The sequence below is a fragment of the Diospyros lotus genome, chromosome 13, assembly GCF_014633365.1.
Source record: "Diospyros lotus cultivar Yz01 chromosome 13, ASM1463336v1, whole genome shotgun sequence".
Taxonomy (NCBI): domain Eukaryota; kingdom Viridiplantae; phylum Streptophyta; class Magnoliopsida; order Ericales; family Ebenaceae; genus Diospyros; species Diospyros lotus.
In genome coordinates, this window is record NC_068350.1 from 23,036,941 (window position 1) to 23,109,029 (window position 72,089).

Here is a 72,089-nt window from a genome sequence, read left to right on the forward strand (position 1 = left end):
TGGTACTATAGTACTAGAAATGAACATAGGACCAGTAACATCTCAAAATTTGTAGATAAATAATAATTATTAATATTAGTGTTGAGGTCATTATAGAATATTTGAGGATTTAAGAGAAAGTGTTTATTTATATTATTTTGAGGAAATAGGTAATTAATTATTAATTATCTTATTTTGAGATATTTATGGAATTATTAAATTGGGGTGTGATTGGAATTTTTAGAAGTTTTGAGGGGTAATAGTGTAATTAGTAAATGGGGTGTAAGAGCGAATTTCTAGAAGTTTTGGGGCATTTTTGTGATTTCAAGAAGTGGGCTGCGAACATGTTAAATGTATTTGGGTATATATATATATATATATATGTTAAAGGGAGTAGCTTGCGTGAGCGGTGCGCGTGCGTGTGTGCAAGGTGAGGTCGCGAGTTCGATCCCGCGGGCAGGCACGCGTGCTGGAGGAAAAATGCTAATTTTAATTAGCAAGGCCAGCCTGAAATGGCGTCATTTGGGGTTGGGGCGGTGGCAACCATGTGCGGCTGCGGTGGCGCCATGTGGTGGGCGCTAGGGGCTCCATCCGCCTTGCTCACCAAGCCTCCGTTTTGCTTCATATTTAAGGTCAATTCTGGCCATTTTGCTACCAAAACAGAGAGGAAAATAGGGGGAGGAAGGGGAGAAAAATTGGAGAAGAAGGGGCTCGGTAGTAGGGGTTGAAACAAGAGGAAAAATGGGAAGAATTGGAAGAAAAATGGAGAAATTCGGTATTAAAAATATATCTAGGTAAGTGACTATAAATATTATATGTTTAAGTTATAGAATTTATACGGTTAGATTATGTATTATATGCGGTTGGATTTAATTAACTTAAGCCACAATTTTATTAATTGTTAGAAAACGTTTTACTTCCCAGCGGGAGCGCAAAAAGGGCCAAAGTCAGTCAAATAAAGGCAAGCTCCTAACCCTTCCTTTATGTTCTTCATTTCCTGCGAGAGTCTCCGTTGTTTTTCATATTTTAATCCCTCATTCATCGTGAATTGGTTCCATGCATTAATAATGAAAATCCGCGTGGCAACCCTTCCATGATTTATATGTTATTAATGAGTTTATTGAGATGAAAATGGTCAAGTAAATGGTGGCTTAGTGTCCTCCATTTCGTTCGTCACAGAGCTTCGTATCGCTCCGCTTTCCTTGGGAATGATGCCGAACTCGATGGATTAGGTTCTTATAAGAGTTGATTAGGGTTTAATGGGGCTATGTTATGAGTTGTAATGAGAAAAGTGTAGTGATCGGTAAAATGTGTATTGAGACAGTTTTCTATGTTGGAAAAGAGGTGTGAATGAGAATGGTATCATGATGTCTATGTGGCAATGATCATGGGGAATTATGGAGTAAGGTTATGAAATGTTAAGTTTAGGAGGTATAAATGTGATGTTGTCTATGTGGGTCTAAGGGTATGGGGTACAAAGCCACTGACTGTCGATCGTGGGTCGTGGCAGCCAATGGTTGGATGTATGGGCACCAGTTATCAACTATTACGATAAGCGCTAAACAACCCAGACCGATTGGTACTACTAAATTCCTGCCTTGACTTGGTTAAGCATATCGTGATGTTGCATGGGCAAGTGTGGCCTGATGCTTGACTTATGGGGGCGGGGGGGGGGGGGGGGGGTCTTGTATCACGCCTATGTTATTACGCTCTTTCGTTTCTATGTGTATTGCATGGTTCTGTTGCGTGCAGTGGACGTGGTCCGCGGGGATATATCCTACCAAGCTTGAGTGGGCCAGGGGCCGAACTCGTGGTATATGTATTTCAAGCTCAAGTGGGCCAGGGCCCGGACTCGTGGTATATGTGTTTCAAGTTCGAGTGGGCTTTATGTCGGACTCATGGTATGTGTTTCAAGCTCGAGTGGGCTAGGGCCAGACTCGTGGTATATTTTCCAAGATTGAATGGGCTTCGTGCCAGGCTTGTGGTATGTCAGATGATGTATTATGTTATGTTGAATGCTAGGAAAAGTCGACCAAGGTCAGGAAAGGGCAGGTCATGTTATGATGATATGGTAGCTTATGTGGGGCTATAACAGGTTTGTATGTGGGACTTAGGCGCCAATGTGTGTCTTATGTGAGCTCAATGACCTTTTATGTGCGGTTTACTTTATGTACGTGCGATTAGATTTATGATATGTGTTGAGCATGACATGGTGTGTTGTTGTATTGGCTTGAATTGCAAGGGATATTGGGAAAGAGTTATGCCTTAGCCAACAGTCTTTCTTTTTAGAGCTTGTTGAATCTTGTGACTCACATTTGCTTTCCATCATTCTAGGTAAAAGGATAGCCTGAGTTGGCAGGTATGTTTCGCGGGTTGGGTTCAGATGTTGAGCCATGGTAGCAGGTGCAAAGCTCTCTCGAAACTAGATCCTGAGTGTTGTGTGGTTAATCAGAGTAATGCTTTCATGTTCATGAGTTAAGTGTATGTTATATAAGCCCAGGTGGGCTCCTACTGTGAATGGTTATGTAAGGATGATTATGAAATGTTATGAGATAAAAGAGTATGGTTCTATTAAAAGGTATGTGTATGAGTTTTAGTTGTGTTATTGTTTTATATCATTCAAGTAATGACCTTCTCACGAATCCTCTATGCTAGCAGGAGCTCCGAGAGGCGGGCCGTTACAGGACCAAGATGATGATATGAGATTTTTTATAACATAAACCAATTGACATGTAATGTTCAAATAATAATTTGATTGCATGCCTCTTGAGTCGTTGGGATCCCCCCAACCCTCCACAAAAAATTTTACAACGAAAAATAGGATTTCTAGCATCAATAGAGTTCCCGGGTATAATGGGTAATTAAACTGGTATGTTATATTTTTTTAATCTTTGAAGTAAACCCGGACCTTGTTTAATTAGTCATTCAAACCCGACGTGTGTAATTAAAATCGATGAGTTATATTTGTTTTTGATAACACCGTTGGTGTTCTTGAAAGACATTGATGATGTGCAATTGATAATTCTTGATGTTTTTTATTGTGTGCCTCTTGAGTTGTTGGGATCCCCTATCCCCCCTATAACGACCCGTTAGAGGGCCTAGTATTGATTTAGAATTTTTTTTATTTCACGAGGTATTTTAATTAAGAGAATTTGCCATTTAATTTTAATGTGGCAATTTAGAATATTTTTAGTTGAGAAAATATCTTTTAAATAGCATTAATTCTTTTTATTTATGAGAAATTAAATGCAAGGACTTGAGGGTCATTTAAGGATTTGATGTTAGTATTTAATTAGTAAATAGAATTATTGTGATTAAAGGATTGAAGAATCCATCCGTGAGACAATTGGGTTAGAAGACTCCTAGTTATAATAGGAGAATGAGTTATGGCGTTAGGGCTTCTTAGATCAGTGTATATATAGTTTCATAAGCCATATGTTCTTCACGCCACAAGAACAGAGAGTAGGAGCCAACAGTGGGCTCAAGTCTTTGCTTAGGAAGATTTTCGTTGCAATCGTTGATCCGATCAGAGTTAGCATAAGGCAAGTATCCTATCTGTAATTCCTTTCATTACAGATTCATAACAGTTTGTCCTCAGTTGATTCCAGTGTTCCATTGAGTTCTCAGATTTATATCAGTTGCAGTATATATATATGTATACGTAGAACAGTGAGTGCATGAGGAAGTTATGTGGGATTCTTTCTAGTGAATCTTTTAAATATGATCTTCAAATCATATTAGCAGTGATCTCAGAATACCAAGACTAATTGATTTGGGTTCCTAGTTTAATCAGATGGTATGTTCAAGAATATGTATATAGATTCATGCGATATATCCATGTCCAGTGGGATATGATAAGCCATGCACAATTCTTTTCATTGTTTTCTTTCATAAGCGGTTGATTTAATACATCTTGATATTATTTTATATCAATTGGGATTGTTCTCCCAAGATTTCTTTTTGTGGTGTAGTGATGCTAAGTTTTGATTCAAGATATGGTCTCTGTTATCGTAAGCTTTGTTTTGTATAAGTTTCCAGTCATTCGAATGAGCCTCTTTGTCATTTGAATGAGTTCAGTGGTATCCGAATGAGTTTTCAGTGCTATCGTAAGTTTTTCCCTTATAATGTATCAGTCATTCGAATGAGTCCCTTGTCATTCGAATGAGTCATGTGTTATCATATCATTCGTATGTGTTTTTGGTTTGTCATTCGAATGAGCTTCCTTGTCATTCGAATGAGTCCTTGAAGATGCAAGTAAGCTGTTGCTTTGTATAGTCTAGCATTCAAATGATCCATAAATTGATTCGAATAAAGTTACTGTTGCATTGGAATGAGTCGCTTTTTGCCAGTTCAAAAGTTGAAAATTTTCAAAATTCATTCGAATGAATTTGTGAGTCATTCGAATGAGTCCCTGATCAGATCCGAATATCCTTGTTATATATCATCTATCATTCGAATGAGCCTTCTGTCATTCGAATGAGTCTCTATCATTCGAATGAGTTTTCTGCCATTCGAATGAGCTTGCTGAAATACGTTTTTTTCATTCGAATGGGCTGCTTTTTCATTCAAATTGCTTCCTTTTTCTTCCTCAATCATCCAAATAGTATCAAATGGCATCCGAATGGCTTCCAATAAATTCTTGATTCAAGTCTTAAATTTAATATAAATATTCAATTATTCAAATATTGAGTTTTTATGCCAAGATATGATAAAATCCAATATGCCATGCCTATACTCAGAAATTTCAGAATATTTGAATCTCAATATAGTTGATAAAAATCATATACCATGTTTAGCAGTTAATCATGACATAATCAACATTATTTTGTGAGATTATGTGCATACATATTTGTATGAGCATTGAGCATGACTTTATGTGGAGCACTACATATCGTGTGCCAGCATTTATATGAGCATTGCATTATGCGCTCCAGGCGGCTTGTCCGCGGGGATCCCACTAGTATCAGTTCAATTATATTTCAGTTATGAGTTGCTCGCCTGATGTCGACCAGGGAGCTAGGGGCATATTGCCCAAAGTATGTGCTTACAGTTTTTATGTTTGCAGGACTCAGATCAGTCAGGTATGTGTTACAGTTATGTGGGCCTATGAGCCAAAGTTGCATACATGCATTTAGTTTACAACTTATGTGCATTACATCTTATAAATGCTATCCAGTGATTATTATATCTCTCAGTACAAGTTTAGTAAGTATTTTTATCAGTATCGATATTCTTCGATTCGGCTTCAGTTATTCTTTCCAGTTTATTACTTGCTGAGCTTTGTAGCTCACCTTGTACTTTTCACCATTCCAGGTCCTAGTGGGGGAGTACTAGATGTGGGGCCTAGCAGTAGTGTCCAGTAGTGTGTGTACGTGGAGCCGCTCAAGACCAAAGGTGTCTGGGAGTTGTTAGTTTATTAGTTAGTGCTTGATCAGTTTAGATTTATTTTATATTCCAGTTTAGGGATTTTCCCTTAGATGTAATTTATGGTTTTCAGTTATTGACTCAGAGTTTTATTTCAGTTGATTGAGATGTTCATTTTGGTATCAGATTTTAGTTTATCAGTCAGTTTATTTTATTATCTCCAGTAGCACCTCTTCTCGGGCAGTTCTAGGAGAGGGGGTGTTTCAGTATTGGTATCAGAGTAGGGTTTTGAGGAGTCTCTAGTACACACATAGGATGTTGGGTAGAGTTAGGACTTGTGTCCGTCAGTTAGATACGTTAGCCCAATTTACAGTATTCTAACCCTAAGTGGTGATGCAGAAAAATGAGTAATCAAAGAGGACGACCCCGTACTCGCAGCCAGGCTACTTCTACGCCAGGCGAGGTTCCAGTTCCCATACCAGGCTCACCAGGGGATTCTGGTAGTGACTTACGACAGGGTATGGCCGAGATGCGAGGCATGTTGGCAGGTTTGATGAGGGTAGTTGATACCCTAGTGATGAATCAGGTGAGGCAATCGCAAGTACACCAAGGAGCAGGAGGCAGTGGAGGCGAACTGCTAGTTGCCCCAACAACTCCAGTTGTAGCGGCAGACACTGGGAGTCAATTATTGAAGGACTTCATGGCGTTCTGACCACCAGCATTTCATGGGGGTACAGATGCAGCAACAACGGAGAATTGGATGCTATCAATAGAGAAGCATCTCCGATCTATTGGTTGTGCGGATGATCGACGAGTTCGACTTAGCACGTTCATGTTCAGAGGTGATGCCGAGAGATGGTGGGAGACTGCCCGCCAGAGGTTTGGTGATCGAGAGCCCACATGGGTTGAGTTTCAACAAGTGTTCAACGATGCTTATTGCCCAGCATGGGTCAAGGAGCAAAAAGTCTATGAGTTCGTTGAGTTGGTGCATGGTACTAAAACAGTGGCTCAGTATGAGGCAGAGTTTACAGCCTTGTCTCGATATGCTCTGGAGTTGGTGTCCAGTGCAACAAAGAAGGCAGCCAAATTCCAGAGAGGATTGCGTGCAGATATCCGACATGTGTTTGGAGGAGCTTTGAGCGTGGATTATGCCACAGTGGTCCAGCAAGCATATGCTATCGAGCGAGATCATAATGAATGGAGAGCAACACAAGCAGCCAAGAAGGGCACAGGTACATCTCAGGGTTTGTCCAATAATAATAAGAAGAGGAAGTGGATAGCCGGATAAGGAAATAAGGAAGAGAATAATCCACAGTGTGGTCAGTGCGGAAGGAAGCACGGAGGACCGTGCCTAGCTGGGAAGAACATTTGTTTCACGTGTGGACAAGAGGGGCATAGAAAGAAAGATTGCCCGAGGAATCAAGCAGCACTCCCCGCACCCGAGGTCACTTGTTTCAGGTGCGGACAAAAAGGACACACAGCCAACTGTTGTACTCAACTGCCCCAAAATAGAGGTCAGCAGGCTAATCAGAGGCCACCAGCAGTTAGAGGGCCAAGAGCGGCACCTGTACCAGCACTACCAGTAGCTCAGCATCCACTGCCCGCAGATAGATAGGTGCAGGGTAGAGTTTATGCCCTTACCACAGCTGAGGCAGAGTAGGACGACGAGACTATCCAAGGTATTCTATCCCTATATGGTCATGATGTGCGTGCATTATTTGATACTGGTTCTACACATTCTTTTATTGCACTGCGCACAATATGTTATGTTCCCCATTCCCGGATTTCTTTGCCGTACCACTTGATTGTGTCTACGCCGGGAGATAAGATTATGATAGCTAGAGAAATGTTTGAGAATTGTGAGATCGAGGTCCATGATAAGAAGCTATTGGGAGATTTGGTAATTCTCGATGTTAAGGATTTTGATTTGATCCTTGGCATGGATTGGCTATCACGACATTATGTAAGAGTCGATTGTCGGCGAAAGATTATTGATTTTGAACTACCTCAACAGCCGATTCTTATTTATAGAGGAGTCAAGCCTATGTCTACAATTCCTATGATCTCGGTGATGAAAGTTGAAAAGCTAATGCGTGATGGATGCGAGGCTTATCTAGCCTTTGTAACCACTGACGAAGGAAGCAAGAAGAATTTACCCGAGGTACCAGTAGTACGAGATTTTCAAGAAGTTTTCCCTGATGAGTTACCAGGATTACCTCCTCGGAGAGGGTCAGAGTTTACTATTGAGTTATTACCTGGTACACAGCCTATCTCTAAGGCTCCATATCGGATGGCACCTAATAAGCTAAAGGAGTTGAAGGCCTAATTAGAAGAATTAATAGAGAAGGGTTTTATCCGACCTAGTTCATCCCCGTGGGGTGCACCAATATTGTTCATGAGGAAGAAAGATGGATCTTTGAGATTATGTATTGACTATCGTCAATTGAACCAGGTGACAGTGAAGAATAAGTATCCCTTACCTCGAGTGGATGACTTGCTAGATCAATTGCGAGGAGCTAAGGTATTCTCGAAGATAGATTTGAGATCGGGATACCATCAGGTGCGAGTTAGAGATGATGATATTCAGAAGACTGCTTTCAGGACTCGCTATGGACACTACGAGTTTGTAGTGATGCCATTTGGGTTGACGAACGCCCCAGCTGTTTTCATGGATTTGATGAATCGAGTTCTACATGAGTACCTAGATCGATTCATTATTGTCTTCATCGACGATATCCTAGTCTACTCACCTACTGTGGAGGAGCATACAGAGCATCTTACTCTAACAGAGACTCAAAGAAGAGCAACCGTACGCCAAGTTCAGCAAGTGTGAGTTCTGGCTTACTCAGATTGGGTTTCCAGGCCATGTCGTTTATGGAGATGGTATTTCAGTGGATTCAGATAAGACTAAAGCAGTTGTGGATTGGCCGAGGCCAACGACTGTGACAGAGATACGTAGTTTTCTGGGTCTTGCAGACTATTATAGGCGATTCATTGAGGGGTTTGCTCGTTTATCTTCCCCTATGACTAAGCTAACAAGAAAAGGAGAAAAGTTTGAATGGAATGACGAGTGTGAACGTGCCTTCCAAGAACTAAAGATGAAGTTGACTACTGCACCAGTTTTAGCCATTCCAAGAAGTGGAGAGAAATACTCCATCTACAACGATGCATCCCATTCAGGTTTGGGTTACGTATTAATGCAAGAAGGACGAGTTAATGCTTATGCATCCAGACAATTGAAGAAACACGAAGTGAACTACCCTACTCATGATTTGGAGTTAGCAGCGGTAGTATTTGCATTGAAGATATGGCGACACTATTTATATGGTGAGAAAGTTGAAATTTATACAGATCATAAGAGCCTGTATTATCTTTTATCCCAGAAGAAATTGAACATGAGGCAGAGACGATGGGTCAAGTTATTTAAAGATTTCAACTGTAAGATTCTATACCGTCCAGGAAAGGCTAATGTAGTGGCCGATGCTTTGAGTCGGCGAGGAGCTTCTATGGCTACGATGATGGTTCAAGAATGGAGGTTATTAGAGCAGTTGAGTGTTTTATCTATTTCAATCCCAGAAGATAAACCAGTTGTGAGTTGTTCTTATATGAGAGTACAACCCGAGTTATTTGAATTGCTCAAGACACAGCAATCGAAAGATGTGAAGTTAGCACAAATTTTAGCAGATATCGAGAAATTTTCTCCTTTGGGATATACTCTACGGAGTGATGGTATACTTTTATTTCAGGGACGTATTTGTATACCCGATGGTGGAAATCTTAAGCAAGAGATTTTGAATGAAGCACACAAGAGTCGTTACACTATTCATCCAGGTGTTACGAAGATGTACCACGACCTTAAGCGACAGTATTGGTGGAGTGGTATGAAGAAAGATGTAGCCAGATATATTTCACAATGTTCAGTATGCCAACAAGTTAAAGCGAAACATCAGAAACCCGCAGGTTTATTACTTCCATTACCCATTCCAGAGTGGAAATGGGATAATATTGCTATGGATTTTGTGATGGGTTTACCCAGGACTACTAGAGGCTACGATGCTATATGGGTGATTGTTGATCGTTTAACTAAATCAGCCCATTTTCTTCCTATTAAGAGGACTTATCCATTAAATAGATTTGCCATAATTTACATTGAGGAGATCGTGAAGTTACACAGTGTCCCATCCAGCATTGTATCAGATTGAGATCCTCGTTTTACTTCTCATTTTTGGGGAGCTTTGCATGAGGCATTAGGATCTCAGTTGAAGTTCAGCACGGCATTTCATCCGCAGACAGATGGCCAGTCAGAGAGGATTATTAGGACTCTCGAGGACATGTTGAGAGCTTGCGTTCTAGATTTCCAAGGTAGTTGGGTTGAGCATCTACCTTTGGTGAAGTTTGCCTACAATAATAGTTTCCATTCAAGTATTGGAATGTCACCATATGAGGCTTTGTATGGGCGACCATGTCGATCGTCGATATGTTGGGAAGAGATTGGAGATAGGACTTTATTGGGTTCTAAAATTGTGGAACAGACGACATAAAAGATCCGAGTGATCAAAGCAAGAATGAAAACAGCACAAGACAGACAGAAGAGCTATGCAGACAAGCGACGGCGAGACCTCGAGTTTGAGGTAGGCGACCATGTTTGGTTGAGAGTCATGCCTATTAAAGGTGTGCGAAGATTTGACTCAGAATTTTATTTCAGTTGATTGAGATGTTCATTTTGATATTAGATTTCAGTTTATCAGTCAGTTTATTTTATTATCTCCAGTAGCACCTCTTCTCGGGCAGTTCTAAGAGAGGGGGTGTTACACCCCCCCTCCCCCGCGCCCAAAAAAAATAAAAATAAAAAATAGGATTATTCAGAACAATAGCGTACCCGAGTTTAATTGGCCAATTAAACCTAGGATAGGTAATTAAACCCAATGAATCTGATGATTTGAATTTTTGGGTAAGTTTTTCATATTAAATTTTACATTCAAACCTATATTAATTTTTGGGTATGTGGATGACCGAGTCAAAGAGAATCTAATGTCGAATTCTGTTGTGATATAAAAAAAGATATAAAAAGATAAATTTTATTTTTTCATAAAATTGTATGATTATACATTTCATACATATGTTGAATTGAATTAGGTTTTACATACATATTAGGTTTCATGATGCATATGTTGAGTCATGACACATTTAGGATGTTAAGAAGATTGAAATTTAAAAATTAAAAACAAAAACAACTTCATTATAAGTAATTGAAGTTAACAATTAGTATAACAATCATTAAATCATGATGTGTAAATTTATAAATTATTAAGTTTTATTTAATTTTAAATTTTATAAAACTAGTTTAATGATTAAATTATATTTTCAAAATAATTTTATTAAAACTTAATAATCACATGTAAAACATTGGAGTTAAATGAATTCATATAAATTACTTAAATGAATTCATATAAGTTATGGAGAGTCAAAATTTGACTACAAAGTTATATTTTGTAAGTTATGATTATACCAAATATAATCACAACTTACAAATTTTAATATAACATTCATCGAATAAACTATGTATTACTCAACTGATATATACAATTATTCGTGCATGTCTTTTTAATACTCGAGTCAAATATAATTTCACTCGAATAATATTTATTTTACAAGTACAGAAACTTGTCATTTTAATCTATTAAATGCTATATATATATAATTACTCAACTAATATAACATTTAATTGATTAACTATTTACTTATTCAAAAAATGTTATTCCATTATGTAAATGTTCAAAGTTGGTCGATCGTGATTTTTAGGCCCGCAATGAGAGAATATTGAGCCCAAATGCCAAGATGAGAAATGAAATAGAACAGATAATAAATCACACGTAGGGAAGTTTTTACGTGATTCGGCCAGAATGATGCCTTGTCCACGACTGTTCTCTGATTATTCTGGCAGAGTAACAATATATCATTATTATTGTTCATCCTCTTTCTACAATAGTTTTTGACCCTTATAGTATGGGGTGTTTACAATTTACATAAAATCCAAAAGTGGAAGGATGACATCATGGGGGATAATGCGTCCTTATTGTCTCCATAAAATCAAGAGTGAATTCCGCATTACTAGTGATCTGGTTTGCCTCAAATAAAGTAGGTGGGTCCCTTCCTCCAATTGTTCTGCGGTCTCTATGTTATGCCACCTAAATGGTTTGGCCAGCGAGCTAAAAGCATCGCTGGGGGCTTGCTTACTTCCGCAGCCTGAGCTCGAGTTTTGGCGATGTGCGACCTTACTCTGACGACCTCAGCCTTGGGCCTATTAGGCTTCGGGAGATCAGGTCAACCTGCTGGGTCGAGTCCAGCCCATAAAAAAGGTGGTCTAGAAAATACGCATAACATATTATATATTCGATTAATCTCTTAAATATTTAGGTCTTACTTGATTAAAATAAAAAATCAACTGAGCACAATACTTATTAGTTGTTACTCAATTAAACATTTTATTACTTGATTAAAACGATAATTGTTCTATTAAGCTCATACATTAGTTGATAAATTTCTATATTAGAACAAAAATTTTATATTATCAATACTTTTTATTAATGACATTATTATAATAATTTAAAATTTAATAATTTGAAGTTAAATAATATTTTTTACAAAATAATGAATGAAATCATGAACAAGCTATTCACAAGTTGCTCACGAACCAATACTCAAGCCTACTAGCGACCAACTTGAGAGCCTATGGTTGAGCCTACTTATGAGTCTTTAATCAAGTTTACTCGTAAAACTATAATCGATAAGAAATATTTGAAGTCTAAATGCATATCATAATTTAAGAAATAATTACAAAAATAACAATTCGATCATTGATAAAGTAAAATATAAATAAAAAGTTAAAATGTTGACAAATCTTAATAAAAAACAAATAAAAAGTTAAAATTTGTAGGTTATGATTGTATCAAGTTGTTCAATCTCTTATTATGATTCTTCATAATTTATATGAATTCATTTAAGTAAATATGAATTCATTTAACTCCAATGTTTTTGTCACGACTCGAATTCTAATAAGTCATGACTGGCACTAATCCCTAGGCCCAACGGCCCCTCCATGGATTAGTAAGCCTCTTTCTCTAGCTCAATATGCTAAAAGCACTAATACTACTGACAAAACATAGAAACATGGAGTAAAATACCATATCAACTATCCATAAAAATATTTCAAAGACTCATATACAACAACTGTACAAAAATATGAATATCCATCACACTACTGTCATAAATACATATACAATCCTATATCTTGGACCCTTGGCACAATTATGTGCCACAAAAATAAAAGACAAAAGATCAGACTCAACAGTACGTGTATGTCTCCACAGAGCATCCTATATCAAATCAGGAATCAAAAAGGGGTCTGACATCATACCAGAAGATTTGCTGGACTAATGCTCAAAAGAATGATCCCTTGAAAATGTTTCAATAAAAAGGGGTGAGTCTTGTGGACTCGCGAGTATAAGGTATGTCATGCCCACTAGGAGAGTATGCAATAAAAATTCTAGGATGAATATCATGGATACAATAAAATAATAATAATATGAACAACGAGAATATGTATCATACTTTTAAATAAATTGAGCTTCAAAGGGGAAAACATAGTGTAGGAGAAATAGGTGCCTAGAGACAACTCCCATAAGTTACTCACCTAACCACCTAAGTCTCCTATACTTTTTATATGCGATGCATGCATTGATTCTGAGGACACACTAGTAGAAACTGGCCTAACGCCTATACACCCATGCACACAAGTACATATAGTGGCACATACATCATCATCATGCTATAATACCATAATATCCCACGTGATAGCAGTGCTGAAACATACTATCCGCGTCTCTCATGGCCTTGGCATGCCAAGCCTCACATTACCATGATCTTTTTCTACTGTGAGTCACCAGGGAATCTACTAGATAGTCCTCTAATAATAATGCAAATGATACCCTACTTTATGCACAAGTCATAATCATTTATGGTTTCATGTGGTGCCTAAAATACACCATATCATTCAATATTGCACATTCTCAAGACAAGAAATCAGTTAGGGTATCTTTCTGTTTATATCTCTCCCAGTAGGATGAAAATATTTCATGCAATTTAGGAACAATTAAAAATGTTTTTCCATGATAAGCATAAAAATATTCATATACAAGTTATGCATGGAACAATATATATACGTGCATAAAATAATATAAACATAACATATCTTGTCTACTCGTCTGGGAAACGATGACTCAAGTCCGAGTCTAGGGAGAAGATCTAGCAAAATCCTGAGAATTCAAGCCTACAATAAATAGAATGTGGTGGTTACATTTGGGTAATAAAAGTAACGACGTAATAAAATTACCAAAAATCCTAACCATTGCCTAACACCCTAAATCGGTTATTTTATACCTTGGCCCGCACAATATTCGAATTTGGAGTCATGGAATTCATCGAGCTTAGCCATCGACTACGTCATCATGCCTTGCCTTGTATGCTACGCGTAAGTGTATAGTGGAATTACACGCCCACTTATAGGTTGCAATAAAATAATATATATATATTTATCCATATTCACCCATGAACTAGTTTTCTTTTAATATAGATAATATATTTTTATTTAAATTTCTCTTTTTTCAAAAATACATATATATTTATATTTATAACTCAATTGGGTAAAATTTTAAAAACTTAATAATTAATTAACTAATAATTTAATAAATGACTTAAAAGAAATAAATCACAATGTTCTAGCCTCAGAATAAAATGAATCCATCAAAAATCAAGATTCGAGATAAACCCACGTCATCATCATAGGCTAGCCTAGAACGCACTCGGGGTCAGTCTTGCTAGGCCTCGAGTCATCTAATAGGGATTCGTCCTTAGGATTCCGATCAATAAAATAACTCGCCAGTCACATCGCCAATTCCAAGAGACCTAAAGAGAACCCAAATTATACTGACATTGATATCCTGAGTAGGACTAACCAAACTAAGTCATCCTAGGTCTACGGACAAGCGACAAGAAGGGAGAACAAGCCGAGTGGGCCAGCCCAAGGGCTGCCACAACTGGGTCAAGCCATGCCCTACACATTGGGCCATCCTATAACCTAATTGGGCCCCGCCATCCTAGGCCAAAACCTAACCTGACTTGCCTAACCCCAAAAGCCCTCCTTTCCCTTTTCTTTATATTTTATTTTATTTAATTTAATTTAATTTAATTTTTTTTCTTTTTCCGTTCTTTTCTTCTTCCCGACATACTACCGTCACCGGGGATCGCCGCCGGCTGGCAAAATATGGCCGACCAGCATATTGATTCGAAGCCCTCACCATGAACATCAACATATCTCAAAATGAGAACCATCTAACGATTAGATTTTAATAGATCTAAGAATTAATTTTCGGCCAAAATAGGGACAAAATATGGCCATCGCTAATCGTCGGCCGCTGGCCATTTTTTCGACGATCGAAGGCTACCACAAGGTGCGCAGTACCTAGATGACCAACATACCAAAAATTAACAAAGATCGGATGGCTAGATTTTCATAGATCTAACTTTCGGCCAAAAAGAACAAAACCTACTGCCTACGCCCCCAGCCACTGTTGCCGATGATTTTCGGCAATCTAAGACCGGCCATCTGACACCCTCAAGCAATCCGACCCATATATCCCAAAACTAACAAAATCCAACGGTCGGATCTTTGTAGATCTGACCTTAAATAACTGGACAAAACCCACATCGTGCCTCAATACACACACACCCTCGAAATAGCAAGAAAAATCGTCAAGATTAAGCCAAAATGCTTACCTCTTTGTAGATCGGGGGCGCTTAAAAGGTAGAAATGAAGTCGGATTGAAGATTGGTTGGCTAGATAGCGAGGATCGCCCAAATTCGAGAGAGAAAATGCGAGAGAGAGAGAGAGAGATTTCTGGGGGGGGGGCTGCCCGCGCGCCTCCCCCTTTTCTTTTATATTTTCCTTTTTTATTTATTTATTATATATATATTTTTTATTTTATTATTTATTTTTTAGTTAAATTATTAATACTATCATTATTATTTATTATTATTATTATTATTATTATTATTATTATTATTTCTAGATCTTTATAGTTTTATATGTGATTATTAAGTTTTAATTAAATTATTTTAAAAATATAATTTAATCATTAAACTTAATAATTTATAAGGTTACCATCATGATTTAATCATTGTTATACCAATTGTTAACTTATAATAAAATATTTAATTACTTATAATCATTACGTTTTTATTAATTTTTAAACTTCAATCTTCTTAACATCCTAAATGTGTCATGACTCAACATATGCATCATGAAATCATGGTGATAAAACATTTTTAAATCATTAAATGTATAATCAACATATGTCTAAATATTTTTTCAATTTTATTAAAAAAATAAATATTTATACATATATTCTAATTATATAAATATAAAATATTTTTATATTGTTGTTGCCAAAATACAACAATCTATTTTTAATTGAGGAGAGACGCAAGAGTCTTGGGAGTCGTATCTTTGCTGATGAAAATCTGGACAAGCAATTGGATCTGATAAAGATCCAGATCTGATAGTCTGATAGGGCTGATGATCTGGTGGCCCAAAATGATCAGGTGACCCAAAATGATCAGGTGACCCAAAATAACTGAGTGGCCTATGACCGAGTGACCTAAGGGTGACGAGTGGCCTTGGTGACCGAGTGACCTGAGGGTGACGAGTGGCCCTGGTGACCGAGTGACCTGAGGGTGACGAGTGGCCTTGATGATCGAGTGACCTGGGGGTGACGAGTGGCCTTGACGACCGAGTGACCTGAGGGTGACGAGTGGCCCTGGTGACCAAGTGACCTGAGGGTGACGAGTGGCCTTGATCGAGTGACCTTGGTGACTGAGTGGCCTACAAAACGAGAGCACCGTTAGGACGCGGGTGGGGTCCCCGCGTAAACCCTCCGATGCTTAAGTCAGAATCTTGAGAGAAAATGAGAAAAGTATACTTCTATTACTCAAAATTGCGTACCTCGTGATGAAGGTGGGTTTCGTATTTATAGTGAAGGAGAGAGAGAGACATCGCGGTTTTCTCGACGAAAATCTCGTGGCCCATTACAGAAATATCGCAATGCTCATCGTTTGGCGTGAAGGGGGGGAATTCGGCTGGATCGGCTATCTTGAAGGGTCACTCGGTCATGCCGAGTGACCACAACTCAGTGAAGCCGAGTTCGGGGAGGGATCACTCGGTACGACCGAGTGACCCTCTCCACTCGGTTGGGCCGAGTGGTCGGGAAAACCACTCGGCAATCGAGTGGTCACGGCCACTCGGCCTAGCCGAGTAGTCTCAGCCACTCGGTTGTGCCGAGTGGTCTCAGCCACTCGGCCCAGCCGAGTGGTCTCATCCACTCGGTTGTGCCGAGTGGGCTCCCACCCGGCATGGCCGAGCGGGTCTTCCTTGGCCTTTGACTTTGATTTGTCTTCTATTGGGGCCCACATTCGATCACAGATCCATTTTGCCCTCCCTAGGTCATCTCTCACAAGGAGCCTCACCTTCTTCTACCAACAAGGAGAACCAATACAAATAACAGTTTGTTTAGGGGGGGTTGTTTTGACAGAAAATTAATTGGCAAAACAGAAAGATAAAGATGAATGAAAAATCAGTAAAAGATATGCAACCGGCTGTGTATTTGTCTCCTATGTGAAATCTTCCTCGTCCAATCTATATATCTTGGCTTGCTAGATGCTTTGATCTCCGGAAAACAAACTCAAAGCATCCCCAACAACCGTCCAAGGATTAGAATGATTGGAACAACAAAATGAATACAGAAATCTCTTGTAGACAAAATGCAACCATTCACTCTCTATTCAACCTATCCGGACCTATGCAAGAACAACCGTTCAAGCACATAATATTCATTTCCGAGATGTTATACCAACCGGCTATAACATTCTGTTCTCTTAAGCATTTAACAGAAAATGAAACCATGCAAATTCACACAAACCTGCCATGAACTCCATGCATTCACAAATCTGTTCAAACTAAACCAAATAGAAATGAATAAGAAACAAACAACAAACCAGATTCTTGTAGCTCATCCGGGACTCAAATTCCACATGGATTCAAGACACACAACCGGTTACAAATGCTCTAGCCTATCATTACAGCAAGGAAAACAAAATGGAACAAAAGATGTAGAAAACAGAAAAATGCTACAACAACAAAAACGGGTAGAATCCTCTCTATTTTCTCCTCCCTTTCTCTCTCATGATATTCTGGAAATTAATGCTAAGAGGCCTTAAATACATGGCTAAGAAAGGAAAGGCTAGGGAGACTAGGGTTGGGCCTAGCCCAACAGAAAACAAGTGAGCCCAAAACAGCACAATGAGTAGCCCAAGTCTGCTCCTTGAAAGTAGGCCCAAGCTCCTTGAAAGTAGGCCCAAGCTCCTTTAGTAGGCCCAAGCTCCTTTAGTTGAGCCACTTCTCTAGCCCATCCAATATTCCCTAAAGCCTGGATCCATAGAGTAGAGGTAAGATAGAAAATAGTGTAAGGATAATTTGAAGCATAATAAAATAGAAACAATGAAATATCAGCAAAAATACTTCAAATGGCCTAATAAGAATGAGGTGAAATGCCAAAATATGGTATAAATATGCATGCTATCAATTCCCCCATACTTAGGCTTTTGCGCTTTCTCGACTATGGATAAGGTTTCTTCAGCTCTTTTCCCTTTTGTGGACGACACATAGCAAGTTCGGGCTTTCTTTTAATCTCCTCGAACTTGTCCTACTCCGGCGGGTGTGGGGAATTTCATCAATAAATAGCACGAGGATACCACGGCCCTTAGATCATTGAGTAACGGGCGTCCCAAGATCATATTATATGCTGCCGAGGAGGTTTTAACCACCATGAAATTTGCTTGTTGAGTTACGAGTTGGGGGTCCTCACCTAATGTGATAGGCAGCTGAATTGACCCTGCAACTGGAACTGCTTCTCCAGTGAAGCTATATAGAGGTGAGGATACTTTCTTCATCCGGTCATGAGATAAATGCATTTGTTCAAAACAGTTCCAGTAGATCAGGTTGACAGAACTGCCACTATCTACCAGAATTCTACTGATGGGGTGCTTGGCTACGACTGCTGAAATGACCATGGGATCATCATGTGGGAGTATTACATCACCCCGATCGGTTGGGGCGAAAGTGATTGGCTCTTCATCATCTCTTACCTCCATTACTGAGTTAACTTGGTAGGCTTGACGGGCGTATGCTTTTCGGGAGGCTGATGTGTCCCCACCTAGGGGTTCCCCACCTGAAATAACGTGAATGGCCTGCTGAGTCGGTTCATTGTCTACATGAGTATCTTGTCGACGATCTCCTCTTCTCTCTTGTTGTCTCGGATTTGGTCTTTCATGCCCATCACGCCTATCTCCCCTTTGCTGGGGTTCCCTGTTTTCTTCTTCTTCGTGTCTCACATATCTTTGCAAGTGTCCCTCACGAATGAGCATCTCAATCTAATTCTTCAATTCTCTACAGTGGTCAGTGGAATGCCCTCTGGTTCGATGGTATCTGCAATACTCTCCCTGATTTTTTCCCATGGGGCGGTCAACTCTGTGGGGTAGTTTAAGAAGTCCTTATCCCTCTATTGCAGCTAATATAGTTGATCGGGGTTGTAAGAGCCGAGTATAATGATTAAAATGAGGTTTTGGTACATCTGGTCTTCTATTCCTTTCCTGTCGTCGAATAGGCTCTTCTTCCCCTTCACGTTCCTTTCTCTTCATTTATTTATCTTCTTTCCCCGCCACGTTCCTCATAATCTCAGTGTGAAGGATATATCGGTTTGCTCTGACAAATAAATCGGCCAGGGATGTTGGAGGGTCTAAAGAAAGTGATTCTTGAAGAGAGGCGAGGCATGTCCCTTGGAGCATAGCAGATACTACCACTTGAGCCGGCAAGTCTGGGATTTCAAGAGTAGCATTGCGAAATCTATCCACAAATTGACGTAAGGATTCCTTATTCCCTTGTCGTATGCTGAGCAAATAGGTGGCATCCTTTTTTCTTCTACTGTTAATCATGAAAGCCTTGGTAAATTCTATTTTAAGCTACCCAAATGATGAAATAGAGGCTTCTGGAAGGCTGTTGAACCATGTTCGAGCATGTCCTGATAACGTTAAGGAAAATGCTCGGCACATCACGTCATCGTCCCATCCGTTCAATATCATCAGAGACTCGTAATTCTGAACATGATCATATGGGTCATCCTTGCCGGAATAGGGGGTGATCTGAGGCATCTTGAATTTTCGAGGCAGAGGTCTTTCTAATATATCTGCAGTAAAAGGACATTTTCTATGCTGGTGCTCTTCTGTTGTCGGGATTAATTTTTTCTTCTCAAGCACCTCTTCTACTACTCTTTTCATGTCATCACGCATACTAGCTGTCGTCTGGTTGTCATGTCTTGTTGGTGTACTGGCCACTGTTTCGTGATACCTCCGCCTTTGAGGGCTTCTGGTCCTGTTTTCCATTCTTGGGTTTTCATTTTTTCGAGGCATGGAATGAGGGATCCTTCTTGGAGGTGGTGACCTGGGTCTACCCTAGCGTGGAGGCGTAGATCGTGAATGTGAATCGGGAGTAGCCTCTTGATAGGAATCTGCCCCTACCTCGGGTTGAGGTTCAAGAGGTGGCATAAACTTTTTTAGAGTATCTGGCAGCGTCCCTCCGGGTATCATACTTTGGAGTACACCAGCCATGTCTCGTAGTGCTTGTATGCCTTCAACGTGTTGTTGTCTCAATGCTTCGTACTCTTCCCACGGGACCGTACGTGGTGGCTGTCGTGAGGTCCCAGCTTGATCAGTAGGAAGTGATCTTGAGCCCATGTTAAGTGGAGGTGGGATTGATTGATCCCCCATCTGTTGGTTTGGAGAAATGGAGCGATCACCTCCTTGCGTTTGAGCGTTATGAGGGGGAGGATGATGTTGCTGAGAATTGTGAATAGTGGGAGGCGCTCCCTGTTGCTGAGAGTTTCGCGGTGGCAGGCGTGTCTCTACGCCTTGAGAGAGAGTTCGTCTGTGTCCTCGAGTGTTTGCCATTCTTAAGTTAACTTTTTGTCTTGCGTTTCTCACAGACGGTGCCAATTGTTGTTGCCAAAATACAACTGTAACATCCTGCTCGAGCGATAGGAAGCACCAGAACAACTTATCCTAATGGGCCTACACGAACTTCCCAGGGGGGTCACCCATCCCTGGATTACCCCAGGTCAAGCACGCTTAACTTGGGAGTTCTTTGCCAACATTCAGCCCAAACGGTATCTAGCTGGTGTTGTTTTCTTCCTTACACTATCCTCGATATATACTAACTTCTCTGGGCTCTTGGGGTATTACATTCTCTCCCCCTTGAGCACATGACGTCCTCGTCCTGCGACCTTACAACCGGTCCCAGATCTCCCCCCGATGCATGGCCGATGTGGGATTCGCCTAAGGTGCCTACACGCACCCCTCCTCGGGGACTCAGCGTCCTCGCTGAGGTTTGCCCCACCATCGCGCTCAGAGGCTCGGGGGTCGGCTCTGATACCATTTGTAACATCCCGCTCGAGCGATAGGAAGGATCGGAACAACTTATCCTAATGGGCCTACACGAACTTCCCAAGGGGGTCACCCATCCCTGGATTACCCCAGGTCAAGCACGCTTAACTTGGGAGTTCTTTGCCAACATTCAGCCCAAAAGGTATCCAGTTGGTGTTGTTTCCTTCCTTACACTATCCTCGATATATACTAACTTCTCTGGGCTCTTGGGGTATTACAACAACAATCTATTTTTAATTGAGGAGAGACGCAAGAGTCTTGGGAGTCGTATCTTTGCTGATGAAAATCTGGACAAGCAATTGGATCTGATAAAGATCCAGATCTGATAGTCTGATAGGGCTGATGATCTAGTGGCCCAAAATGATCAGGTGACCCAAAATGATCAGGTGACCCAAAATAACCGAGTGGCCTTGGTGACCGAGTGACCTAAGGGTGACGAGTGGCCTTGGTGACCGAGTGACCTGAGGGTGACGAGTGGCCCTGGTGACCGAGTGACCTGAGGGTGACGAGTGGCCTTGATGATCGAGTGACCTGGGGGTGACGAGTGGCCTTGACGACCGAGTGACCTGAGGGTGACGAGTGGCCTTGGTGATTGAGCGACCTGAGGGTGACGAGTGGCCTTGGTGACCGAGTGACCTGAGGGTGACGAGTGGCCTTGACCGAGTGACCTTGGTGACCGAGTGGCCTACAAAACGAGAGCACGGTTAGGACGCGGGTGGGGTCCCCGCGTAAACCCTCCGATGCTTAAGTCAAAATCTTGAGAGAAAATGAGAAAAGTATACTTCTATTACTCAAAATTGCGTACCGCATGATGAATGTGGGTTTCGTATTTATAGTGAAGGAGAGAGAGAGGCGTCGCGATTTTCTCGGCGGAAATCTCGCGGCCCATTACGGAAATATCGCAATGCTCATCATCTGGCGCGAATGGGGGAATTCGGCTGGATCGGCTATCTTGAAGGGTCACTCGGTCATGCCGAGTGACCACAACTCGATGAAGCTAAGTTCGGGGAGGGTGCTTGGTCCACCCTCTGGCTTCCAATTATGCAAGAAATGGTTGGGCTACCAGGGTCTTTGTACTTAGGAGGTGTTTTAAGTTGCAGGATGGAACTCACCTGTTCGGTTAAGAATGCTTTCTCCTTGATGTTGATCTTTCTTTTAACAGTACACAAGTCTTTTAAGAATTTTGCATAAGATGGTGTCTGTTTGATTGCATCAAGTAGAGGAATGTTAATCCTCACCTGCTTGAACACTTCATAAATATCAGCATTTTGTTTTTCCCTCTTTGTTTGAGTAAGTCTTTGAGGGAATGGTGGTGCAGGGTTGCTCTTGAATTCTTCCACCTTATTTTTTTCTTTATCTTCCTTTTTTTTGTTTTCTAGTTTTTCCTCCAAAGCTGGAGCATTGTCATTTTTTATATTTTCATTTTGTTCTTCTTCTTGTGCATTAGGTTGGTTTGTCCTAGGGTCATCTGGTTTGTCAATTATTTTTCCATTCCTAAGGACAGTGACTGCTTGCACCTGCTCATGATTATAGTTCCCACTATTTGATGATTCCACTTGATTTGTTTGCCTCACGGGGTTGGGATTTGGTTGAGAAGGGAATTTCCCAGGTTCTCTCACAGTCAAAGTTTGAGTTAGCTTGGTTAGCTGACTCCTCATGTCCTCAATTGCCCTATTTGTTTGCTCTTGGAATTTTGCTGCCTGAGCATTGTTCCCCATCTGCCCTTGCATAAATTGTTGTAGAGTATCCTCTAGGGATCTCTTATGCAGTGGCTGATATGAGCCAGATGGTCCTTGGTTAGGTTGGTAGAGCTGTGGCTGAGGTTGTGGCTGTGGTTGTGAGGGAAATGGTTGGTGTGGCTGAGGTGCTGAATCATTTCTCCAAGAGAAATTTGGGTGGTTCCTAGAATTTGGATGGTAGGTGTTTGAGTTTGGGTTGTACCCTTGATAATTTCCACCCTGGTTCTGGTTTTGGTATATCCTACCCTCTGTTTGCCTTGGTTGTGAGTTTGAAGTTTGGCCATACAACACTTCTTTGAAAGCAGGGAGAGTTGGACACTCCTCTGTTCTATGGCTATTGGCTTCACACACTACACAATGCACCTCTATCTCATTGATAGCCTTCATTTTTTTCATCTCCAATTCTTCCATTTTCTTTGTCAACAGAGCTAATCTAGCACTGATGTCATCAGTTTCATTTAATTGGAGTTTTCCCTTTGGTTGTGGATTGTATTGGTCTCTCAAATCTCCCATGGTTAATGGCCCAACTTCCCAATTTCTAGAGTTTTCAGCTACATGGTCAAAGTATGCAACAGCCTCTTCAGGAGTTTTTTCATAAAAGTCACCATTACACATGGTGGACACCAGCATTTTCAAATTAGGAGTTAAGGCATTAAAGAAGAAACTAACTACCCGCCATTGTTCAAAGGCATGGTGTGGGCAAGAATGCAAGAGGTCCTTGAAACGTTCCCAAGTTTGAGCAAATGTTTCATTTGGTTTACAGACGAAATTCATCATTTGCCTTTGGAGTGATGCTGTTCTATTAGCTGGGAAGTATTTTTTTAGAAATTTTGTTTGCATCTCCCTCCAAGTTCCTATTGATCTGGGCTCTAGAGTCCCTAACCACATTTTTGCTTTATCCTTGAGTGAGAACGGGAAGAGTTTTAGTCTAACAGTGTCCTCATGAATATTTTGATCCCCACAGGTACCACATACCTCTTCAAAATCCCTCATGTGTGTATATGGATTTTCAGAATCCATACCATGAAATGTGGGGAGCATTTGTATGGTACCTGGTTTAAGGACAAATCGATGATGGTTTATTGGTAGGATTATGCAAGAGGGAGTGGTTTGCCTTGGAGGGTTCAAATAATCCCTGAGAGGTTTAATCTCATCAACATCATGTTCTCCATGATCACTCCCGTGAGCAGATAGGTTTTCATTTTGTTGAGACATTATGGATTGTAAAAGTGATATTTCAGTCTCTGATAAAGAATCTATAGAATGGTTTAACTGATGGCTTAAGATTCTACCAGATCTAAGTCTCATACAATTTGAATAATATGCAAACAGTTAAGAAAAAAAAAAAAAAAATTATTAAGAACAAAGTTACCCGTGGAGTGAATTTTTTTCTTCTGTTGTACCTCCCCGGCAACGGCGCCAAAATTTGGCTGCACTCCTCACCCTACAATTTAAATAGCGTTAATCAGTTTTGGATGTTCAGTGTTGAAATGGTGAGGAGGTTTAAACTCACCAGTGTGTGAGTGTAGTTGTAGCACAAATATAAATTCCGGACAAGTCCGGGTCGATTCACTGGGAGGTTTATTTAACAAAAGAATGGTTCATTCGGGTTGATTTATCCAAAGAGAGCTAAGTTTTCCTGATTGTGAAAAGGTTTTTTTTTGAATATTAAAAAGGTCTTGGGTTGAGGCGAGTTCAGAACCAATGCCTTATAAATCTCTTATAGTAATTTAAACAGCAATATTAATCTGAAATAAACAGAGGATCGTTTCGTAGTTATAATTCAAGATACGAATGATTCTTAGCTAAGCAACCCTCATACATGATATGATGGTTCTGGGTTAAGATATCACTGTAAATTTTATTATACTAGAGACTATGATTTGATCGTCTGAGCTTGGGTATATCTCATCTCCAATTCTAGCAACTTTCATACATGGCATGAGAGTTCTAAGTTAGGATGATGACCCAATCCAAACTCACAAAATCATTTATACACTCAACTCGAGTTTAACTCAGATAAATCTTGCATTCATCGAGGTTTGGCTTATCTTGAGATTCAAGAACATTGGACACTGTCCTCGCCTTAACCCAATATTAGATTTAGCTACTCATTTCCATTTTTAAAATAAATTGGCAGGAATTTAAATGACGGGAATTTAAAAGACAGTATTTAAAAGACTATTTTTTAACCGACCATATAGGCGGTATATAATTTAAAGACAATAATTGAAAGACTATTTTGACCGACCATATAGGCGGTATATAATTGAAAGATAATAATTGAAATTGCAAGAATTTAAAGGCAGAAATTAACCGACCATTTAGGCGGTGGATAATAAAGTAACAATAAATGACATAAGAATTTAAATAAGAAAAAGAAGAAGTAAGATTTGCAAGAGAAAATAAAAAAAGAACAAGAGCAATTAAAACAACTAAAATTTCATTCAAGAATAATCCTCTCTTACAAGTGCACCTAAGTGCTCTATTTATAGGCTAAAAGATGTAATGGAAACCACTTAATTATATAATTTAATAATACAAAATATCTAATTGATGATGTAAGCAATGATGTCATTTTAACCATGATGTAAGCAATGATGTCATCTTATCCCATGATGTAAGCGATGATGTCATCCTATCCCATGATGTAAGCGATGATGTCATCATATCCCATGATGTAAGCGATGATGTCATCATATCCCATGATGTAAGCGATGATGTCATCCTATTTGTGGGACTTGGGCTTTTCATGTTTTTGGGCTTTGGGCCTTCTTTGTGTTGGGCTTGAGCTTGGGCTTGGGCTTGGGCCTTCCTTGTGTTGGGCTTGAGCTTGGGCTTGGGCTTGTCTTATGTTGGATTCTATTTGATTGTTGGGCCAAGTGCACATGAAACATCCTCTAGACTCCATAGTTGGCCCATGATTTTGAGCAACAATAATGGGTAATCCAACGTCTTCGATTTATGCCCCTAATTAATTGTAGAAGACAGCTTTCTTGCTTCATCCTGTAATAATATATAATGCAAATAATTATTTATTTTAAGCATAATTATAAAGCTAAAATAGGGATATAATTCATTAGGATATAGGAAATATTGACCCTTATCACACCCCCCAACTTGAATATTGCTAGTCCCTTAGCAATTAGATTATACACCAGCCATGATCTAATCGCAATACTTGCATGAATATAAAAATTTCAAATTCGAAACCAAAATGCGTAGAGTAGAACATTCAAAATAAGTCGAACATTCAAAATTAGATTTATGGTTAAAGGTCATACAATCTTAGGAATGGCAATCAGGATGATCAATACACAGATTTACTCCCTCGAAGTTTTGACTTTAAACCTTACTATGGATTTTCCCTCTAATAAAACGATTCCTCAGGTGTACACACAAGGGGGTGCACCGTTATAAGAGTAAATGTATAACAAGTTCAAACTCGGTGTCATCCCAAATACAAAGAACGTATTTTTATGAAAGAACAGGGAAATTAACATAGCTTCATGACTGGAATAATGCCATAGATAAATAACTTCTGAATTTAAACAGAATTCCCTACTCCGAACTCGAATCTTGAGATCACATGATTTATAGCATCAAGAGAGACCAAACTAGGTTGTAATGGGGCTATGAGGTTAATACGGGTTGTCAAAGAAAAGGGTAAAGTGTGCAAATGGTGTGTCAGGATTTTTTTTTTTTTTTTTTTTTTTTTTTTGGCACTAATCTCAAATTAGACATATTTTTTTTTTTTCTTCAGCATTTATTTTGAAACACTCATGCTGAAAAGCTAAGAGAACTTCCTTTTTTTTTTTTTTTTCTTTTTTTTTTTTATATGAAAATACCGAGATAGACTGATTCCTAGAAACACACCAGGTTGGACAAACTTCATATGGTTACAGGTTTAGACGAAGGTAAGGAAAGAAATTGTGCTAAGAACAGCTCAAATGGGCTAGTAATGGAGGTTAATGTAAAGAAAGAAAAAGGTTAATAGGCCCAAATTGAAAGAAATTGCTCTCCCTATCATACTTCTATAAAACAATGTTACTCAGTCAACTAATTCAGAGTTTGAAACCAGCCAAATTCATCCGCTATCATACTAGACATTCAAAGCTAATTGATGCTTTGAAGCTATTGAAAAGATGAGATAAACAATAAAGCATATTTAGAGTAAGTGTTATTTCACTCAGAAGTAACGATTATCAGGCTCAAACACTCACTCGGGTAATAGTCTCTACTTCTGTTGAGGGATCATGCAGTGTGCTAATCAGCTAATTACCATTGCCTTTGACTTTATGACAGATAAACCAATTTCTAATTATTGAACACCCGATGCATGCAAATCGTCTATTCTAATTCCATACATATACGTTTTCAAATAAGAAATTAATGCATTCATGATTCATATTGCAAATTCAACTGGCTATCAGTGTACAATTCCAAAGCTTTAGGGATAGCATTATTTAAAGCACACACATTTTTTTTTTTATTTTTTTTTAATTCACACAAAACTACAAGCATGCAATTGCAAATTCACAGTTAAACATAGACCAGATAATTCATAAATATACCTTACTCCCCCCAACTTGAATTGCAGTAATAAAATAGGGTTGTTAGGAATACCTGTAACTCCATAAGTCCATAGATTTACTGTGAACTGCTAAAACTCAAACAAACAAATGAGCATACCATATATATATATTTTTATATTTTCACACCAAAATAAAAATTTCATACAAGTCATAAGATAAACAGAATGCGTCTCAAGAGTACAAAGTACTCCTTACTCAGCCATCTTATCATAGACTCGCCTAACAACATTCCACAGTTTTTTTATTTTTTTTTATTTTTATTTTTTTTATTTTTAAGAACACAAGAAAAGAAATTTTGTACAAGTCATAGGAGATGCGTCTCAAGAGTACAAAAAGTACTCCTTACTCAGCCATCTTATCATAGACTTGCCTTACAGGGATAATTCTAAATTAATCGAACCTTTTTGCCGCTTGTTTTTGATTGCCTTAGACCAATCTATCCGAGGCTCATAAGGATCGTGTTGTGGAACATAAGTATGTAATTTCTCTAGCAGCTCCTCGACGGTGGATGTAGAAATAAGAATCTTTCTTGCTGAAGGAGAAATGAACTGTTGGTCCACAGCCTGATCAATAAAAGAGAGCAACCCATCGAAAAAATGGTTAACATTTAAAAGTCCAATGGGTTTGGTATGCAGATTGCTCTTGGCCCAAGAGATTATACAGAAGATTTCTTCAAGTGTACCAAAACCTCCTGGTAAAGCGATGAAAGCGTCTGACTGATAAATCTTACAAGCCATGCGCTCAGACATAGAAGTCGTTTCTACAAGTTGACCGCGTGTAATCCCAGAAATACGTGGTTCAGCCAAAGGGATTGGCATTACACCTATCACATATGATTTTCCAAAAAGTGCAGCTTGTGAAACATAACCATTCAACCCACGATTTCCCCCTCCATATACCAAATTAATCTTTTTCTCTCCTAATTTTTGGCCTAGTTCGCTTGCTGCAAGTGCGTAACAAATATCACTCCCAAGTTGAGAGCCACAAAGTACACATATGGTTTTGATTCGACGAACTAACTGGCCTTCCATGTTTGTTTCTTTTGTATGCCCTGGAAAGAGGTTTGGTGATCAAAAGTAGCTATACAACAATTCAACAAGAAATAAATACAAACAAAAATCATGCGTATGTACAAGTAGTTGTGATTGTGGCTCACATCTTCCTCTGGTTTTACGTCCAGAAACGGCTTAAACACTTTCTATGAAGCGAGGATAAGCTTCCCATCCAATTTTCTTATAGATTGGCAAACAGGGTCGTTTTTAGTCAGATTCCCAAGACTATAGCGTTGGTGGTCACTTATGAACTGGGTCCATAAAGCAAGAAGTTCTCTTTGCACTATTCCACATGGATGCGTCTCAAGAGTCAATCGGATATCATCCAATGACTCCTTACTCAGTCCATCCTTTATGAAACTAATTTTATCTTCTCGATTTACGGACGTAAACCCCACAGATTTGCATCGAGTGTTACAGGTCCAACGAGCACACTTGTGACAACCATTCACTCTTTTAGCTCTTCGTTTCTTTGCAAAACTACTCTTCCCTAAGCCCGGGAAGTGCTTAAAACTAGGTGAAGTTTCGCCAGCTAATCGAACTTTTGCTTCGATCAGCCAACGAATATCTTCAGGGATGTTATTACGCATCAATATCCTAAGTCTTTCACACCTACCAATATAAATTTGTTTCAAATCATTCATTGGGAGAGATGGATAGTACTTGCGGATTTTTGATAGTTGAAGATCCATTTTTTTTTTTTTTAAATCAAAAGACAACTATAATAAGAGAAAAGTAGAAACTATAAATCTTACAAAATGAACGAAAATACCTGATCGAAGAACAACACGAAGGAGAGGAAACTGAGCTTGCTTGCAGAAGTGTGGTTTGGCTCATACAGATATGGAGTCTCTTATAGAGCAATGGGTGTCACTATTCTATACTTGGCTCGAGGCACGCCATAATTGTAGGGTCAGGCGCGTCTATTTTTTTCAATGCTCGGTGCCTCATTTTTCAACATTTGGCAGTGCGCCTCTTCCTTTATAGGACAGTGTGATTGCACTGCCCGAGAAAATGGCCGCCACCAGCGCCAATTTTGTCTCTCTCAATTCAAATTTTTTTTTATTATATATATATATATTTTTTTTTCTTTTTTTTTTTTTTTTGTTTTTTTGGTTTTTTTTTTTTTTTGAAATATATATATATATTTTTTTAGTTTTTATTTTTATTTATTTTTTTATTTTTTTAATTTTTGGGGTTAGTTAAATTTTTTTTTTTTTTTTTTTTTTTTTTTTTTAGGTGCTTAATAAAATCATATATACCACACAAAGCATTATTATCGAGTCAAACAAAATTACTTGCACAATAGATTAAATTCAAACACCAATAAATTCCTAAGTACACCTTACCCCCCAACTTGAATTGCGCATTGTCCTCAATCGGCAATAAAAGGATAGAGGATAGGCATACCTGGCGATCTTCAATGCATGAACTCGTATGCAAAAATTTTTATTTAGATTGCACACAGAGAAACACTATTTAAGTAATGCAGAAAAGAAACAAATTTTTATATACTTTTTTTTTTTTTTTTTTTTTTTCAAATCTAGAAACATCCATTTAACCTAAATGGAAAGGTGGTCTTTTAACGTCAGATTCCCAGACGAATGTGTTCCTAAAGGTCACTCAACCATTGATGGTGGATCACCCAACTCCACCATTTCTTCATTTCCTTCAACAAGTTCTTTCTCAGCTATGCCTAGATATGGTTTCAGCCTTTGACCATTCACTTTAAAACATTGTCCAGACTCTTTGATTTCAATTTCTATTGCCCCATATTCTGATATGGTCTTGATTGTATAGGGTCCTGTCCATTTTGATCTCAACTTCCCTGGGAACAAATGAAGCCTTGAGTTGTAGAGAAGCACCTGCTGACCAACATGAAATTTTTTTCTGTTGATGTGTTGGTCATGCAACTTTTTCATATGCAACTTAGACAATTTGGCATTTTCAAATGCCTCATCCCTAAGTTCTTCAAGTTCATTAAGTTGTAATTTCCTATTAAGGCTCACTTCTGTTGATTCCTCATTAATCTTCCTAATGGCCCAGTAGGCTTTGTGCTCTATTTCAACTGGTAAATGACATGGCTTGCCATATACCAACCTGTAGGGAGACATGCCTAGAATGGTCTTGTAAGCAGTTCTATAGGCCCAAAGTGCATCAATCAACCTCAAGGACCAATCCTTGCGATTAGAATTGACTGTTTTCTCTAAAATCCTTTTTATCTCCCTATTGGCCAATTCAGCTTGGCCATTGGTTTGAGGGTGATATGGGGTTGCAACCTTGTGGACTACTCCATATTTTCTCATTAATTCAGCCACTGGTTTGTTGCAGAAATGAGAACCTCCATCACTTATGATGGCCCTAGGCATTCCAAACCTACTAAAAATATTTTCTTTCAAAAACTTCATTACAACCCGATGATCGTTTGTTCTTGTTGGGATTGCTTCTACCCACTTGGACACATAGTCAACAGCTAACAAGATGTACTCGTGTCCACCTGAATTAACAAATGGTCCCATGAAGTCTATTCCCCAACAATCAAAAATTTCTAACACCTGAATGGGTTGTAAGGGCATCATATTCCTCTTGGTTAGGCTTCCTAGCCTTTGGCATCTATCACATGAACTACAGAACTGATGCACATCTCTAAACATGGTAGGCCAAAAGAATCCACTTTGTAAGATCTTGGCCAATGTTTTTCTTGTGGAGAAATGACCTCCACAAGCAAGAGTATGACAAAAATTCAAAACACTCTGTTGCTCATGCTCGGGGATGCACCTTCTTAAAATTTGGTCAGCACAATACTTAAATAAGTAAGGGTCATCCCAGAAATAAGTCCTAACCTTCCTAAAGAATTTTTGTTTATCTAGCTTGGTCCAATGATTTGGAATTAGACCGGTGGCTAGATAGTTGGCCAGATCTGCATACCATGGTGTAACAGAGGTTGAGGTATCATTGATAAGGAAGAGTTGTTCATCTGGAAAGGTGTCCCTGATTGGTTCCTTGTCTAGATTAAGGTCTTGGCATGGAAGTCTAGACAAATGGTCTGCCACCACATTTTCTACTCCCTTTTTATCTTTGATTTCTATGTTGAATTCTTGGAGTAACAAAATCCACCTAATAAGACGCGGTTTGGCGTCTTGTTTGGTGAGCAAGTATTTCAAAGCAGCATGGTCAGTGAAAACAATGACCAATGACCCCACCAGATATGATCTGAACTTCTCTAATGCAAACACTACTGCCAATAATTCCTTCTCAGTTGTTGTGTAATTCTTTTGCGCTTCATTGAGGGTTTTACTGGCATAGTAGATGACATAAGGTTTTTTATCTTTTCTTTGCCCTAGGACTGCTCCTACAGCATAATCACTTGCATCACACATGAGTTCAAAGGGCAATGACCAATCTGGTGGTTGAATAATGGGGGCTGAGATGAGAGCATTTCTTAACCTCTCAAAAGAGGTTTGACAAGATGATGTCCACTCAAATGGAACATCTTGGGAGAGCAAATTACACAGAGGCCGGGCTATGCTGCTAAAAGATGCTATGAATCTCCTATAGAACCCAGCATGCCCAAGGAAAGACCTGATGTCCTTAACACTCTTAGGGACTGGTAATTTTTGGATGGCTTCAACTTTGGCTTTGTCCACCTCCATTCCCTTAGCAGAGACAATATGCCTTAGGACTATACCTTGTTTGACCATGAAATGACATTTTTCCCAGTTAAGCACAAGGTGGGTTTCTTCACAACGAGCTAGAACTCTCTCTAAATTCTCTAAACATGCCTCAAAACTAGCTCCATAGACAGAGAAATCATCCATAAAAACCTCCACAATGTGTTCTGTCATCTCACTAAAAATACTCATCACACACCTTTGGAAGGTGGCAGGGGCATTGCATAGTCCAAAAGGCATACGTCTATAGGCAAATGTCCCAAATGGACATGTGAAAGTGGTCTTTTCCTGGTCCTCTAGGGCAATGTCAATCTGGTTATATCCTGAATAACCATCAAGGAAACAATAGAATGCTTGTCCAGCTATTCTTTCAAGGACTTGGTCCAAGAACGGCAATGGAAAATGGTCTTTTCTAGTCATTGCATTGAGTTTTCTGTAATCAATGCACACTCTCCATCCGGTTTGGATGCGAGTAGGGATCAACTCATTCTTTTCATTTCTCACCACTGTGACTCCAGACCTTTTTGGGACCACTTGAGTGGGGCTGACCCACTTTGAATCAGAGATGGGGTATATAATACCCGCATCCAGCAACTTTAGCACTTCTTTCCTAACCACCTCTTTCATGTTAGGATTGAGTCTCCTCTGCATTTGCCTAACAGGTTTAGCATCCTCCTCTAGAAATATCCTATGAGTGCAAGTCAAAGGACTAATTCCATGCAAGTCTGAGATGGTCCAACCTAAGGCTTTTTTATGAGCTCTCAGAATGTTTATCAGCTGAATTTCCTGTTGGGATGTCAAACTTGAAGAGATGACTACGGGGAGTGTGTTCTCATCACCTAGAAATGCATATTTTAACTCACTTGGCAAAGGTTTCATTTCAGGTGTGGGTGAGGTATTATCAGATTGTGACTCCTCATTGTTCAGAGAACCCAATGGTTCTGATTTGGGAATCCATTGAGCCACAGGCATTGCTTCTTCCTCCCTAGTGTTCTCTAATTCTTTTAACTTTCTCTCTTCTTGATCTTCTTCCATAGATTTGTTCAAAAATTCTTTTGCAAAATAGTCCCCAGCTAATGTTTGAACCAAATCTACTTCCTCCACCTCATTCTCAGCTATGTGTTGTTTGGAAACTCTAAAGATATTCATCTCTACAGTCATGTTTCCAAATGATAACTTAAGTATTCCATTCCTACAATTAATTATGGCATTTGAAGTTGCTAGGAATGGTCTACCAAGAATGACTGGAACAGGGGGTTGAGGGCCTTGATGGGGTTGTGTGTCCAAGACTATAAAATCAACAGGGAAGTAAAATTTGTCCACCTGCACTAATACATCCTCCACTATCCCCCTAGGGACTTTGATTGACCTATCAGCAAGCTGTAGGGTAACTCTTGTTGGCTTGAGTTCTCCTAAGCCCAGTTGCTGATATACACTATAAGGAAGCAAATTGACACTTGCTCCTAGATCTAAGAGTGCTTGGTCCACCCTCTGGCTTCCAATTATGCAAGAAATGGTTGGGCTACCAGGGTCTTTGTACTTAGGAGGTGTTTTAAGTTGCAGGATGGAACTCACCTGTTCGGTTAAGAATGCTTTCTCCTTGATGTTGATCTTTCTTTTAACAGTACACAAGTCTTTTAAGAATTTTGCATAAGATGGTGTCTGTTTGATTGCATCAAGTAGAGGAATGTTAATCCTCACCTGCTTGAACACTTCATAAATATCAGCATTTTGTTTTTCCCTCTTTGTTTGAGTAAGTCTTTGAGGGAATGGTGGTGCAGGGTTGCTCTTGAATTCTTCCACCTTATTTTTTTCTTTATCTTCCTTTTTTTTGTTTTCAAGTTTTTCCTCCAAAGCTGGAGCATTGTCATTTTTTATATTTTCATTTTGTTCTTCTTCTTGTGCATTAGGTTGGTTTGTCCTAGGGTCATCTGGTTTGTCAATTATTTTTCCATTCCTAAGGACAGTGACTGCTTGCACCTGCTCATGATTATAGTTCCCACTATTTGATGATTCCACTTGATTTGTTTGCCTCACGGGGTTGGGATTTGGTTGAGAAGGGAATTTCCCAGGTTCTCTCACAGTCAAAGTTTGAGTTAGCTTGGTTAGCTGACTCCTCATGTCCTCAATTGCCCTATTTGTTTGCTCTTGGAATTTTGCTGCCTGAGCATTGTTCCCCATCTGCCCTTGCATAAATTGTTGTAGAGTATCCTCTAGGGATCTCTTATGCAGTGGCTGATATGAGCCAGATGGTCCTTGGTTAGGTTGGTAGAGCTGTGGCTGAGGTTGTGGCTGTGGTTGTGAGGGAAATGGTTGGTGTGGCTGAGGTGCTGAATCATTTCTCCAAGAGAAATTTGGGTGGTTCCTAGAATTTGGATGGTAGGTGTTTGAGTTTGGGTTGTACCCTTGATAATTTCCACCCTGGTTCTGGTTTTGGTATATCCTACCCTCTGTTTGCCTTGGTTGTGAGTTTGAAGTTTGGCCATACAACACTTCTTTGAAAGCAGGGAGAGTTGGACACTCCTCTGTTCTATGGCTATTGGCTTCACACACTACACAATGCACCTCTATCTCATTGATAGCCTTCATTTTTTTCATCTCCAATTCTTCCATTTTCTTTGTCAACAGAGCTAATCTAGCACTGATGTCATCAGTTTCATTTAATTGGAGTTTTCCCTTTGGTTGTGGATTGTATTGGTCTCTCAAATCTCCCATGGTTAATGGCCCAACTTCCCAATTTCTAGAGTTTTCAGCTACATGGTCAAAGTATGCAACAGCCTCTTCAGGAGTTTTTTCATAAAAGTCACCATTACACATGGTGGACACCAGCATTTTCAAATTAGGAGTTAAGGCATTAAAGAAGAAACTAACTACCCGCCATTGTTCAAAGGCATGGTGTGGGCAAGAATGCAAGAGGTCCTTGAAACGTTCCCAAGTTTGAGCAAATGTTTCATTTGGTTTACAGACGAAATTCATCATTTGCCTTTGGAGTGATGCTGTTCTATTAGCTGGGAAGTATTTTTTTAGAAATTTTGTTTGCATCTCCCTCCAAGTTCCTATTGATCTGGGCTCTAGAGTCCCTAACCACATTTTTGCTTTATCCTTGAGTGAGAACGGGAAGAGTTTTAGTCTAACAGTGTCCTCATGAATATTTTGATCCCCACAGGTACCACATACCTCTTCAAAATCCCTCATGTGTGTATATGGATTTTCAGAATCCATACCATGAAATGTGGGGAGCATTTGTATGGTACCTGGTTTAAGGACAAATCGATGATGGTTTATTGGTAGGATTATGCAAGAGGGAGTGGTTTGCCTTGGAGGGTTCAAATAATCCCTGAGAGGTTTAATCTCATCAACATCATGTTCTCCATGATCACTCCCGTGAGCAGATAGGTTTTCATTTTGTTGAGACATTATGGATTGTAAAAGTGATATTTCAGTCTCTGATAAAGAATCTATAGAATGGTTTAACTGATGGCTTAAGATTCTACCAGATCTAAGTCTCATACAATTTGAATAATATGCAAACAGTTAAGAAAAAAAAAAAAAAAATTATTAAGAACAAAGTTACCCGTGGAGTGAATTTTTTTCTTCTGTTGTACCTCCCCGGCAACGGCGCCAAAATTTGGCTGCACTCCTCACCCTACAATTTAAATAGCGTTAATCAGTTTTGGATGTTCAGTGTTGAAATGGTGAGGAGGTTTAAACTCACCAGTGTGTGAGTGTAGTTGTAGCACAAATATAAATTCCGGACAAGTCCGGGTCGATTCACTGGGAGGTTTATTTAACAAAAGAATGGTTCATTCGGGTTGATTTATCCAAAGAGAGCTAAGTTTTCCTGATTGTGAAAAGGTTTTTTTTTGAATATTAAAAAGGTCTTGGGTTGAGGCGAGTTCAGAACCAATGCCTTATAAATCTCTTATAGTAATTTAAACAGCAATATTAATCTGAAATAAACAGAGGATCGTTTCGTAGTTATAATTCAAGATACGAATGATTCTTAGCTAAGCAACCCTCATACATGATATGATGGTTCTGGGTTAAGATATCACTGTAAATTTTATTATACTAGAGACTATGATTTGATCGTCTGAGCTTGGGTATATCTCATCTCCAATTCTAGCAACTTTCATACATGGCATGAGAGTTCTAAGTTAGGATGATGACCCAATCCAAACTCACAAAATCATTTATACACTCAACTCGAGTTTAACTCAGATAAATCTTGCATTCATCGAGGTTTGGCTTATCTTGAGATTCAAGAACATTGGACACTGTCCTCGCCTTAACCCAATATTAGATTTAGCTACTCATTTCCATTTTTAAAATAAATTGGCAGGAATTTAAATGACGGGAATTTAAAAGACAGTATTTAAAAGACTATTTTTTAACCGACCATATAGGCGGTATATAATTTAAAGACAATAATTGAAAGACTATTTTGACCGACCATATAGGCGGTATATAATTGAAAGATAATAATTGAAATTGCAAGAATTTAAAGGCAGAAATTAACCGACCATTTAGGCGGTGGATAATAAAGTAACAATAAATGACATAAGAATTTAAATAAGAAAAAGAAGAAGTAAGATTTGCAAGAGAAAATAAAAAAAGAACAAGAGCAATTAAAACAACTAAAATTTCATTCAAGAATAATCCTCTCTTACAAGTGCACCTAAGTGCTCTATTTATAGGCTAAAAGATGTAATGGAAACCACTTAATTATATAATTTAATAATACAAAATATCTAATTGATGATGTAAGCAATGATGTCATTTTAACCATGATGTAAGCAATGATGTCATCTTATCCCATGATGTAAGCGATGATGTCATCATATCCCATGATGTAAGCGATGATGTCATCATATCCCATGATGTAAGCGATGATGTCATCCTATTTGTGGGACTTGGGCTTTTCATGTTTTTGGGCTTTGGGCCTTCTTTGTGTTGGGCTTGAGCTTGGGCTTGGGCTTGGGCCTTCCTTGTGTTGGGCTTGAGCTTGGGCTTGGGCTTGTCTTATGTTGGATTCTATTTGATTGTTGGGCCAAGTGCACATGAAACATCCTCTAGACTCCATAGTTGGCCCATGATTTTGAGCAACAATAATGGGTAATCCAACGTCTTCGATTTATGCCCCTAATTAATTGTAGAAGACAGCTTTCTTGCTTCATCCTGTAATAATATATAATGCAAATAATTATTTATTTTAAGCATAATTATAAAGCTAAAATAGGGATATAATTCATTAGGATATAGGAAATATTGACCCTTATCAATATATCGGTTTGCTCTGACAAATAAATCGGCCAGGGATGTTGGAGGGTCTAAAGAAAGTGATTCTTGAAGAGAGGCGAGGCATGTCCCTTGGAGCATAGCAGATACTACCACTTGAGCCGGCAAGTCTGGGATTTCAAGAGTAGCATTGCGAAATCTATCCACAAATTGACGTAAGGATTCCTTATTCCCTTGTCGTATGCTGAGCAAATAGGTGGCATCCTTTTTTCTTCTACTGTTAATCATGAAAGCCTTGGTAAATTCTATTTTAAGCTACCCAAATGATGAAATAGAGGCTTCTGGAAGGCTGTTGAACCATGTTCGAGCATGTCCTGATAACGTTAAGGAAAATGCTCGGCACATCACGTCATCGTCCCATCCGTTCAATATCATCAGAGACTCGTAATTCTGAACATGATCATATGGGTCATCCTTGCCGGAATAGGGGGTGATCTGAGGCATCTTGAATTTTCGAGGCAGAGGTCTTTCTAATATATCTGCAGTAAAAGGACATTTTCTATGCTGGTGCTCTTCTGTTGTCGGGATTAATTTTTTCTTCTCAAGCACCTCTTCTACTACTCTTTTCATGTCATCACGCATACTAGCTGTCGTCTGGTTGTCATGTCTTGTTGGTGTACTGGCCACTGTTTCGTGATACCTCCGCCTTTGAGGGCTTCTGGTCCTGTTTTCCATTCTTGGGTTTTCATTTTTTCGAGGCATGGAATGAGGGATCCTTCTTGGAGGTGGTGACCTGGGTCTACCCTAGCGTGGAGGCGTAGATCGTGAATGTGAATCGGGAGTAGCCTCTTGATAGGAATCTGCCCCTACCTCGGGTTGAGGTTCAAGAGGTGGCATAAACTTTTTTAGAGTATCTGGCAGCGTCCCTCCGGGTATCATACTTTGGAGTACACCAGCCATGTCTCGTAGTGCTTGTATGCCTTCAACGTGTTGTTGTCTCAATGCTTCGTACTCTTCCCACGGGACCGTACGTGGTGGCTGTCGTGAGGTCCCAGCTTGATCAGTAGGAAGTGATCTTGAGCCCATGTTAAGTGGAGGTGGGATTGATTGATCCCCCATCTGTTGGTTTGGAGAAATGGAGCGATCACCTCCTTGCGTTTGAGCGTTATGAGGGGGAGGATGATGTTGCTGAGAATTGTGAATAGTGGGAGGCGCTCCCTGTTGCTGAGAGTTTCGCGGTGGCAGGCGTGTCTCTACGCCTTGAGAGAGAGTTCGTCTGTGTCCTCGAGTGTTTGCCATTCTTAAGTTAACTTTTTGTCTTGCGTTTCTCACAGACGGTGCCAATTGTTGTTGCCAAAATACAACTGTAACATCCTGCTCGAGCGATAGGAAGCACCAGAACAACTTATCCTAATGGGCCTACACGAACTTCCCAGGGGGGTCACCCATCCCTGGATTACCCCAGGTCAAGCACGCTTAACTTGGGAGTTCTTTGCCAACATTCAGCCCAAACGGTATCTAGCTGGTGTTGTTTTCTTCCTTACACTATCCTCGATATATACTAACTTCTCTGGGCTCTTGGGGTATTACATTCTCTCCCCCTTGAGCACATGACGTCCTCGTCCTGCGACCTTACAACCGGTCCCAGATCTCCCCCCGATGCATGGCCGATGTGGGATTCGCCTAAGGTGCCTACACGCACCCCTCCTCGGGGACTCAGCGTCCTCGCTGAGGTTTGCCCCACCATCGCGCTCAGAGGCTCGGGGGTCGGCTCTGATACCATTTGTAACATCCCGCTCGAGCGATAGGAAGGATCGGAACAACTTATCCTAATGGGCCTACACGAACTTCCCAAGGGGGTCACCCATCCCTGGATTACCCCAGGTCAAGCACGCTTAACTTGGGAGTTCTTTGCCAACATTCAGCCCAAAAGGTATCCAGTTGGTGTTGTTTCCTTCCTTACACTATCCTCGATATATACTAACTTCTCTGGGCTCTTGGGGTATTACAACAACAATCTATTTTTAATTGAGGAGAGACGCAAGAGTCTTGGGAGTCGTATCTTTGCTGATGAAAATCTGGACAAGCAATTGGATCTGATAAAGATCCAGATCTGATAGTCTGATAGGGCTGATGATCTAGTGGCCCAAAATGATCAGGTGACCCAAAATGATCAGGTGACCCAAAATAACCGAGTGGCCTTGGTGACCGAGTGACCTAAGGGTGACGAGTGGCCTTGGTGACCGAGTGACCTGAGGGTGACGAGTGGCCCTGGTGACCGAGTGACCTGAGGGTGACGAGTGGCCTTGATGATCGAGTGACCTGGGGGTGACGAGTGGCCTTGACGACCGAGTGACCTGAGGGTGACGAGTGGCCTTGGTGATTGAGCGACCTGAGGGTGACGAGTGGCCTTGGTGACCGAGTGACCTGAGGGTGACGAGTGGCCTTGACCGAGTGACCTTGGTGACCGAGTGGCCTACAAAACGAGAGCACGGTTAGGACGCGGGTGGGGTCCCCGCGTAAACCCTCCGATGCTTAAGTCAAAATCTTGAGAGAAAATGAGAAAAGTATACTTCTATTACTCAAAATTGCGTACCGCATGATGAATGTGGGTTTCGTATTTATAGTGAAGGAGAGAGAGAGGCGTCGCGATTTTCTCGGCGGAAATCTCGCGGCCCATTACGGAAATATCGCAATGCTCATCATCTGGCGCGAATGGGGGAATTCGGCTGGATCGGCTATCTTGAAGGGTCACTCGGTCATGCCGAGTGACCACAACTCGATGAAGCTAAGTTCGGGGAGGGATCACTCGGTACGACCGAGTGACCCTCTCCACTCGGTTGGGCCGAGTGGTCGGGAAAACCACTCGGCAATCGAGTGGTCACGGCCACTCGGCCTAGCTGAGTGGTCTCAGCCACTCGGTTGTGCCGAGTGGTCTTAGCCACTCGGCCCAGCCGAGTGGTCTCATCCACTCGGTTGTGCCGAGTGGGCTCCCACCCGGCACGGCCGAGCGGGTCTTCCTTGGCCTTTAACTTTAACTTTGATTTGTCTTCTATTGGGGCCCACATTCGATCACAGATCCATTTCGCCCTCCCGGGCATATCATATATAAATCTCATGAAACCATGGTGATCAAAAAATCTCATAAACCATGGTGATAAAAAATCGAAATCTCACATAAAATTATTATCATATAAGACATTTTTAATTCAATTCAACATATCTATGAAATATATAATCATACAATTTTATTTAAAAATAAAATTTCTCTTTTTTGAAATCTTAAATCATATTATTAAGTTCTAATTATATATAGTTAAATAATTAGATATATTATTTTTTAAATTTTAGCTTCCTCTATAACAAATTATTCATAACATCAATTAACTCCTAAAATTTATGCAAAAACAAAAATTCGACTATGAACTTTGGCGACAACTTCATTACCATTCGAGCAGGCTTTTTCAACGACGACTTGGTGGATCGAACTGTTGGCGATTTTGTTAGGAAACATGATCCAGGGGCTCATCTCGCCGAATCTCATCAGTGATTTCAGGGAGAATTGTTGTTTCGTTAAGGAAAATGGATTTGGGAGTAAGGGGAAGCGGCTCACCAAGTGGGAACTTTGGAGGATTGGTTAAGAGTTGAGGAAATAAAAATAGACTCACTAAGGGTTTGTATCATATTATTAAGTTACAAGCTTCCCCTTGAGGCATTTTGAGTGTTTTTAATGTTGTATGGATGTTGGTATGAATCGACAAACCCTGGCTTAAGGGCTTGTATCATATTATTAAGGGTATGCCTCTTGAGTAATTCAGATCCCCTAACCCCCCCCCCCCACCAAAATAAAATATAATAATGAAACATATGATTTTTCAGATCAATATCGTTCCCAGGTTTAATCGCCCAATTAAACCCGGGATGGGTAACTAAACCCGTTGAATTGTAAACTTCCAAATATATATATATATATATATATTTTATAAATTTACTACTATAAATCCTTGGTTTCCAATAGCACTTAAATGATCTATGGTGAAATGAAATTACGTTAACTGTGTTAATTGAGCCTACATTTCACCAAGATGATAATAGCATATTAAATGATCAAATGATCATTAACTTCTCAAAAAAAAAACATGGTGAATTATGTTCAATGAACATTGTGTCAAGATCATCATATGAGAATTTTGATAACATAAATGATTAGTCATCTAATTCTAAAAAAAAATATTTAATTTTGTGCCTCTCGTTGTTAGTAATTAAATGTCCTTCCATTTTCTAGATATGTGACCACAATTATATTTAAAGAATTTAAAAGAAAATGATAATAGGCTAAACTTCATCGAGGTTCTCCTTAAACCCGAACTCTCGTGTCTCGACCGCCGTTGTGAAGCTGTCACCTTTGACAATCTCCTCTCATTTTGTGTGATATTTTGTGGAAGGGATGGATGTGTTTCATCACGATGGGTTTCGTCACGATGCATTAAGCTGTCTAACTAGAGAAAGCTGTTAGGCTGGCCGATGGGCATCCTCGCTGATAGGGGTTCCTTGTGCGAGAAAGCCTCGTCGGCAAGGGTGCCCATTAGCCTTCCTGGAAGGGCTCTTAGCTGGAGGAGGAGAGGAAGGCCGATGCCCTACCGGGCTTAATCGACCTTTAAGCCAGGTGAGAAATCAGGTAATGAAGGTCGGGTGTATGTTTTCGGGCTTCCTTACTCTTGATGAATGTCGAGCGTATGTTTCTGAGCTTCCTCACTCTTGATGAAGGTCGTTGGAGCCCGGGCTTCATCAGGCTTCAAAAGGGTGTGAGGAAGGCCGACCTCCCAGGCTTCATCGACAGTTAATCCCGGGAACATGCCTCTAGGGCATAATTGCCCTGTGAAGCCAGGTGAAACCATTAACCCCATTTCAATCTACTTCATGATCCAATTGCTTTTCTTGTATGATTTTCTATTTTCCCTACAGATGACTCACCATCAGTCTATGCAATTTACCTACGTTCACGCTTAATGGGAAATTTCACCAGGGACACAGGTCACTACGCACTGTGGAATCAATCAGCTTTCGGCAGTTCGTGATGCTCTTAAACATCATGGGGTATTGGAAAGATTTACTCAGGGCCCATTTGGACATTTCCTATAAATCCCTATGTTTGATCATTTGTCTGTACCACAATTGATATATGTGTTGGAAATGTATGCCCTAAAGACACGTTTTGTTTAATTTATGGTAATGATGTTTCTTTTATTCAGTTTATGGCACATATATTATTTGCATTTGATTGTTGGAAAGGTGTCCATGCTATTAAGTAAGTGATTCATGTGATGGGTCGTTCTTCACAGTTAGGCATGAATCATGGGTACTTAATAAGCAAGAAAATATTACTCTTGATCTTTTGATAGAACTGGGCATTCTATCATGATAAGATCATTGTGCAATAGATCCTAATGGAGGATGGCTTGCCTTAGCCAGTAAACAGTCAGTTTACTCTAATTGTACAAGCGCATTTGGAATGCGTAGAGTGGACCTGTGATAGAAGCTAATGACAAAGTACTAATTATCATGGAGCTAGTCTATCACTGCTACTACGTGGACGAGTACTCTAATACTTGAGTATTAGTTGGTGGTCTAGTGAACCTAGAGCTATATTCTTAGATTCATTGTAGGTGAGGTCTATCAAAGATCAATATCCTTTTGAGTTGGGAGTATGGTTTCTAATTAGCTAAGACAGACTAATACAAGATAGTTTCTGTGATTCACCCCCTTGTGATTGTCCAAGAATAATCAAATAATCCAGGGCCCTGGGAACGTGACTTAAGAGTGTGTGCTTCTGGGTAGCTCCCAATGATAAGCAAGTACATTCGAGTAGTCACGGATTATTGGACTAGTGATCTAAGGATGGTAGAAATCATTTAGAAAGGTGTTAGTACATTATTCCTTTCTAAATGATGGGTGTTACGCAGAGGGGTATTTTCGTCATTACACTAGTAGGTCAAAGACATGGCATATGCAAAATTATTCGTGGGGTCAGTGTTATCATATGGTGATAGTTGGAACACTTAGAATGACAAAATATAGCTACTAGGTAGCAGGGATATTTTGGTCATTTTAGTAGCCGTGAATAATTTGTCTTTTGGTCCTCGGGGTAGCTCGATGTAACTCATGTATTTTTTAATACATTTGGCTTGTTGGATGAATTACATTGAGAGAGAATTATTTTATTCAGAATGGTCCATAATTAATTGGGCTAGAATAAAATAATAGTTCATTAGGGTTTTTAATTAATTAATTGGGCTAACCCAATTAGAAAATTAATTAAATGATATTGGCCCATTAGGGTTTGGCCCACTAGGGTTTTAACCCTAGGGTTCTCCCTATATATTCTCTCATTATTTGTTTTTTCATCCAAGTCGTTTTTCATTCTTCTTCACCGAAGAAAGGCCACGAGTTCGAGTCATATTTCGGAAGATCGAAAGAGAGCCTCGAAGTTCTGATGCGAAGGAGCCGAAGGATAGCAGGACAGCCGTCGTCTCCACCACGCGAAGAAGCTACCGCGCATCCTGCCCCTATCGCCCCATTCCAACTGGTAATCCGCCGTAAAAGTAAGTCTCTTAGATTCTAATCAATACGAGGATTGTTTTTTTGATTAAAACGCTTCTGTTGCATGCTTTTGTATCCTCGTTTTTTATCCTTCAATATGAAGTCCTGGTGAGGGAAGTGACATTTTCAGGTGCCCTCCATAATGAGATGTGGTTTGAGATTGGCGGTATGCCATATAGGTATGACAAGTAGGAGTTAATCCTCATCAGTGGACTCCAATTTGGGCCAATTGACAAAGAAAGATTTCAAGTTATGCCCATGAAGCTAGGTAGTTTACGGGCGTGTCTATTCCCCCAGAAACGAGTGGTGACTATGGCCCAGATTAAAGTAGTACTTCATAGCGTGGATCTAGATTCAGAGGATGTCCTCAAGCTGGGAAATATTGTTATGGTGAACATGATCTTGCTCGACCACGATGAGCGTGCACCCGTGGAGGATTTCGTATGGACTATAGTCGAGGACTTAGGGGCATTTGAGGCGTTCCCATGGGAGACGTACATTTATAGCCAGAGTCTACATTACCTTTGGCTGGCCACGAGCGAGAGGAAGTTAAATAGTGAGCTGGGGAAGAAAGTTAACATTTATGATTTTGTTTGGGCATTTCAAGTATAATTACTTACTCTCTCTATATTATATTACATCAAATTATTGTATATGATTTGTATATACTAACTAAACGTTTTGTTTGTTTTTGTTTACTATTGTAAAATTATTTGCTGTCTACAGTGGTGGATGATTGAGACATTCCTATTGGTGGAGAATAAGCGGGCCATCAGACTACCCATCGCAATCACCATTCCTAGGTGTAGAAAGTGGTTATCCAATAAAAGACCTCACAAAATCAATTACGATGAATGCCTTATGGTTGTCAGTGTCTAACCTAACTTCAAATTTAGTTTCTTTTATTATATATAATATCTGACTGAACAATTCAATAATTTGTAGGCACGAGGATCGAGCACGACACTCGAGCCCACTGCAGCGGAGTGCCAGACAGATTTTTGGCAGACCTTTAACCCTTTATACTCGGTTGGCGTCGATGTGTACAAAAATAGGGGGGTTGACAATGATGTGAAGTTAAGTACGTCAACCGGGGATGAGGATGAAATTAGGGGGTCCAACGAGGTGAGAGATGGGGTGAAGATGAGAAGGAGAAGGAGAATGAGGCTGAGGCTCAACACAGAGAAAGGAAGTCAAAGTCTCAACAATAGGTAGAACCCCCTCCTAGTACCCACCTTGGACAGCATGCTAGGGTATGATTTTTATTATAAAAATATTTTTTCATTTGAAATTCTTTGTAAGTGTTTGCAATTGGTTTTTACTGTTGTAATTTTTTTTCCTTTCGTAGATCACCGAGATGCGGACCCTCACGCTGGAGATGTTACATAGGATGGATGGAGAGATTAGGCAAATTATCACTCGGCTGGATGGGTTAGACAGGGAAATGAGTCGAATGAGCTCATGGATGACGCGGGCAAAGAAGAGACTGAGGTAAGTAGGTAGGGTGCAGGCAACACTACCTACTCATCTAATCGTCCCGCCTATTGACGATTCCCCAAAACACATTGAGGATGGTGCTGAGGAGCAGCGAGGTGGTCATCAGGTAGATCCAGCTCATGATGATGTGGAGGATCAGACATCTCAATCCGGAGTAAGCCTTGACTTCACTTTTATTTACATTTCATTATGTAATACGTATTTTTATGTAACGAATAGTATTTGTACAATTTCAGGAGGAAGTGGTTATGGGCGATGAACGAATTGTGAGCGACCGATTGCCATCGCAGTGTCGTCGACCACCATACACTGAATACACTCGGCAGCGAAAGAAGAGCAAGGTTGATGTCGTGGTGGACATGGCAGACGAAAACAAATCTCCGTCGGTGGAGGGTGAGAAGACAATGCCACCCTTGACATCAGCTAGGACAGGAAATAATGTTCCTATTCCTAGCTTGGACAGTGTAGGGGGCATGGCGATGTAGATAGCGGCTGAAGTAGTTGAGCATCACTTGGACCAACAGGGTCAATGATCTTAAGCCCATGAGGGCTACGATAACTACATACAATCGCAAAAAGATATCGAGTAAGTATAAAATGTCAGGAAAATTTTTAATTATTGTTCTATTTACATTGGTAATACAATCTCAAGCTTATAATAATTATTGGTTATTGTAGGCGTGGCACAGGTTACATTGTCCATCTATTACCTAACGACTTGCGTTCAATAGAGGATGCTAAAATCCAGATATAAGGGACTCACATTGACAACTACTTGTGTTGTGTCCGACGACTAAGAGATACCCAGGCTCATACTATATATGATACAAAATATGATGTCATGCCCACTATCCTATTTGTGAGTGCTAAACACAAATCTTAGGTTAAACATTTTATTTGTTGCATCTATATTTGGTTCACAACAAATATAACATTTTCCTGATCTCCATGCACTTCTGAACAAGTGGTGGACTAAGAAATTCGCAGGCAAGCGTGTTGTGCTGCCTGCTAAGATAAAGGTTCCAGATGGAATATGTGATCATATTCGTGGTGTCAGTGATGAGACTAGGCCTTAGTGGACAGTGGACTTCGTAAGTGTTCACTTATTTTATTGATGGATTAACTCCTGACTAATGTATTCTCAAAATATGCAAGTCTTGATCCCATGCAATCTGGGGAATAATTCCCATTGGGTCGTAGCCATGATTTTCCCGAAAGAGAGCAAGGTTGTTATGTATGACTCTGTGGCGACTAAGGAGGAAAGTTGGAGGGCCAAGGCCAATAGCATTAACCCATTGATGAAACTCCTAACCATTTTCCTAACTTGCAGTGGATATTATGACCATATCTCCACAGCTGCCACTCCACACAAAGAATGGGCATTGGAGCAACTTGATCCTAGCATGGTGAACCTGCCTCAGCAACCGGACGGGTATTGAATTAAAATAAAATATTCAATTTATTATTGAGTGAAATGTTTGTTATTATCATTTGAAGTTTGATAGAATTTGGTTATTTCTAATATAGGCACAACTAAGGAGTGTACGTTATGAAGTACATTGATGACATCATGAGGCACACTGAGGATTGGTGGGTGACAAATCAGAGCGAGGATGAAATGAGTACCCTCCGCAGGCAGGTTGCCATGTATTTGTATAGACATAGCAGAGTAGTTAATACTTGACTGCATATGTAATTCGTAATTTGTTCATATGTTTTTGTATAGGCATAGCAGTGTAGTTGGTCTATGTAATTTGTTCATATGTAAAATGTATATTATGCTGATATGTAATCAATATATTTAGTGAGCTCTTGTTTAAAACGCTAATTTTTGTACACATGCCCGTGGATGAACTATACATGTACAAAATGATTTGTGATCTTGATTTGATTAACTTGCATTGGTGTATGACATATTTATTAACCAACATGAAGTTTCTTGTGCATTCTAGGCCCAATTTTGTTTGTTCTGGGCTGATTTGGTAGGTTAAACCCGTTCCGGGTTTAATGGGCACATTAAACCCAGAGGTATTATACCCGTTTTGGGTTTAATAGGCCGTTTAAGCTCAATCAACGTTTAACCGACCTTTATATGCATAATATAGTATGAACCCGGTATGGGTTTTATAGGCCTATTAAGGCTGGTTAGTGTTTAGCTTGCGTTTATATGTATAATATAGTATTCAACCCGATACGGTTTAATAAGCCTATTAAGCTCGATAAGGGTTTAACTCGCCTTTATATATTATATATAATATTGTGAGTTTATATTTATTGCTAAGTTTTTTGGCCAAAAATTATTCCTGAGAGTGTAAACAAATTGATAATAAATTTATATATAGAGAGAGAAAGAATGCAAACTTTTCTTGAAAATTTCATTTGTTGCTAATCTTTAAATCTGTTGCATTTGATTTGAACATTATTTAAACCTATTTTTATTTATTTATTTATAATATTTTTTAGTGGGGGAGCTCAAAATGATAATAAATTAATATTTTATACAATAATGTAAAATATTACTTAATATAATAATATTTTAAAATAAATATTAATTTGATGCAATACAGTAAAATATTTTATTATCATCATAAATTATTTAATAATAAAATTATTTTATTTTTATGAACGTATATTATTTATTAATATTATTTTCATAAATTTCTTTATTTTGATTTAACAACTAATTCGATGTTTCAAAAAAAAAAAAAAAAAATTAGACCAAAAAGTCGATAGCAAATTTGGTCTGTAATTACCGATCGACGTAATTCAGTGGCAAAGTTGGTCGAAAATCCACCAACCGAATATTCAATCACAAAATTTGTGGTAAAAATCGGTCACACAATTAGTGACGACAATTTTAGTTGCTGAATCGATCGAAAAAATAATTGGTCGCAAATTTTGTCTTCAAAATCGGTTGCATAATTACCGACTGAAGTTTACGTTATTGAATCGGTCGAAAAATACTTCGGTCATAAATTTTAAACATCGGTCATTAATCCGTCGCTAATTATCGATTGATTAAATCGGTCGCAAAAAATTGGTCGCAAAACCTCATTTTTCTGAAAGTGCATGCCAAGGTTTTACCGATTTTCAAGACTTTTTTGCTCTTGGTATTGACAACCATATACAATGCAAAACCGAAACCATTTGATATGCCTTGCAAACTTGGAGAGAGGAAAAGCTATAAAAGAGTCATGAGACTTGAAAGGATGAAGAGAGTCACGGGACCTAAAAGAGTCGACATGGACATGAAGCCCAAAGGGAAAATAGGTTGCAAAAGATCAAGGAAACAAGCCAAAGGAGAAAGAGGTAGAGTCGAGACCAAGTGGGGAACACCCTGTAATGCCTCGCTCCCACTTACGGGTGTTACTAGTGAACAATTACCCAAATTGTCCACCTGTCCGATCTTAGGTGAAGGGTGGACCATGTTTCCAGAGGAAACGCCCTAGGTGGGAATTAGGCTCGTCCTTCCCTTCCCTCAACCCCAAGATTCACTAGCAGAATTGGACTTTAACCACACCGCATTTGATTAAAAGAAAACTCATGAAAATGCCCAACCGCCATTTACTTATTTATTTTTGTTTCTTTTCCATCCAAGAATTTTTACCGGGCTCCATAAAAATCACCATTTAAATCAATCCATTGATTGATTACCAATTTAGGAGGAAAAACTCATAATTTTCAACTTTTCAAAATTTCGGCATTATTCTCCAAAATGCCCGAAAAATCCCTTTATTTTGAAATTTCATCTCGGGCCCAAAATCAATTTAGAAATGCCCTAAATTCCCCAAAAATCCAATTTTTTTAAAAAAATTAGAGGCCGGGCCTGCTGGCACGCCTGGGGCCCCATTGGGCGCTGGCCGCGCATGTCGAGCGCGCGCCCATCTGCTTGCCTGCCCGCGTGCGGCCCTGCTCGTGCACCCGCCTGCACGCGGCCACTGCCGCCCGTGCGCGCGGCCCTGCCTGTGGGCGCCCGGCCGCCCACGCGGCCCTGCCTGCGCGACGGGGCTGCTGCTACTGCTTCCCAACTTTTTTTTTTTTATTATTATTTGGGCTTCCTAACCCATTTTTTCTAGAATTTAAATTTAATAAATGAACTTCACTTTCCTTCAATTTTAGCCTCTTATTCTCCAAAATTAAGTCTTAAACCATACTCTTGATGCTTCCATAACATTCCAAAAATAAGACTTCACTAACACTTAGGCTTCAACATGCCATAAGCCATAATCTCATTTCATTTCAAATCAAACACTACAAAGGAAATACACCCATAGCCTTAGGCTTAAACAAGCCATTACCAACCAAATACATTACATTACATAAATCAAAAAGCAACAAAATAGGCTACCCTAAGCCATCCAATACACTTGAATCTTCACTTCCATGCTTCCACAAGCCATTCCACCTTGTATTGATTTTTCCCATGCTTCCATAACCTATATGTGAGGGTAAAAACCTCATGAGCTATTAAGCTCAATAAGGGTGCAATGCCAAATAAATATGAACATAATAAGATTATATGATGCCAAATGCATGCAAGTGTGGCTAGGTTTCTTTTCCCTCACAACCCTCCAAGGTTAGAGGCATCAACCCACAAAGAAAAGGATGATGCCAAATGCATGCCAAATGCATGCAAGTGTGGCCATGTTCCAAACTAACCTATGGCCATAAGTCTCATGAACATAAAAGAACATGCCAAATGCAACATATACATTTATGAAACATACTTACAACCCATTGCAAGGCCACCCTCCCATGGGGCCATCCCTTACCTCTTCTTGAATCTTTAAATCTTCATCTCAAGAGAGCTTCCATCTTCATTTTCTCCCATCTAAGATGGCATTCAAACAAGAACTCACTTTCTTTGCATATAAGAACACTAAATAAAGAAAAGAAGAATGCACTTACTTGATTTCTTTCTCTTCTTCTTCTTCCTTTCCTCTCATCTCTTCTTTATTTCATTCTCTCTACAAATGGCCAAAGGGAGACAAGTCTTCCACACTTTCCATTTTATACTACCCTTTCCCATTTTCAAGAATGGATCTCCACCATTCATTAAAAGCACAATCCATGTGCTTAAGGAGAATTAAATCTCCACCATTCATTTTAAATAAACAAGCCTTCTCTCTTGAAGAAAACACAAGAAAGCACAATCCATGTGCTCCTTTCTTGATTAATCTCATCTATTGGATTAATTTGCCTTTTCAAGACTTAAGCACAACCATTGGATCACTTGAAAATTTCTTGTTATTTCCAATTAATTTAATGGGACTAATTTCCAACCATCACATGAGAGATCACTTGAAAGACATAAATGTTTTCCTTCTCATTTAAATAAATCCCACAATTTTCAACCATTAATGCATGACTAATTTAATTTCTTTTTGGATTTTCTTTTAATCCAAACCATCATGCCTCTCTTTAAATGTTTGAAAGACTAAACTAATTTCTTGTGCATTTAATTTAATCTCTCCATTTATACTTGAACAAGACTTTGCCAAGTGTCACTCTAAGACACAAACTTGGCTTCCAAGCTTCCATCTCCACCATCCATGTGGCATCACCACAATTATCCACCAATTTAGGGAAATATATAATTATTTTCATAAATAATAGAATATCCACCATTTTCCCAATATTCCATAATTAAATTCCTCTATGGAATTTATTCCAAAATTACCAAAATATCCTTTGTGAATTATTAATCCCATATATTTCAACATAAATATCAAAATTGGGATTTAATTCAATTACTCACCTAATTCCACATAGGAATTATTTCCAATTTACCAAAATACCCTTTTTATTGGACTTCACTATCCAAATTACCAAAATACCCCACTCATAGGATACCCTTAATCTCAAAATCTTTCACATTCTCAAGGGCATTTTTGAAATTTTCTCACTTCCATTCTCATTCTCTTAACATCGGTAACACTGGGTGTTACACACCCACTCAGTCATAAAACTGAGTGGGGAATGCCCACTCGGTTATAAAATCGAGTGGGTGTGGCTTCAACATTGTTTTGATTTTGTGAACATAACTCTCTCGTTTGAGCTCCGATTGAGGTGATTTAAAATCCTATCGAAAGATAAGAGAAATATATACAACTTTCATCTTTTGAGTTTTGAGAGATACTAGTTGCATGAATACAAAAATCGGGCTTGAAGTTGATACACTTGCACTGTTGACGTTAAGGCATGGGAACCGCTCAAGACCAAGCAAGTGAAGACTCACTCGGTCATATGACTGAGTGGGTAGGGTCTCATCCCTCTTTATCTTTTTTACCCTCCAAATGTATGCAAAAACCAAGTCACTCGGTCAATGACCGAGTGGGTGTCACTCACCCATGTCTTAACCCTTGGATACACCATCACGGCCGCAAAACTCTTGACTGGGCCATGAGACCCTCGGGATGGGTCGCGAGACTCTCGACGTGTCCACCACGTGTCCCCTCTATCCCTTCTCTATAAATAGGAGGCCCTGCCTTTAACCTCAGGTGCACTCTCTCTAACACTTGGAGTACCTTCTCGCGCTCTTGCTCTCAAGAACTAATTTAAGCATCGAAGGGTTTGCGCAGGGACAACCACCTGCTCCCCTAACTGTGCATTAGTTTGCAGGTCTCTTGGTCATCAAGACTCTATCAGTCACCTAGACTCTCAGTGCACGTTAGTGATGAGACTTTCAACGCACGTTAGTGACGAGACTCTCAGTGCACGTTGGTGGTGAGACTCTTAACCCACGTTGGTGACGAGACTCTCAGCGCACGTTGGTGGCGAGACTCTCAGCACACGTTGGTGACAAGACTCACATGACCCTCAAGCACTATCAAAAAAAGTTATTTTGTGACTGATGGATTCAGTTGGTAATTAGCGACGGATTAACGACTGATTTTTAAATTTTTTGATCGAATTATTTTTCAACTGATTCAGCGAAAAAACTTCCGTCACTAATTCTGCTATAGATTTTGACCACAAAATTTGCAATCGTTTTTTTTTTTCTGATCGATGTAGCAACGAAAACTATCATTGCTAATTTTGCGATCGATTTTGACCACAAAATTTGTGACAGAATTTTCGATTGGTTGATTTCCGACCAACTTTGCCACTGAAATACGTCGGTCGATAATTACGGACAGAATTTGCGATCAAATTTTTTATCAAATTTTTTTTTAAGCATTAAATTATTTGTTAAATCAAAATAAAGTAATGTATAAAAATAATATTAATAATTAATGTATGTTCATAAAAATAAAATAATTTATGATTATGATAACTGATAAAATAATTTAAATTATGACAATTATTAAATAATTTATGATGATAATCTAAAATATGATAATAAAATATTTTACTGTATTGTATAAAATTAATATTTATTTTAAAATGTAATTATATTATGTAATATTTTACATTATTGAATAAAATATTAATTTATTATCATTTTGAGCTCCCACACCCAAAAAAATTATAAATAAATAAATAATGGGTTTAAATAATGTTCAAATCAAATGCAATAGATTTAAGGGTTAGCAATTTAAGGTAGTAGATGAAATTTTTAACAAAAATTTGCGTTCTTTCTCTATATATTGCTTAATTTGTTTATACTTTGTGGAATAATTTTTTGCCACAACACTTGAGCCAAAAATTACTTCCGCACTCTGGTTATCAATTGTTGCATATGTCTGCAGTCATTTAGCAATAAATATAAGCTCACTATATTATATATATATGTAATGGCGGGTTGAACCTTAACCGGACTTAATAGGCATATTAAACCCATATCAGATTGAATATTATATTATACATATAAAGCAGGGTTAAACATTGACCGAGCTTAATAAGCCTATAAAACCCATATCGGGTTAATACTATATTATACATATAAAGGCCGGTTAAACCCTAATCGGGCTTAACAGGCTTATTAAACCAGTTACGGGTATAACATCTCCAGGTTTCATGTGCCCATTACACCTGGAATGGGTTTAACCTGTCAAAAACATAAAAAATTTTGCCATAATTTTATTGATCCATAATCAATTTAATGAACTAAAATGTAATAAAATACTTGTTTGCAGGATTCAATGGGAGATATGGATCAATGATAAAAAATAATTCATTTGGGGCGTGATTGAGCGTAGTTAAATGAAGATGAGTGACCCAAGAAGAAAAGAAAAAGAAGCAGCCAAGGCAAGTCATTCGAATGAACTCTACATTTATTCGAATGAGAGAACCACCGAGTACTCATTAGAATGAGGTTAGCCCAATTCGGATGAAAGGCAGTGAATTGAGAAAATCAAAGACATTCGAATAAGCCAAGTTCATTTGAATGAGAAGAAACCCATTCGAATGATGCCAAACTCATTCAAGTGCATAGAAGAAATTAGAGAGCAAAAAAAATAGAAATTCATTCGGATGAAGTACTATTGCATTCGAATGACAGAGGAAATCAATGCAGGAATGAATAGTGCAAGGGAAATTCATTCCAATATGGTGACTGTTGCATTCAAATGACGAAGGAAATCAACGTGTAAATGATCAGTAAAAGGAAATTCATTCAAATGAGCCTTGCACTCATTCGAATGATGTAAGAAACTTAAGCGAATCAAGCCAATCATTCGAATGTCTTCTCCCACTCATTCGAATGACACCCCGTAGAAAGCCTTCAATGCGCAAATGAAAAGCGATGGCACTTGCGGTAAATCCATTCAACTTTTTGGATAACTTTTCACCAAGTGGTCCCCCTCATCCATGTGCGACAAGTTTAAAAAGGGGATGATCCTCCTCGAAATCAAGACAACAGGGATAACAATAGAAATCTCTTTTTATGCTTAGAATTAGATAGGAATTAGTAGAGTAGTCTTTACATTCTACATGTATGTACCTTTAGAGACGTACTTCAATTCTTGTTCATCATTTTTGTTCTTTTAGTTTACTACAAGTTCATTATCAGTTGTAGTTCTCTTCTTTCATTCAACATTCAATACAACAGTAATTTATTTTACAGTTACCCTCGTTGTTCGTTTCCATTTTCTGTTCATTACATACCAACTGAGTTTAGTGTAAGTTATTTTTCCATGAAAATGTGTGGCTAACTCTAAACTTGGGGCAAGGCAAGGATAGTGTCCAAAGCCTCTGATTATCCAAGGTAGCCGAACTTCAGATGTTCAATAACAAAACTTGGAGAGCTTGAGAGTTGTTCTTCACTTAAAAAACTTAAGGCTTGGATTGGTTCATATGCCTAGCCTAGAGTCTTCATGCCATGTATGAAGGTTACTTAAGTTGGAAACGTTCTCATACCCAAGCCCGAATGATCATCTCTGCAGAACATTATTTACACACTAATTTATGATAGTTGCTTAACATAGAATCCTCCATGCCATGTATGGGGATTACTAGAACCAGAGTTATCATTATCTCAATAGTGCATTTAATGGTTGGACCACAAGCAATCTGAACATTATGTTATTTTTAAGAAAGCTATATGGGAATCAGTTGAGCTTGGCACTTGAATTGTCTTGACCCAAGATTTCTCCATATCCAGATACCAAATAATACCTATCAGTCTAAACAATTCCCATATTCTTTAAGCTGATTAAACTGGTGTGATTATCTCCTTCCATGAGTAATCTCCCGGTGAATCGACCTAGACTTACCTGAAAAATATAACCTTCTGTTACGATAACACTCATGCACTTGCGTGTCTAAATGCCTCACCTTTTTCTTTGATAATTTGAGCTGCTAAATAATCTTTGTTTTAACTAAAAATGTATAAAAAGTGACAATATAGGGTGAGTGATGCAAAAAAATTTGGCACTGTTACCAGGGAGATTTAGGTAAGAAAGAAATCATTCCCCTTTCATTCTGCTCATTCTATTCGTTCTTTCAGTTTTAGTTTGTTTTTAGTTTGGTGTTATGTATGAGACTTAGATCTGGTAGAGTGGTGGAACAAGAATTGCATTCGAAAAACACTCTTTCAGATTTTGAACTTTCACTACTGCATTCACTCATGTCTCAACACAACAACATATCTGCGCATGGTAGTGACAACAGTGACCCTGATCCCATTGATCAGGAACTGATCAGAGCTCTTAGGGATTATCTCCATCCTTTTAGGCAGACAACTCCCTTATGCATTATTCTTCCTATCAACCATCAAAGGTTTAATTTCAAGCTTGGCACTGTCCAACTGTTGCCAACTTTTCATGGTATGGATTCTGAAAACCCATACACCCATATGAAAGAGTTTGGGAAAGTGTGCAATAGTTGTATGGATTACACAGTGAATGAAGATGTTATAAGGTTGAAGCTCTTTCCATTTTCACTCAAGGATAATGGTAAGATGTGGTTGAACACTCTTCCACCTAGGTCCATAGGAACTTGGAGGGAAATGCAAACAACTTTTTTGAAAAAATACTTCCCAGGCAATAGAACTGCCACTCTCCAGAGGCAGATTATGAACTTTGTGTGCAAACCCAATGAGAACTTTGCTCAAACCTGGGAGAGGTTTAAGGACCTTCTCCATACTTTCCCACACCATGCTTTTGAACAATGGAGGGTGGTTAGTTTCTTTTATGATGCTCTTAGTCCTCACTTGAAAATGCTAGTGTTCACTATGTGTAATGGTGAGTTTTATGAGAAGACCCTAGAGGAGGCGTTCTAGTTCTTTGATACCTTACTAGAAAACACTAGAAACTGGGAGGTATGACCAATATCTTCTAATGAATTAAGAAAAAATTCATAGTCTAGAGGTAGGTACCAACGAAGTGAGAGTGATGATTTGAATGCTAGGATAGCTGCCTTGATAAGAAAAAATGAAAGTTTGGAAACCAAGAAAACACAATATGTTAACCAAGTGGAAGTGAAATGTGCAGTTTGTGACACAACAAAGCACAAGACTAATGAATGTCCTACGATACCTAGTTTCAAAGAGGTACTATATGGACAAGAAAATAACACACATCCACACAACTTTGAGGGAAGGCAAAATCAAAATCAAAGAGGAAACTATTATGGGCACAACAAAAACTATAACTCATATCATCCCAACAATGGAAACCACCCAAATTTTTCTTGGATAAATGATTCTGCAAATCATTCTCAGCCACCCTTCACTGCACAACAATCTTTCCAACCAAATCAAGGTTCCTCATCCAATACTTACCAATCGCCTCATAGGAGACCTTTAAGAGACACCCTGCATCAATTCATCTAGAGCCAAACAGGTGCTGCTTCGCTCACCCTGCATTTATCTCTTTTTGTATTTTTCTTTCACTAACTCAGCTGATTTAGCAACTATTTATGTTCACAGATAGGATGAGGCGTTCAGACTCGCCAGTGCACGAGTGTGATTATAGCAGAAAATTTATATGTAATTTTTCTGGGCAAGACCGAGTCGACTCATAAGGAGATTACTCATGGAAGGAGATAACCACACCAGTTCTTTTGATTAACGAAATGATAAAATGAGATCAAACTAAATGTGATATGACTGTAATCTGGATATGGTGAGGTCTTGGGTCAAGGCAGATCTGGTGCCAAACCCAACTGATTTACCATATAGCTTTCTGTGATGTAACTAGTAGCTCAAATAGCTTGGGTTTTCAACCATTAAATGTACTACTGAGATGATGATAACTCTTTGTTCGAGCAACCTCCATACATGGAATGGAGACTCTATGTTAAGCAGCTATCATAAATCAGTGTATAAATAATGTTTTGACAAAATAATTGCTCGGGGCTTGGGTATGAGACCGTTTCCAGGTCAAGTAACCCCCATACATGGCATGGGGACTCTAAGTTAGGCGTACGAACCAATCCAAGCCTGAGGTTTTCGTTAATAACATTTCCCAAACTATTTTTGCTTTGGTTACTTTGACCTATGGAGTTCTGCTATATTGATTCATCAGTGGGTTTGGGCACCATCTTTGCCTTAACCCAAGAATCGAATTAGCCACACATCTTCATAGGAAGTGCACGACTAAAACTAATCTCAACAGATGAATACCAGATTTGCAAAGAAAATAAATTAGATCAAACGATAAGAATTGGATAAACTATTGCTATATTGATTATTGAAACGAACTACAACTTGAAACAGAAATTAAAATGGACTTGTAATACAAAAGCTCAGAACTAGCAAGAACAACAAGAATAACTGAAGTGCTATATGTTTTAAAAATACAGACAGGAACTAAAGCGAAAGAAATAGATAGAATGAAAAAAAAATCTTTACTTTCCAATGATCTTCGTCTTTTTGTGTTTTTTTTCTTTTTGAGTATCCTCTGTTCTTTCCAACTTCTGATTCCAAAGGATGTTGGTTCCTTTTTAAGCTTACGGCGCATGGAAGTGGGGACCACTTGATGAAAAGTTGTTTAAAAAGTTGGTTGAATTTACCTCAGAGCCACCGTGTTTATTTGCGCATGTCAGATTTTTGTTCGGATGCTCATTCGAATATGCTAGCAGAGATATTCGAATGTGCGCTAAGTCTCTTTTGGCTGCTCGGGTCATTCGAATGAGTTTTAATCTCATTCGAATGAATTTTGCATTTTACTGTTCCTTACACAGCGATTTTCTTAGTCATTCGAATGCAACAATACTTTCATTCGAATGAATTTCTAATTTTCCTCTTGACTTCTTCATAGCATTTAGATGACTTGGGAAGTATTCGAATCTAGAGTTCCTTGAGTTGCTTCTTATTCGAATTACTCAGCCTTCAGTCGAATAGATTTTCTTTCTTCTTCAATTACATTCGAATGACTTGGTCTTCATTCGGATATATCTTCATTGCTTCCATACGATGTGTTTATCTGAATTTCTTCTCATTCTCGGCTCATTCGAATGACTTGGCTTTCATTCGAATATGCACAATTTCACCTGGAGTCCTTGATTTTTGTTACTTCTTATTCGAATTGGGCCAAGCTTATCCGAATACATACCCGATATCTTGCATATTTGAATGTTCAAATGATCTATTCGAATGATTGAGCAGCTTCCTTCTGACTTGCTCCATATTTGAATATCTTCTGAAAACTCATTCGAATGGCTTTGACTTTCATCAGAACACCTTCATTTCTTGGCTTTTTTCTTCCTCTTTCAATCATGCCTTTGGAGAGTTAAATCATTCTTTTCATCTCTTTTCCTCCTTTTGGCTGCAACGAGCAATTCTGAAGATTTTTAAGTTGATCAAATGGATTAGGAGGTAATAAAATATAACAAATTTTTGAAATTTTTGAGCATCAATCAACAGGAATCAATAATCAGGTTTCCAAAACTCAGGAGTAAACAAATAGAGCCATGGAAGACATTAGGAGCTAGTTGACAAAGTTAACACAAGCATTGAGAGTGAGAGAACCCAGAAGGTTTCCATCCCAGCCCAATCCTAACCCAATTAGGTAAACCAACTAGGTAGAAGCTTCAAATAGTGAAACAAACACTCATTAACAAGTTTAAGCAGTGATTGTCCTAAGAAGTGGAAGATTAATTGAAAAAATAATTGACCCTAGGATACGTCAACTTGCTGTTAAAGAAGAAGAACTAAAAGATCATGAACCCACTATGGAGAAAAATGAAAAATAAAAAAAATGAAAAACAAAAAGATGGGAAAGGTAATAACATTTCAGGAAAAGAAATTCAATATAGACACAAACCACCTTTTCCACAAAGCTTGAATCATTTGAAAAAAGAGCAACAAAATGAAGACATATATGAAGTGTTTAAGCAAGTGAGAATCAACATTCCACTTTTGGATGCAATAAAACAAACATCTTCATATTCCAAGTTTTTGAAAGACCTTTGCATTGTAAAAAGAAAAATAAATGTGCATGAAAAAACATTTTTAACTGAACAGGTCAGCTCCATCTTACAATTCAAGACCGCTCCCAAATACAAAGATCCAGGCTGTCTAACCATCTCATGCATCATAGGAAGCCAAAAAGTGGACCAAGCACTCTTAGATTTAGGAGCTAGTGTCAATCTATTACCATATAATGTGTACCAACAATTAGGTCTAGGAGAATTGAATCCTACCAGAGTCACTCTACAGTTGGCGGATAGGTCAGTCAAAGTGCCTAGAGGGATAGTGGAGGATATCTTGGTCTAAGTGGATAAGTTTTACTTTCCAGTAGATTTCATAGTGTTAGATACTCAGCCTCATCAGTGCCCTCAACCTCCTGTTCCTGTCATCCTAGGTAGACCATTCTTAGTAACTTCGAATGCCATCATCAACTGTAGGAATGGTGTGTTAAAGCTATCTTTTGGGAACATGACTGTAGAAATGAATATCTTTAGGGTAGCCAAACATCAGGGCACTGAGAGTGAAGTGGAGGAGGTAGACTTGATCCAAACACTGACCAAGGACTATTTTGAAGAAGAGTTCATGAGAAGACCCAAAGAATGAAATTAGGATTTTGAGGAAATGAGAGAAGTGGAAGTCAGAGGTAAAGAGAGTGAGAAGCGCACATGGATGCCTAGTTTAGAGCCATTATGGAACTTGGACAGTAAGCTCACAGCTTTTGTTAGCCACCCGTCCACTCCTGAGAGAAAGCCATTGCCCAGTGATTTGAAGTATGTCTTTTTAGGAGAAAGGGAAGCGTTCCTAGTGGTCATCTCTTCTAGTTCGACACCTCAGCAAGGGCTACAACCGATAGGAGTTCTGAAAGCACATAGGAAGCCATTAGGATGGACCATCATAGATTTGCAATGTATTAGTCATTTAATCTGTACTCATAAGATATTCTTGGAAGAAGGAGCAAAACCAGTTAGATAAATCTAAAGGAGATTGAATCCCAACATGAATGAAGTTGTCATAAAAGAAGTGCTTAAGCTGTTGGATGCTGGAATAATTTACCCAATCGCTGATTCTAAGTGGGTAATTCCAACTCAGGTAGTGCTAAAAGGGTCTAGAGTCATTGTAGTCCAAAATGAAAAAAATGAGCTCATTCAAACCCGCACCCAAACTGGGTGGCGCATATGCATAGATTATAGGAAGCTTAACTCCATGACTAGGAAAAATCATTTTCCTCTACCTTTCTTGGACCAAGTTCTGGAGAGAATAGCAGGCTAAGCTTACTATTACTTCTTAGATGGGTACTCAGGGTACAACCAGATAAAAATTGCTCTAGAAGATCAGGAGAAGACTACTTTCACATGTCCATTTGGGACATTTGCTTATAAGCACATGCCATTTGGGTTATGCAATGCTCCAGCTACCTTTCAAAGGTGTATGATGAGCATTTTTAGTGAAATGGTGAGCAGATTATTGAAGTGTTCATGGATGACTTCTCTATTTATGGAAGCAACTATGAGGCATGCTTGGAGAATCTGAAAAAGGTTTTAGCATGATGTGAGGAAACAAATCTGATACTCAATTGGGAAAAATGTCACTTCATGGTGAAACAAGGCATTATCTTAGGGCATATCGTTTCATCTAGGGGAATGGAGGTAGACAAGTCAAAAATTAAAGCCATTTAAAAACTCCCCAACCTTAGGAATGTGAAAGACATCAGAAGTTTTTTAGGACATGCGGGATTTTATAGGAGATTCATTGCTTCATTTAGCACTATAACAAGGCCTTTGTGCCATTTGTTGTCTTAGGATGTTCCATTTGAATGAACTCCTTCTTGTCAAAATTCTTTTGATAAATTGAAAGATGCACTCATCTCAGCACCCATCATCCAACCACTAGACTGGACATTACCCTTTGAGTTGATGTGTGATGCAAGTGATTTTGCAATAGGGGCAGTTTTAGGGCAAAGAAAGGAAAAGAAACCTCATGTCATTTGGCTATTGTTTTTTCCCTGGAAAAGTTTAGATCATACCTGGTAGGATCACATGTCATAGTGTACACTGATCATGCTACATTGAAATACCTCTTTTCAAAAAAGATGCTAAACCACGCCTCATTAGGTGGATTTTATTGCTTCAAGAATTTTATTTAGAAATCAGGAACAAAAAAGGGGTAGAAAATGTTGTGGCTGATCACTTGTCCAGAATCCCAAGTCAGGATCTCACCCAATCAGAATTACCAATGCATGACAATTTCCCAGACGAGCAACTCTTTCATACAAACTCTGTTTCTAATCAAGTCTTTGTCCCTTGGTATGCTGACATTGCAAATTACCTAGCTGTAGGGTTGATTCCAAACCATTGGACTAGATTAGACAAACAGAAGTTTTTTAGAAAAATAATGACTTACTGGCCGGCTGTCAAACCACTCCAGAATTAGTATCTATATATCTCTTCTCTTCTCTTCTCTAGTTTGCAGCAAAGTGCTCCCTAGGTCGTCTCTCACAAGGAGCCTCACCTTCTTCTACCAACAAAGAGAACCAATATAAACAACTGTTTGTTTAGGGGGGGGTTTTGACAGAAAACTAAGTGACAAAACAGAAACAAAATGATAGATGAAAATCAATAAATGAAATGCAATTGGTTGTGTATTTGTCCCCTATGTGAAATCTTCCTTGTCCAACCTATAAATCTTGGCTTGTTAGATGTTTTAATCTTCGGATATCAAACTTAAAGCATCCCCAACAACCGTCCAAGGATTAGAATGATTGGAATAACAAAATGAATACAGAAATCTCTTATAAACAAAATGCAACCATTCACTCTCTATTCAACCTATCCGGAGCTATGCAAGAACAACCATTCAAGCACATTATATTCACTTCCGAGATGTTATACCAACCGGCTATAACATTCTGCTCTCTTAAGCTTTTAACAGAAAATGAATCCATGCAAATTCACACAAACTTGCCATGAACTCCATGCATTCACAAATTTGCTCAAACTAAACCAAATGGAAATGAATAAGAAACAAACAACAAACCAGGTTTTTGTAGCTCATCCGGGACTCAGATTCCACATGAGTTCAAGATACGCAACCAGTTACAATAGCTCTAGCCTCTCATTGCAGCAAGGAAAACAAAATGGAGACAAAAAAAAATGAAGCAAAATAGAAAAATGCTAACAACAATAAAAAAAACGGCCAGAATCTCTTCTCCTTCTAATCTTCTTCTCCATTGGAAATAATTGCTAAGAGGCCTTAAATACATGGCTAAGCTAGGAAGGGTAGGGTTGGGCCTAGCCCAACAGAAAAGAAAAGAAACAACAAAATCGGCCATGTATAGTTTGAGCCCAAATCTGCTCCTTTAAAATGAGCCCAAGCTCCTTTAGATGAGCCACTTCTCTAGCCCATCCAATATTCCCTAAAGCTAAGCAAGCCTGGATCCATAGAAGTAAGATAGAAAATAGTGTAAGGATGGTTTGAAGTATAATAAAATAGAAATAATGAAAGATTAGCAAAAATTACTTCAAATGGCGTAATAAGATTGAGGTGAAATGCCAAAATATAGCATAAATATGCATGATATCACTTACTTTTGGGATGAACCATATCTGTTCAAATACTGTGCTGACCAAATCCTTAGGAGATGCATTCTAGAGCATGAACAACACAATGTGATCAACTTTTGTCACACTCTTGTTTGCGGAGGCCATTTCTCCACAAGAAAAACCATTGTGAAATTTTTTTAAAGTGGATTTTATTGGCCGACATTGTTTAAGGATGTGAACCAATTTTGTTCTTCAGGTGACCGTTGTCAAAGATTAGGAAGTCTGACCAAAAGAAACATGATGCCTCTGTAGCCCATCTATGTCCTAGAAATCTTTGATTGTTGGGGAATAGATTTTATGGGTCCATTTGTCAATTCTTTTGGATATGAGTACATTTTACTTGCTGTAGACTATGTATCCAAATGGGTTGAAGCCATACCTGCCATAAACAATGACCATAAGACAATGTTGAAATTTTTGAAAGAGAACATTTTTAGTTAATTTGGGATGCCACGTGCCATCATCAGTGATGGAGGATCACACTTCTGTAATAAGCCAGTGGGAGAGCTCATGAGAAAATATGGGGTAGTACACAAAATCTTCACACCTTATCACCCCCAGACCAATGGTCAAGCTAAACTAGCCAATAGGGAAATAAAGAGAATTTTGAAAAAGACTGTCAATTCTAATTGAAAAGATTGGTCTTTAAGGTTGATTGATGCTTTATGGGCTTACAAGACTGCATACAAAACAATCTTAAGCATGTCTCCCTATAGGTTGGTATTTGGAAAGCCTTGCCATCTGCCGGTGGAAGTGGAACATAAGGCTTATTGGGCTATCAGAAAAATAAATGAAGATCCAAATGAGGTAGGCCACAGTAGGAAATTGCAGATGAATGAACTAGAAGAAGTAAGAAATGAAGCTTTTGAGAATGCTAGAATTTCAAAAATGCACATCAAGAACCTACATGACAGACACATTAGTAGAAAGGATTTCAATGTAGGTCAGTATGTGCTTCTGTATGATTCTAATCTTCATTTGTTTCTTGCAAAGTTGAAGTCTAGATGGACTAGACCTTTTAGAATTCGATCTATCTCAAATCATGGTGCCTATGACATAGAGAATCTTCAGGATGGTCAAGTGACTAAGGTAAATGGGCACAGACTGAAAGCTTATCTTGAGCTCTTGTCTAAGGCAGAAACGAGCATGAATCTTGCAGATCCTGGGAAATGAAAAATAAAAAAATATATATAAAAAAAGAGAAAAATATAGTGTCTTGTTTTGATGTACTATTCTCACTCTTTACTTTGATTTTAGTATTTTAGCAAGCTCATGGATTCACATCTACATTGAAGATCACCAGGTATTCTTCTAACTCCCTCTAAGTTATTTCATGCTGTTCAAAGTAAGAAGAAATAAGGTATGTCTGTTCTTATGCCTGAGCTATGCTTAGTTGCATTTGTTTAATTTGTTTCAATTTATTTCCATTAAGTCTTAATTAGTAGTTCATTTTTTTTAAAAAAAGAGAAAAAATAAAAAAATAAAAATTCTCTCTTGACATTCGAATAAGTCATTCGAATAACACTCTGCATATTCGAATGCTGCTGCACATTCGAATGGCCCTTTGTCCTTAGTGAGCATATTGTTGAAAACATTCGAATGACCCTCATAGTCATTTGAATGACCGAGAAATTCATTCAAATGCGTTACTGTTACATTCGAATGACCGGCTCAAAACCTTCAATAAGTGAGTTACTGTTTAAAATTCATTCGAATGAATTTTGCTCACATTCGAATGAGGCATCTAGTCTTTTAAAAACCCTCAGCGAACATTTGAATAGCCTATTGCCCATTGTTCTAATACCCGAACTCTCATTCGAATCACCCAACTATCATTCAAATTTGCCTCAATCATTCGAATAAACCCAAAAGAATTTGAATGATACCTCTATTAGTGTTATAACCGCTCCTCAATCCGAATCGACTCACCCCATTGAATTCAAATCTCCTATTCAATCTGCGCAACCCTTCATTCAACCCAACCGAAACCTCCATATAAAATCTCATCATCCATTTCAAATCATCCTCATCCATGATCCGAGCACCAAGTTGAAGATCAACACGGGTTTCCAAGGTGGGAGTACAATATCCGTCCATTCGAATATGGGAAGCACACATTCGAATGCCTTTTGGAGACCACAACCGAGAGGTAAGGGTTGTTTACATTTGAAGAGCAAATTGTTGGGTGAAGGAGTTGCTGGTTAAAGGGAGGAAAGGAGATTCTGTTGTGTAAGAAAGGGTTGATTTATTGATTGAAAGAAGAGGGAAACGGAGAAAACACAATCTGCCAACCCATTGTTCGACAAAAGTTTTCAACCAACTCCCTAGGCTTAACACCCAAAACTTAGCCTAAGGTAGTAGGGGAGAGTTCTAGAGCACCAAAGAGGCAAAGAAGAAGGGAAGATTCGCCTGCTAGTGAGCCCATAGAATAACCCCCACCCTTTTCAAGCACACGATTCATTAGCCCAAATGCCGAGCAAAACTATAAGGAAGTGTATTCGAAGAGGCCTATTCTGTGTGAGAGAGGGATTCCGTTAGAACAATTTGAGGGCCCCTCGTGTAATTTATTGCCATTGATTATGACAAAAAGGATGGCAGTCATGGGTGAGATTCCAACATAAGGCTATTATTCCCCTAGTTAAAGAGTTATATGCAAATGCTATTAGTAGCAGAGATGACTCGGGGAATAGGTGCTTAATTTTTAAAGTAAGGAAGGTGAAAATTCAATTAAGGCCCTTGGATATTGCTAACACATTTCAAATTCCAAGGGAGGCATCACAAAGAGACATTGAGGAGTCAAGTGTAGATTTGGGGAAGGAGAACTTGGCTAGGATTTTAACAAGAAAGAGTGATGTTGTATGGTTAGGTCCTACCTCCCAAATAAAAGTTTGTCCCCTAGATGCATCATCCTACATAGACTACTTTGCTCACACTTTATGCCTCACGCATTCACTGGTACTGTCTCTATGAAGCAAGCCACATTCATGGGGAAGATGATCTTAGGGGTGCATATTGATTTGGCTAAGGACATTTTTGATACCATTGATTTTGTGGCCAAGAATGCACAAGGAGGGGGAGGATTACCATTTGGAGGGCTAATCACTTATTATTTGTTGAAGAATGGGGTCAAAGAGAAGGTAACCTTTGCAGTCATCAACCCCATAAATAGGATCAGCCCAGCATCCACACAAGGAGTAGGGGGCAATTAAAGAGGCTAGAGGCCACAACATTAGAAAGAGGAGAAGCATTAGGCAGACCAAGTGAAGAACAAGAAGGACCATCTCAAGAACCCCCACTGTAGGACATCCATCCAGAGAGGCCGATAGATGATTATTCATTGAGAGGTTTGTATGAGTTAGTGAGGGGCATTCAAGAGAGGCAAGAGAGGCATGAGACTTATTGGAAGAATCACTGAAGAAGATGCAAGAGAGGCAGGAGGCTATTTTTGAGTAATTGAAGACAAGGCAGAGGGTTATTTATTCAGGTGTGATGACCATGTACGATCATTACAAGGCATTAGACCAGAAGGTGGGTCAGCTACTGGACTCATCAAATGAAGAACCATCACCACAACAATAAAAGACTATAGAGACTAAGTTGGTTGAGGCTGAAACCTGCATGCAGAAGACCATTGACATGTGGCAAGATGTAGGGGATGCACCTTCCATGTCAGGGACATGACCTCAGCCCGAGCATGCTAACCCTCCATTTGCTAACATTCCATCCACCTCCACTAATCCTCATCCTGCCGATCCCATGACGAAGACCACCTCTGGTGACTCCACTGAGGAGAACACAATTTTTGATGATGCCACTCATGGCACTGAGTAGTCATAGATTTTTATTGTCATGATTAATCTTTGTTGGCAAACCTATGAACTACGAAAAAATTTTAAATGCACTTTCCTTTTGAAATAATTGAATTTCCTGCTCTATGCATTAGATTTGGATACTGGATATATTAAACTGCATTCACAACCTGCACATACTTGTCTTGATATCTTGTTTGAAAATAGAACTGTATGAGTTGAGAATAAGGATTTTGCATGCATTGGATGTCCCACTTATCTGTAAGGTATGAAAGTAAAGAAGTTGTGATTAGTTAATTGATGCATTACATGAATTCTCAACAAAGGTGGAGACTATTGACCATTGTGAGCATTTGAGCCTATTATCGTTGATTCTGAGTGAACAAAACTTTACTCTGAACATACTTTTACTTGCTCTGAATTTTCTTTCAATAGCTTCAACACACTCAATTGCTTTGAATGCTAAACATGACAATAAAAGAATTCCAGTGAAGTTTCCTATTTTGAATGCTATGCTTTAACAGATTCGTTTTATAGGAGACGAGAGTGGGATTATTTTTGAACCTTAAACCTATTTTGTTTCCTTAAACCTTAACTTTTGATAAGCCATGTTGAGCCTACATAGGGAATAAATTTCTTTGGTAACCCTTACTTGACCTATCACCCCTCTTAAACCATATCCTTACCTTATAGGTGTGTTGTGAACCATCTTATTATCTAGAGTGCTATTGTTGATACTGTTGCTATTCCTAATTAATATATATATATATATTTAGGAATATCAAGTAAGAGAAAGTATCAAATACAGGTCACAAGACACCCTTTAAATCCCTACTCTTCTTTTTCTTTCATCACCCCTGGCCTCATTACAACCATTTTACAATCTCACTTGATCCTTAGGCAAGTTGACACTCATGGTTAGCATTTAGAAGAAGAGATTTTGATTGAAATTTGGATATTGATCATGAATGCATTTCCAACCATGAAGCTATGTCAAAATCCCTTCTGTTCTTAATGTTGTTTTTCATATTTGGGATGACACCAATTTGCTCTTGATTTTTCACTTACTCTTATTAAGGTGCATCCCTAAGTGTAGCTAAGTGCGATTATTTCCTTTGAGAGTGTATCTATCTACTGTGAGATTTGAAGTCAAAACTTAGAGAATAGAGTGTGAGGCCTTGATTGATCTAATTACATCTCTAAGATTGCATGCTGCTCAATAAGACATCCTATTGTATGTTTAAAATTGATCTATTCTCACTCATACATTTTTACTTCACACATGAAATCTGAATATCTGTTCAGTTGTGAGAAAGTGAAAATTGGAATCCGGTATTGAATCTCATTGCTAAGGGACTAGCAATGTTTAAGTTGGGGGGGTGTGATTAATGATCAAAAACATAAACAATTTTGCCATAATTTTATTGATCCATAATGAATTTAATGAACTAAAATGTAATAAAATACTTGTTTGTAGGATTCAATGGGAGATATGGATTAATGATAAAAAATAATTCATTTAGGGCATGATCGAGCATAGTCAAATGAAGATGAATGACCCAAGAAGAAAAGAAAAAAGAAGCAGCCAAGGCAAGTCATTCGAATGAACTCTACATTCATTCAAATGAGAGGACTGAGTACTCATTCGAATGAGGTTAGTCGAATTGGGATGAAAGTCGGTGAATCGAGAAAATCAAAGACATTTGAATAAGCCAAATTCATTCGAATGAGAAGAAGCCCATTCGAATGAGCCCAAACTCATTCGAATGCATATAAGAAATCAGAGAGCAAAAAATCAGAAATTCATTCAGATGAAGTACTATTGCATTCGAATGACAGAGGAAATAAATGTAGGAATGAACAGTGCAAGGGAAATTCATTCGAATATGGTGATTGTTACATTTGAATGACGAAGGAAATCAAAGTGCAAATGAGCAGTAAAAGGAAATTCATTCAAATGAGCCTTGCACTCATTTGAATGATGCAAGAAACTTAAGAGAATCAAGCCAGTCATTTGAATGTCTTCTCTCACTCATTCGAATGACACCCCGAAGAAAGCCTTCAATGCGCAAATGAACGCGGTGGCACAAGCGGTAAATCCATTCAACTTTTTGGATAACTTTTCACCAAGTTGTCCCCTTCCTCCATGCACGACAAGTTTAAAAAGAGGATGATCCTCCTCGGAATCAAGATAGCAGGGACAACAACAAAAATCTCATTTTATGCTTAGAATCAGATAGGAATCAGTAGAGTAGTCTTTACATTCTGCATGTTGTTACCTTTAGGCACGTACGTCAATTCTTGTTCATCATTTTTGTTCTTTTAGTTTACTACAAATTCATTAACAGTTGTAGTTCTCTTCTTTCATTCAGCATTCAATACAACAGTAATTTATTTTACAATTATCCTCGTTGTTCGTTTCCATTTTTTGTTCATTACATACCAGTTGAGTTTAGTGTAAGTTATTTTTCCATGAAGATGTGTGGTTAACTCTAACCTTGGGGCAAGGAAAGGATATTGTCCAAAGCCTTTGATTATCCAAGGTAGCTGAACTTCAGATGTTCAATAAGAAAACTTGGAGAGCTTGAGAGTTGTTCTTCACTTAAAACTTTAGGCTTGGATTGGTTTGTATGCCTAACCTAGAGTCTTCATGCCATGTATGAAGGTTACTTAACCTGGAAACATTCTCATACCCAAGCCTAAATGATCATCTCTGCAAAACATTATTTACAGACTGATTTATGATAATTGCTTAACATAGCATCCTCCATGCCATGTATGGGGATTACTAGAACCAGAGTTATCATTATCTCAGTAGTGCATTTAATGGCTGACCCTCAAGCAATTTGAACATTATGTTATTTTTAAGAAAGCTATATGGGAATCAGTTGAGCTTGGCACTTGAATTGTCTTGACCAAAGATTTCTCCATATCCAGATACTAGATAATACCTATCAATCTAAACAATTCTCATATTCTTTAAGCTGATTGGATTGGTGTGATTATCTCATTCCATGAGTAGTCTCCTTGTGAATCGATCCAGACTTACTCGAAAAATATAACTTTCTGCTACGATAACACTCATGCACTGGTGAGTCTAAATGCCTCACCATTTTCTTTGATAATTTGAGCTGCTAAATAATCTTTGTTTTAACTAAAAAACATATAAAAAGTGACAATACAGGGTGAGTGATGCAGTAATTGCTATGCCTATACAAAAACATATGAACAAATTATGAATTACATATACAGTCAAGTATCAACAACTCTGCTATGTCTATATAAATACACGACAATCTGCCTACAGAGGGTACGTATTTCATCCTCATTCTAATTTATCACCCACCGATCCTCGGTGTGCCTCTTGATGTCATCGATGTACTTAATAACATACACTTCGCTGCTGTGCCTTTATTAGAAATAACTAAATTTCTTTAAATTTCAAATGAAAACAACAAACATTTAACTCAATAATAAATTAAATATTCTATTTTAATTCAGTACCCATCCGGTTGCTGAGGCAATTTTATTATGTTGGGATCGAGTTGTTCCATCGCCCATTCTTTGTGTTCAGTGGCAGCTGTGGAGATATGATCATATTATCCACTGCAATTCAGGAGAATGGGTAGGAGTCTCACCAATGGCTTGATGCTCTTAGCCCTGGCCCTCTTGCTTTCCTCCTTAGTCGCCATGAGGCAAATCATAGCTACGACCCAGTGGGAATTATTCCCCACACTGCATGGGATTAAAACCTGCATATTTTGAGAATACATTAATCGAGAGTTAATCCATCAATAAAATAAGTGAACACTTACGAAGTCCACTATCCACCAAGGCTTGGTCTATAAGACCCCTACCTAGGTCCCCACAGAACTAGAGTGGGTGCCCTACTAAAATAGAGACAACTTGGACCTGGATGAACCTGTCATGCATGCAACTGATAAATACCACCAAAAAAAAAAAAAAATTGATAAAGGAAACTTGCCATCACAGCATGATTATCGAACCCCCAACTTGCTACACAGCACTGATCACTAGGCTTACATAACCCGAGCATGCATAACATACAATACTGGCAATCAGGCCATATTAACACAAAAATCCATACAGCCCTAAAAGAAAACTAAAAAGAGTACACGCTGGAAGCAAAAAAATGCATATAAAGAAACCCCCATGCTGACAACTGCTAGGTCTGCATGGCCCTGTACACTGCCTACCCCGGAAGTTGGGAACCACTAGACTTGCCCACAATTGGGTCCTTGCCTTTACCAGGAATAAAGAGAAAATAAGGTGAGTCCAAATGACTCAGCAAGCTCATAAAGGAAAGAAAGGAAAGATAAAGAAGGTGCTAAGAGTAAACTTGTATCTGAAGTGCATAACAAATCAAAACTCATGTATAACATGCCATGTAATCTCATAAACGGATATAGGTACCAACTGTATAAGCATTAATGCACACATACAAGATCTTGGAGCCCAAATAAGAAATGCACTAGCACCCAAGTCTATACCACAAACCTGCTGTTGCCTTGAAGGCAAACGATATATGTTACTTGAGTCAAAGCTCACTCGGGTGGGAGTGACCAACACCCGTTGGCATGCATAAGCGTTTAAGACAGAAACTGGGCATGCCAAAGCATCTTTAAATAACTCGGTTTAGGAAACTCGACACCGTACAACTGTATCTCAAGAACTCGCATCAAAACTGTGCAAATACAACAAATAAGGGGTGGCGTAGTAAACCGAACATGATACAAAACCCTTATATTCCAAGTATTCGGCTAAACCTCGCTCATTTAGTAAAACACATGCCAAATGCAAATGCTCATGCTTAACAACTAATAAATAAATATCATGGTCATGTGGCAAGCACTCATTATTAAATGGACCTCCCAAAATACATAAACCCATCTCAAGCATAGAAGACATGCATTTGAAAATACCGTTGTATTTAACTGGTTGGAATTGGGAAATTAGGATTATTAAATTAATTATTTAAGTGCCACCCATCGCCTGTATCCCTCCTAATTCAATCAGTAGCTTCTTAGCATAGCATTGAATTCCAATGGAAATATCCCTAGCTTCATTCCTCAAAGAAATGGGATGTGGATAACTTGCCTAACTGTAATAAAACCAAGAGCTAACCTTTTATTTCCACTGCCAAGCTTAGAAATTTGTATATATATATATTTATATATATGAAGGCATGCACACATAACCCATTCCCAAACTTACGAACTACCAGCACACTTGTTAATCGACATCTCCATCATTTAATAGGTCATAAGGAGCTAACCCAAACAGATTGAACCCTTGCAGAACCTTTTAGCCAAATAGACCACCTATACATATATATTTATATATATATATACACACACATAGAAGAGCATAACCCATGCGGCTCACGACCACAACAATTGGAAATAATCCAATCACAAGTTATGCCTAAACTTGATGGAAAATTGGGGAAGAATGAAGATAGGAGGAGAGCTTGCCTTAACTTTCTTCTTCTTCTTCTTCTTCTTCTTCTTCTTCTCTGCGTTTC

At 38.8% G+C, this 72,089-nt stretch overlaps 2 pseudogenes; both read left to right on the forward strand.

Annotated features, from left to right (window-relative positions):
• Positions 1–23,373: 23,373 nt before the first annotated feature.
• LOC127789416 (small nucleolar RNA R71) lies at positions 23,374–23,473 on the forward strand (annotated as a pseudogene).
• Positions 23,474–34,893: 11,420 nt separating this feature from the next.
• On the forward strand, positions 34,894–34,993 carry LOC127789417 (small nucleolar RNA R71; annotated as a pseudogene).
• The last annotated feature ends 37,096 nt before the right edge of the window (positions 34,994–72,089 follow it).